General features: G+C 44.4%; 1 protein-coding gene and 1 long non-coding RNA gene across 2 annotated transcripts; one reads left to right on the top strand and one right to left on the bottom strand.

Annotated features, from left to right (window-relative positions):
• Window positions 1–28,124: 28,124 nt before the first annotated feature.
• LOC134529151 (uncharacterized) lies at window positions 28,125–31,175 on the top strand. Its single transcript, XR_010074485.1, has 3 exons — window positions 28,125–28,645; window positions 28,765–28,856; window positions 30,010–31,175. It is a non-coding gene; the product is annotated as an uncharacterized LOC134529151 (long non-coding RNA).
• Window positions 31,176–35,630: 4,455 nt separating this feature from the next.
• On the bottom strand, window positions 35,631–47,197 carry LOC134529150 (uncharacterized). The gene is made up of 3 exons (XM_063362924.1): window positions 44,498–47,197; window positions 44,231–44,371; window positions 35,631–41,646 (listed from the first exon to the last, which is right to left on the bottom strand). The coding sequence occupies exons 1-3, from the start codon at window positions 44,737–44,739 to the stop codon at window positions 39,384–39,386; spliced, it is 2,646 nt and encodes an 881-aa protein (XP_063218994.1). The 5' UTR covers window positions 44,740–47,197; the 3' UTR covers window positions 35,631–39,383.
• Window positions 47,198–72,089: the final 24,892 nt, after the last annotated feature.

The raw sequence follows: 72,089 nt of genomic DNA, 5'->3' as shown, positions 1-72,089 counted from the left end.
TCCTTTGGTCACCAAATTTGCCAATAAATATTTACCAAACTTATTTGCTTGATTTCTTCAGGCTGGCCGGAAAGATAGGTCTGTCTGTCGGACAGGGCAGCCGGCTCCTGTGTCAGCCCCGTTCCATCCATGTCGACCCTGCCTCAGGCGGGGAACCACATGTCGATTTTAGTTTCATCCATTCATTTGCTTGGTATAAAATGTCATATAAAAGTGACCATAAAATTGAAAACAATAATGACGTTTAACTAGCTGCTATTAAATAACACCTAGTAGAAATCTGGTGACAGTGTGAGGCCAACTTGCATTCGATAAATATATTTTAGTATATTATTATTATTAATAATAATAATAATAATAATAATAATAATACGCGGTGAAATACCATTTGCGCAATGTTTTGAGCGTTGCAACATGGTGATGGTGAGGTAAAAAAAAGGGCCTTCAACTAAAGGCTCGTACACACTGCGCTGACGTTTCGTGTTAACATGTGTTTACACGTGTCATCACATCACGTCAGATTGCGACATAACACGAGATAACACGGCAAAGTGTGCACATTGTTCTCATACTGTCATATGACGTGTTGATACGGAGCAGGGTGCACGGTTTTGTGAAAGGTAGTTGAAATGGCTGAAATCACTGTACTTATGGATGAACTTGATGAAGAAGAAGATTGTGCAGTAGCAGTATGCATCATGTTAACTCAAAAAAGGAAAGAGAGTGGGTGCATCCTATAAACGCAGACAGGCCAATTATTGGCGAATTTCATCATTTGATGCCTCAACTACTGGACGATGAGGAGAGGTTCTTAATGTACTACCGCATGACGAAAAATAAGTTTTATAAGCTACTAAATTGTTGGAAACGTACAACAACTCGTACGTACGCACAAGTTCTATCAGTTGCTCCTCCATAATCGCGTCTGACGCATAACACGTCTGACGAAAATCTGGGAGCCTAGATATTGTTGTGACGCGTGTAATGACGTGTTATGACGCGCTCCGCGTCAGCTTACGCAATAACACATCATAACACGTCACATCACAACAATGTGCGCACTCCCATATAAAAGTCTTGACGACTTTTTTCTGCAACACGTGTTAACATGTGTTTACACGTGTTAATGCGTGTTAACACGAAACGTCAGCGCAGTGTGTACGAGCCTTAAGTCACAGCATACTGTCCCCTGAGAATTCCTGACTTTATTGGTTCTCACGCTGGCTGTCTTGACGTGTCTCTTCAGAGAAAACAAAATGCTATTTTTTTACCCAGCCAAACGCCCTGCCACACTGACAAACTTTCGCTTCCACTAGCGCAGCTGTGGCCATAGATTCAATCAAATATTTTTTTTAATATCTACAGGACAGGTACTAAAATTCGTTGAATTTTTAACGAAATTATCTAGTTAAAACTGTGAACAGCTCAAATGTAAATTGTGTATATTTCCGCCTCAACAATTTTTTTTAAGTGGCGACAAATGGGAGATTAGAGAGGTAATGAAGATAAAATATGTTTGTCTGAATGTTGTCTATAAATAATTTTTACTGGAAAAAGTAAGTGGTGTATTAATTAATTTAAAATACTGGAATACATAAATTTTATGATGCAATGAGTAGGTCTTTAATGTTATACAAAGTTACAGTTATTTTTAATGTTAAGAAATGCAAAAAATAATATATATATCGTAACATTTTCGACTATTCCATGCAGTTTTATTTTTTAAATTAAGTAAAATTTAAAAAAAAAAATACATATTGCCTCGATAAAACAATAAAATCTAATAGTATTATAATATCTAAAACATATTTGAGGTAATCCGACGAATTTTATTTAATGGAGAAATTTAAAAGCCATATTACGTTAAATATCATCCCTCAAATTTAACTGCAAAATTTAGTTTAAACAAAAGTTTGACAGATTAATATGGGCTTAAACCCGGTACCTCTACCACAATGTAATATTTCTACAAAGATTCTATGGCCGCTGGTAAGAAATATTCTATGGAATTTTAAGAAGTATATTAGTAGTTTTGATGAAAGTTTAATTTTTTCTTGGTCTTGTGCAATTTTATGTGGAACATATATTGCAAGGTGGAATATTTATCCAGTCAGATAACAATTGGGTGTTGCTCCCAAAGATAAAAAGGATACCGTTAGAGTATCAGTGTATTTTGAAACACATGAAAATCTTATGTTTTTTTAAAATGAAATGTACTTTTGAGAAAAAGTAAGTATTTATGTTTTCGTATAAATCAAAGAACTAGTTAGCACAATAAATTACTCTAAAACGCGCATAAACTATTATATAATAAGCTATGGGGAAATTATCGTGAAATAGTAGTTATTTGAATGATTATCTCAATGTTAAATATTGGTTTATAATAATTTTATAGACATACGCCACTGCTGGTATACACTGGTTGTCATAGAAATATCTCAAGAATGGACAACAAGTTGAATACATAAACACACGGAAAACAAGCAAATATCAGCTGATATCAAACGTTACATGCATAAACAGCACAGATAATTCCGTCGAAGGAATTTAGTAAGAAAATAGTTACAACAGAGACACAGCGGGTTGACGACGAAATAGCTGCAACAAAAACAGTAAATACAGAAAATCGACAACCATTTTTTCAGGTTTTCCTATGACAACCACTGAAAACCATGAAAATATTTTACATAGTGAAATATGTTATTCTACAGAAAGCTTTAAAGGGTTGTGCAGTAGTTTTGGTGGAAATTTTTATAGATAAGTACTCTTTTCTTTCACCATCAAAACCTACCGTGATTTATTATTCGTGATGACCACGTGGTTTTAGTTGTGTCCGACAGCCAACCAGGGCTATCGCCCGCCATCTGCCTCGACTGAACTGCTGGCTTGGTGACGTCAGCACAAAGTCCATCTACCAGTACACTACTGCGAAAATACACACACACACAATCCTCTGAGTTGCCAAATGTGACATTCCTCAAAGAACAAACATTAAAAAAATATAGCTAACGCCAAAGCAATTAGTATGGTCACTGCTCTGTATTCAGAATGAGTCAGAATTCTTCCAACAAACTTCGACTGCAGATTCATTGAGAAAAAATAAGTTGGAAACAATATACGAATTTATAGTCTAAAGCGCTTCTCAAGGCTACCATAGGCCTTTCAAGTTGGAGCTTGACAATATTTTTATTGCAAATAGTTACGTATTTAAGATGGAAAACAAAACGTCTGGGTAATGTTTAATTGAACAAATTTCTACAACCACTGCAAAACTTGATGCTTATGTAAATTATTTTCCTTGAAATAATTAGAAGTAATAATGCACCAGAGAAAAAATAAAATAATGGTGTTAACCCCCATTAGTAGTGCACCAGGGATCATGGATCGGAGAAACTGCGCCATCCGCCTTCTTGGATGACCTTGACCATTGTCGCCATCTTGGATGAACTTGACCTTCCAAAATTTGACTTTTCAAATCTGATTTTTGTTTCTTTCAAAATTTGATTTTTGCCTCAAATGCTATTTTTCCATCTTGTTTTGGTCTGCTGTCGGTGGCAACCTTTCTTCCTAAGCTTGGAGTTAAGTGTCACCAGTGTTTTCGATGAATTTTATTTTGTACAAATATCTTGAGTGCAGTTGCTCTAGATCGATCCGATGGACACCAGCATGTTGAAATTTTGAAGAGACCTTAGCCCCTAGACTACAAGATCAGTTGGGAATTGATGATATTAATAAAGTATATAAATACGTACTTTAATTTAACAAAAAGTATATATATAATTAATATTTTAAAAACACATTATGTTTTTATATCTACCACAATCCCTATAATAACATATATAGAGATTTTTATTTAACACTAAAAATACTTCATATTAATAAACATATTATGCCTAAATATACTCCAGCAATATAAGCATACATATTACTATAAAAATGTAAGTTTATTTAAAGAACCTGGAGAACTTTCTTGTGCATCTCATGTAGCATATGCATCTAATGCACGATATGGAATGCTTACACACTACGCCTACAACTCTCCATCCAAGGTGGCACTTATTTCTAATTTCATGATGGCTGGAGATGTAGTGTATTATAATCTGTCCTTAGTGCACTCTATTCACGATATAGAAGAGATCCTTAGGTGCACCATGCATACACTTCTCCATTCAAGATTGCAGGGCACTGAACAAAGATGGTGGAAGATGTAGCACATTGAATGATTTCATTGTGCACCTTATGCATGATATGGAACGGATCCTTAGTGCACTAAGCCTACACTTCTCCATCCAAGATGGCAGGGTACTAAATCCAATATGGCGGCGGTTGGAGCGACACTAGCACTCTATAGCAGACGACACTGACAATAAAGATGGCTGACAGTGGTCCTATCTATTTTATACTTTTTTTTTTAATTTAAACGTGGCGCCCTCTGGCAACAACACATTAAAGTAAAGATGGTGTCCTCTACTAGCAACGGTTAGCAATGGCGATCCTAGCAGACGATACTATCACTATAGCTTTCCTGAGACATACTTTCATAGCATATATAATTTATTAGTATGATAAATTCCCAACTGATATTGTAATCTAGTGCCTAAGGTCTTACAAAGCCTTCAAAACTTCAACATGCTGGCGTCCATCGGGTTGACCCCGAATCACAGCACTCAAGATTTTTGTTCAAAATAAATTTCATCGGCGACACTGGCGACACATGCCTCCAAGCTTGGAAACAAATATAGCGGCCGAGAGCAGACCAAAACAATATTGGACACCCACTGCAGGCGGAAAATTACGGCTGAGTCCAAAATCAGATTTTAAAGTCGAATTAAAAAAAAAGTGTGTGTACTTATCTACGCACGTTAGAAGTTATACTCCTTTTTGATTTAAGACAGTAACTATTTTGAAATTTATTATAACAGAAATTAATTAATAAATACTCTGCTTTTATTGCAGTTGTGCACACTACACTTTATTACTATTATTCTTGTAAATAAAACTTGTACGGATTTTACCGTTAGTACTGCAGTGGCTGTACAGAAACTAAACTGACCACAATGCGTCTTTTTACACGCAACTTCTGATAAAATGACGTATTTCGGACAATACGACACACAGCAAAAATTTGTGAGAAAGGCTTTAAATTAAATTAAAGAAACTTTTTTAACATAATTAAATAATATGTAATGGACAAAAGTAATATATGAAAGTAAAAAACAAAATAATTAGTAAAGTTATGAGTATTTAATAATATAAAAATTATGTAAATGTAGTAAAAAAAGGTTTTCAGCCCTTTAATTTAAAATCATTTGTTTCATTGTTTTAAAAATTATACTACAGGCTGATTGTGATTAAATATGGTCATAAAAAACTCTTGCTCAAACGTAGCAAATATGCATCAGAATAATAAATTTCCAAAAGAAAAATCAAAATTAATTCAAGAATAAAACTACAGGTAAATATCAAGTGAATTATTGCATCATAAAAGGATAATTTATAGGCAAGGGCAAATTATGTGATAGGTATTACATACTAAAACATATAAACATGAAATTTAACTAGAATTATTCTAGCGCAGAGCATTTTAAAATCGTTAAGAAAATTAAAATACCTGCAGTTTAATAATAGCTCACTGGTAAGAAAATTTTGAAGTTATAATTCTTTAGGCACGTTAAGAAAAATATATTAGAGTAAATTAATACTATGAGCACGCCGCATGCAAAAAAAATTACGGGATGAAAGAAGGCTACATTCAAATAAGAATTATATAGGCTATAACAAAGTGGTTGATATTGAATGCAGGTCCGTATAATCAAAAACATTTATTCATTGTAAATACAAATAATATAAATTGTGTTTATAAACTTTTTTCAAATGTATTTATATAAGTGAAGTTATTTTCTCGTATGTATCATTTATTTGTATTATAAATTATAATTTTTTTTTTCCTTCGGGCGATGAAAACAATTCACGAAATATTTCGGATTTTTAAGGCTATTTTTGTGGAAAGTTTAAAATTTTCACTACATCCAGCGACGTAAATTTAAAGAAAACTAAAACCTAGAAAGGTTGTTTGGATTGTTGTTCAGATACATACTTAACGCCCGCGTTATTGGCTAGTCGTGGTTTACCAGGGAATCCTTCTTTTCACAGACGAGAGAGCCAAACGTCCGATCGTGCAACTTCGGTTTTTTTTTTGTTCATTGTAAATAAATACGGCGGTGTTGATAAAAGGATACTAATGGTCAATTAGGTTAGGTTAGCTACATTATAAATACTTTAAAGCATTGTGAACGGTTGATTTGGTTAGGATAGCTACATAAAATATACGGGAAAAAAAGCATGAACTTCGGGGAACTTCGAGTTTTTGGCTCTCTCGTCTCTGAAAAGAAGGCTTCCCGGTTTACCAGGGAGAGAACCAGTTGAGCGTCTAAAACAGCACAAGCACAAAGTAGTGCCCGCCCGGTGCTAAGGCTCGTTCAAAACGTGGTAGAAAACATTCCGCCACAAACATAAGGAAGAACGACTTGGTTACCCTGATATGCTCAGACATGTTTTTGGGTAGCTAATAAGACAGCATACCACCAGGTGCACGACTGCCCTCACCCTGTTTAGTAATACTGCCACCGACGATGGTTGACAGGCCTGGCAATTATCTCCTCCCGCGACCTCACTACATCCGTTACTTTTACCTACACATGTAGGCTACGCAGTGAAATAAAATGGGTATTATTCATTTTTATTATCTCACCTCACTCCTTTTATCCATTTACTTTAATAAAGTTTTAGCATGTATGCTAACTCTCAGTTTCCTAATCATGCCAAATAAGTTTTTTTTTATCCTAAACTAACTTCCATTGCCAAATATTACCTTTAGATGTATATAAATATACATAAATTTTTACATATATATTTATACATAATTTTTTTTTTAATGTTGGTTACATTTGCTTTAGATTTTGGGAATGTGAGATTTATATTTACGTCTTTTAGGATCGTTTATAGTACAATTAGCATATTTTAATGTTGATAAAATGAATTAATTTTTAACGTGACAACGTCTAATAAATCGATGAACGCCGGCTGCACGCACGAAAAAGGATGACTCATTGTCCCGTTACGCACATTTTCCCGTTACGCTGTGTCCCGTTACGCTCATTGTACGCTTGCGCCGCATCTATCTCTCTTCCAGTCGATTGGAACAACCATCGATTTGACTTTTTCGAGGCACATTAAACTTCAAACACTCCCATTCGTTTCCTACTTTTCCTATCATCGTCCTATCCTTAGAATAACACAGATTGGAAGAAGTTAAATAGCAAACATGTATAAAAGTTATAGTTAAAATAATCTGTTCGTTAAAGTAATAAACATATTTGAATTAATGAGTGAAAATAAAAGTAAATTTATCAATTAAGTTGTAGATTTCATTTCACTCCTTCTTTGTATCCATACAAAATAGTGATAATTCAATAAAAATGATTCAATTTTATTCATAAAAGTATGCAATCATTTCATCAATGTTTTGTTATGACGTTGTCACGTTAAACTATCGTCCGTAAACCGACTTTACAGACAACCAATTTTTTTTTGTCTTTCCTCGCTTTGTGTAAGTGTTGCTATTAGAATGTGAGATTTATATTTACGTCTTTAGAATCGTTTGTAGTACAATTAGCATATTTTAATGTTGATAAAATGAATTATTTATTTTTATGAAAATTTTGTGAAAATGGGGTTGGAAATAAACTGCGTTGACCTAGCATTTTTCTAGAGAGATTTGGAAGCATTGGTGCTACTGAACTATACCACTGTCTTCGACAAAATGCTGCACTAGATGAGAACGGCTGAAAAATATCTTGCATCATCAAAATCGGTTCCCTGTTTAAATTAAAACATTTTCACTGCTGTGAATAAAAACTTTACTTGATTACTTAAAAAATAGCTGGTAATGGTGTAAGTCGCTGTCATCTAGGAATTAGATTCATGTTTTCGGTGATACGCACAAGGTCTACAGCTGTAAACTTTCGGTATGTTATTAATCATAGTCGATTCTACCACTGTACAAAAATTCAGTTTGGACAAATTTTTGGTAAGTTGAAACCTCTATTTCCTGGACTAATTCAGGTTCAAGAAATAGACAAAGAAGGAATCTTAACCCACTCCCAGGCCAACTACGACAACTTTACTGTAGTCATTGTAAAACTGTCGAAACCTTCCCAAACCTCCTCATTTTTAGAATTTTGAATTGAATTTTAAATGCTTTATTTGCTATGTACAGGAAGGCGCCTGGGCGCTTACAGATGGAATAACAGACACACAAACCGAAAACAGACGTACACAAAAATCACCACGAACACTGTCCCAAACCTCTTGTTTCTTCCAGTGTTAGAGCAAGTATACAGTCAAGAAAAGGAACCTAGCACCAAGAACGATAGGAAGGTCGGAGACTGGGGAAAACTAGTTTAAAAAACCCCAGATATGGTTGCAACCTACGAGTACACAGAACACCACAACCGAGACCAGGGGGCCGGCAGTTCCACCACAGAACACACGCTACGTCACGGGGTCATTGTACGCCCTGGGGGCCACGGGGCAGCAAGAAACAGCGCATGGGAGACGCACGGGAGGGGACGGCCTGGGAGGCCACCTAGGGTGGCCGGTGGGCCTGGTAGTCCAGGAGACGACGGTGTGGGTAAGAGAGCGTGGGATCATAGGCGGCAATAGCAGCCACGATGGGCAGGCGGGAGCGACGGACGGAGCGGTAAAACCGATCGGCCCGGGCCGCGATCAGGAGGGTGAGCGGCAGGAGGGAGGTGGCATCCAGAAGGGCAGGAATGGGAGTCCACCGGGGGCGGCCTAGCAACATGTGAAAAAAGACGAGGAGTGGGCGGAAGGCCGTAGGGGAGGCGTGCGCCCACACAGGTGAGCAATACAGCAGGATAGAGAGGACGTATAGACGGAGAAGCGTGACGCGGTCGGAAGTGGGAAGAGGACAAGTCGGCCTGAGGAGAGGCGCCAGGGCAAAGAGGGCACGTCGGGCCGACGAGATGGAGTCAGCCAGGTGCGCACCCCACCGCAAACCGGAGTCCAGGCGGACACCCAGGTACACCACCGACGGGGACCAGGGTATCGGCTCCCCCCCGGGACACAACGGTGGGCGGGGGGCGAGGGAATCGGCGGGTGAAAAGGGTTGCGCGGGATTTGCCGGCGTTCGCCCGGATTCCCCAAGAATGATAGTAAGTGGAGATGAGTGATACCGCCGCCGTGAGGCGCGCGGGAATGTCGGAGACAAGACGAGAAGTGGTGGAGATGGCAGTGTCATCGGCATAGAGGGTGAGAGTGCAATGGGGGGGAACGGGTATGTCGGAAGTGTAGAGGGAAAAAAGCAGGGGCGACAAGATCGCTCCCTGAGGGACACCGGCAGGAACGTGGCAGGCCTGCGAAAAAGATTGGTCGACACGGACACGAAATGAGCGATGTGAAAGAAAGTTATAAAGAATATGAATGAGAGCAGGAGGAAAGCCTTGAAATGCCAGCTTCAGAAGGAGCGCGTGGTGGCTGACGGTATCGAAGGCCTTGGACAGATCGAGCAGTACAACACCTTTAGACTACCCGCTGATTTTACAACTCATTCTCTCCTGTCTTGCTGCCCACTGGGGAATCTTAACCCCCCCCCCCCTTTTTTTTTTATCAAAAACATACAAAAGACTAGTGGAAAGGCACAGCAGAAAATTTTCCCTATGATGAATCGTCGGATGTAGCGAGTGGTGTATAGCTGTGCGAGCCGCTCCTACGAAGACTAGCAGACACATGCATACGTCATTAGCCCACCTGGACATGTCCCTTGCAATTAGGGCCTGACACTCGCAGTGGCCTGTAATAGTGTGGATGTGTTGGGGCACTGCGTTACGAAGCAGTCAGTAAAGATTCCTATAAAGGGAGACCTACACAAAACAATGCTTATTCACACGAACAAACAAGGAAACAGAGTAGGAGTTGCAGTCCACAGAAAGAGAGACAGCACTCGCCTGGAGGGTAGAGGAGTTGCAGTCCGCGGCCAGTGAGACGGCACACGCCTGGAGGGCAGGGGAGTTGCATTCCGCGGCAAGTGAGACGGCACACGCCTGGAGAGCAGGGGAGTTGCAGTCCGCGGCCAGTGAGACGGCACACGCCTGGAGGGCAGGGGAGTTGCAGTCCGCGGCCAGTGAGACGGCACACGCCTGGAGGGCAGGGGAGTTGCAGTCCGCGGCCAGTGAGACAGCACACGCCTGGAGGGCAGGGGAGTTGCAGTCCGCGGCCAGTGAGACGGCACACGCCTGGAGGGCAGGGGAGTTGCAGTCCGCGGCCAGTGAGACGACACACGCCTGGAGGGCAGGGGAGTTGCAGTCCGCGGCCAGTGAGACGGCACACGCCTGGAGGGCAGGGGAGTTGCAGTCCGCGGCCAGTGAGACGGCACACGCCTGGAGGGCAGGGGAGTTGCAGTCAGCGGCCAGTGAGACGGCACACGCCTGGAGGGCAGGGGAGTTGCAGTCCGCGGCCAGTGAGACGGCACACGCCTGGAGGGCAGGGGAGTTGCAGTCAGCGGCCAGTGAGACGGCACACGCCTGGCGGGCAGGGGAGTTGCAGTCCGCGGCCAGTGAGACGACACACGCCTGGAGGGCAGGGGAGTTGCAGTCCGCGGCCAGTGAGACGGCACACGCCTGGAGGGCAGGGGAGTTGCAGTCCGCGGCCAGTGAGACGGCACACGCCTGGAGGGCAGGGGAGTTGCAGTCAGCGGCCAGTGAGACGGCACACGCCTGGAGGGCAGGGGAGTTGCAGTCCGCGGCCAGTGAGACGACACACGCCTGGAGGGCAGGGGAGTTGCAGTCCGCGGCCAGTGAGACGGCACACGCCTGGAGGGCAGGGGAGTTGCAGTCCGCGGCCAGTGAGACGACACACGCCTGGAGGGCAGGGGAGTTGCAGTCCGCGGCCAGTGAGACGGCACACGCCTGGAGGGCAGGGGAGTTGCAGTCCGCGGCCAGTGAGACGGCAGTCACCTGGATGGCAGGTTAGTTGCAGTCCGCGGCCAGTGAGACGGCAGTCACCTGGAGGGCAGGTTAGTTGCAGTCCGCGGCCAGTGAGACGGCACACGCCTGGAGGGCAGGGGAGTTGCAGTCCGCGGCCAGTGAGACGGCAGTCACCTGGATGGCAGGTTAGTTGCAGTCCGCGGCCAGTGAGACGGCAGTCACCTGGAGGGCAGGTTAGTTGCAGTCCGCGGCCAGTGAGACGGCACACGCCTGGAGGGCAGGGGATTTGCAGTCCGCGGCCAGTGAGACGGCAGTCACCTGGAGGGCAGGTTAGTTGCAGTCCGCGGCCAGTGAGACGGCACACGCCTGGAGGGCAGGGGAGTTGCAGTCCGCGGCCAGTGAGACGGCAGTCACCTGGATGGCAGGTTAGTTGCAGTCCGCGGCCAGTGAGACGGCAGTCACCTGGAGGGCAGGTTAGTTGCAGTCCGCGGCCAGTGAGACGGCACACGCCTGGAGGGCAGGGGAGTTGCAGTCCGCGGCAAGTGAGACGGCAGTCACCTGGATGGCAGGTTAGTTGCAGTCCGCGGCCAGTGAGACGGCAGTCACCTGGCGGGCAGGTTAGTTGCAGTCCGCGGCCAGTGAGACGGCACACGCCTGGAGGGCAGGAGAGTTGCAGTCCGCGGCCAGTGAGACGGCAGTCACCTGGATGGCAGGTTAGTTGCAGTCCGCGGCCAGTGAGACGGCAGTCACCTGGAGGGCAGGTTAGTTGCAGTCCGCGGCCAGTGAGACGGCACACGCCTGGAGGGCAGGGGAGTTGCAGTCCGCGGCCAGTGAGACGGCAGTCACCTGGATGGCAGGTTAGTTGCAGTCCGCGGCCAGTGAGACGGCAGTCACCTGGAGGGCAGGTTAGTTGCAGTCCGCGGCCAGTGAGACGGCACACGCCTGGAGGGCAGGGGAGTTGCAGTCCGCGGCCAGTGAGACGGCAGTCACCTGGATGGCAGGTTAGTTGCAGTCCGCGGCCAGTGAGACGGCAGTCACCTGGAGGGCAGGTTAGTTGCAGTCCGCGGCCAGTGAGACGGCACACGCCTGGAGGGCAGGGGAGTTGCAGTCCGCGGCCAGTGAGACGGCAGTCACCTGGATGGCAGGTTAGTTGCAGTCCGCGGCCAGTGAGACGGCACACGCCTGGAGGGCAGGGGAGTTGCATTCCGCGGCCAGTGAGACGGCACACGCCTGGAGGGTAGGGGAGTTGCAGTCCGCGGCCAGTGTGACGGCACTCGCATGAAGGGCAGGTTAGTTGCAGTCCGCGGCCAGTGAGACGACACACGCCTGGAGGGCAGGGGAGTTGCAGTCAGCGGCCAGTGAGACGGCACACGCCTGGAGGGCAGGGGAGTTGCAGTCCGCGGCCAGTGAGACGGCAGTCACCTGGAGGGCAGGTTAGTTGCAGTCCGCGGCCAGTGAGAAGGCACACGCCTGGAGGGCAGGGGAGTTGCAGTCCGCGGCCAGTGAGACGGCAGTCACCTGGATGGCAGGTTAGTTGCAGTCCGCGGCCAGTGAGACGGCACACGCCTGGAGGGCAGGGGAGTTGCAGTCCGCGGCCAGTGAGACGGCAGTCACCTGGATGGCAGGTTAGTTGCAGTCCGCGGCAAGTGAGACGGCACACGCCTGGAGGGCAGGGGAGTTGCAGTCCGCGGCCAGTGAGACGGCACACGCCTGGAGGGCAGGGGAGTTGCAGTCAGCGGCCAGTGAGACGGCACACGCCTGGATGGCAGGTTAGTTGCAGTCCGCGGCAAGTGAGACGGCACACGCCTGGAGGGCAGGGGAGTTGCAGTCCGCGGCCAGTGAGACGGCAGTCACCTGGATGGCAGGTTAGTTGCAGTCCGCGGCCAGTGAGACGGCACACGCCTGGAGGGCAGGGGAGTTGCAGTCCGCGGCCAGTGAGACGGCAGTCACCTGGATGGCAGGTTAGTTGCAGTCCGCGGCCAGTGAGACGGCACTCGCCTGGAGGGCAGGGGAGTTGCAGTCCGCGGCAAGTGAGACGGCACACGCCTGGAGGGCAGGGGAGTTGCAGTCCGCGGCCAGTGAGACGGCACACGCCTGGAGGGCAGGGGAGTTGCAGTCCACGGCCAGTGAGACGGCAGTCACCTGGATGGCAGGTTAGATGCAGTCCGCGGCAAGTGAGACGGCACACGCCTGCAGGGCAGGGGAGTTGCAGTCCGCGGCCAGTGAGACGGCACACGCCTGGAGGGCAGGGGAGTTGCAGTCTGCGGCCAGTGAGACGGCAGTCACCTGGATGGCAGGTTAGTTGCAGTCCGCGGCAAGTGAGACGGCACACGCCTGGAGGGCAGGGGAGTTGCAGTCCGCGGCCAGTGAGACGGCAGTCACCTGGATGGCAGGTTAGTTGCAGTCCGCGGCCAGTGAGACGGCAGTCACCTCGATGGCAGGTTAGTTGCAGTCCGCGGCCAGTGTGACGGCACTCGCCTGGAGGGCAGGGGAGTTGCAGTCCGCGGCAAGTGAGACGGCACACGCCTGGAGGGCAGGGGAGTTGCAGTCCGCGGCCAGTGAGACGGCAGTCACCTGGATGGCAGGTTAGTTGCAGTCCGCGGCCAGTGAGACGGCAGTCACCTGGATGGCAGGTTAGTTGCAGTCCGCGGCCAGTGTGACGGCACTCACCTGGAGGGCAGGGGAGTTGCAGTCCGCGGCCAGTGAGACTGCACTCACCTGGAGGGCAGGGGAGTTGCAATCCGCGGCCAGTGAGACGGCACTCGCCTGGAGGGCAGGGGAGTTGCAGTCCGCGGCCAGTGAGACGGCACACGCCTGGAGGGCAGGGGAGTTGCAGTCCGCGGCCAGTGAGACGGCACACGCCTGGAGGGCAGGGGAGTTGCAGTCCGCGGCCAGTGAGACTGCACTCACCTGGAGGGCAGGGGAGTTGCAGTCCGCGGCCAGTGAGACGGCACACGCCTGGAGGGCAGGGGAGTTGCAGTCCGCGGCCAGTGACACTGCACTCACCTGGAGGGCAGGTTAGTTGCAGTCCGCGGCCAGTGAGACGGCACTCGCCTGGAGGGCAGGGGAGTTGCAGTCAGCGGCCAGTGAGACGACACACGCCTGGAGGGCAGGGGAGTTGCAGTCCGCGGCCAGTGAGACTGCACTCACCTGGAGGGCAGGGGAGTTGCAGTCCGCGGCCAGTGAGACGACACACGCCTGGAGGGCAGGGGAGTTGCAGTCCGCGGCCAGTGAGACTGCACTCACCTGGAGGGCAGGGGAGTTGCAGTCCGCGGCCAGTGAGACGGCACTCGCCTGGAGGGCAGGGGAGTTGCAGTCAGCGGCCAGTGAGACGACACACGCCTGGAGGGCAGGGGAGTTGCAGTCCGCGGCCAGTGAGACAGCACTCGCCTGGAGGGCAGGGGAGTTGCAGTCAGCGGCCAGTGAGACGACACACGCCTGGAGGGCAGGGGAGTTGCAGTCCGCGGCCAGTGAGACGGCACACGCCTGGAGGGCAGGGGAGTTGCAGTCCGCGGCCAGTGAGACTGCAAACACCTGGAGGGCAGGGGAGTTGCAGTCCGCGGCCAGTGAGACGGCACACGCCTGGAGGGCAGGGGAGTTGCAGTCCGCGGCCAGTGACACTGCACTCACCTGGAGGGCAGGTTAGTTGCAGTCCGCGGCCAGTGAGACGGCACTCGCCTGGAGGGCAGGGGAGTTGCAGTCAGCGGCCAGTGAGACGACACACGCCTGGAGGGCAGGGGAGTTGCAGTCCGCGGCCAGTGAGACGGCACACGCCTGGAGGGCAGGGGAGTTGCAGTCCGCGGCCAGTGAGACGGCACACGCCTGGAGGGCAGGGGAGTTGCAGTCCGCGGCCAGTGAGACGGCACACGCCTGGAGGGCAGGGGAGTTGCAGTCCGCGGCCAGTGAGACGGCACTCCCCTGAAGGGCAGGTTAGTTGCAGTCCGCGGCCAGTGAGACGACACACGCCTGGAGGGCAGGGGAGTTGCAGTCCGCGGCCAGTGAGACGGCACACGCCTGGAGGGCAGGGGAGTTGCAGTCCGCGGCCAGTGAGACGGCACACGCCTGGAGGGCAGGGGAGTTGTAGTCCGCGGCCAGTGTGACGGCACTCGCCTGAAGGGCAGGTTAGTTGCAGTCCGCGGCCAGTGAGACGACACACGCCTGGAGGGCAGGGGAGTTGCAGTCAGCGGCCAGTGAGACGGCACACGCCTGGAGGGCAGGGGAGTTGCAGTCCGCGGCCAGTGAGACGGCAGTCACCTGGAGGGCAGGTTAGTTGCAGTCCGCGGCCAGTGAGACGGCACTCACCTGGAGGGCAGGGGAGTTGCAGTCCGCGGCCAGTGAGACGGCACTCGCCTGGAGGGCAGGTTAGTTGCAGTCCGCGGCCAGTGTGACGGCACTCGCCTGAAGGGCAGGGGAGTTGCAGTCCGCGGCCAGTGTGACGGCACTCGCCTGGAGGGCAGGGGAGTTGCAGTCCGCGGCCAGTGAGACGGCACTCACCTGGAGGGCAGGGGAGTTGCAGTCCGCGGCCAGTGTTACGGCACTCACCTGGAGGGCAGGGGAGTTGCAGTCCGCGGCCAGTGAGACGGCAGTCACCTGGATGGCAGGTTAGTTGCAGTCCGCGGCCAGTGAGACGGCACTCACCTGGAGGGCAGGGGAGTTGCAGTCCGCGGCCAGTGAGACGGCACTCGCCTGGAGGGCAGGTTAGTTGCAGTCCGCGGCCAGTGAGACGGCACTCGCCTGGAGGGCAGGGGAGTTGCAGTCCGCGGCCAGTGTGACGGCACTCGCCTGAAGGGCAGGTTAGTTGCAGTCCGCGGCCAGTGAGACGGCACTCGCCTGGAGGGCAGGGGAGTTGCAGTCCGCGGCCAGTGAGACGGCACTCGCCTGGAGGGCAGGGGAGTTGCAGTCCGCGGCCAGTGAGACGGCACTCGCCTGGAGGGCAGGGGAGTTGCAGTCCGCGGCCAGTGTGACGGTCTCGCCTGGAGGGCAGGGGAGTTGCAGTCAGCGGCCAGTGAGACGGCACTCGCCTGGAGGGCAGGGGAGTTGCAGTCCGCGGCCAGTGTGACGGCACTCGCCTGGAGGGCAGGGGAGTTGCAGTCCGCGGCCAGTGTGACGGCACTCGCCTGAAGGGCAGGAGAGTTGTAGTCCGCGGCCAGTGAGACGGCACTCGCCAGGAGGGCAGGGGAGTTGCAGTCCGCGGCCAGTGTGACGGCACTCGCCTGAAGGGCAGGGGAGTTGCAGTCCGCGGCCAGTGAGACTGCACTCACCTGGAGGGCAGGTTAGTTGCAGTCCGCGGCCAGTGTGACGGCACTCGCCTGAAGGGCAGGGGAGTTGCAGTCCGCTGCCAGTGTGACGGCACTCGCCTGGAGGGCAGGGGAGTTGCAGTCCGCGGCCAGTGTGATGGCACTCGCCTGAAGGGCAGGAGAGTTGCAGTCCGCGGCCAGTAGACGGCACTCGCCTGGAGGGCAGGGGAGTTGCAGTCCGCGGCCAGTGTTACGGCACTCACCTGAAGGGCAGGGGAGTTGCAGTCCGCGGCCAGTGAGACGGCACTCGCCTGGAGGGCAGGGGAGTTGCAGTCCGCGGCCAGTGTGACGGCACTCGCCTGGAGGGCAGGGGAGTTGCAGTCCGCGGCCAGTGAGACGGCACTCGACTGGAGGGCAGGGGAGTTGCAGTCCGCGGCCAGTGTGACGGCACTCGCCTGGAGGGCAGGGTAGTTGCAGTCCGCGGCCAGTGAGACGGCACTCGCCTGGAGGGCAGGGGAGTTGCAGTCCGCGGCCAGTGAGACTGCACTCACCTGGAGGGCAGGTTAGTTGCAGTCCGCGGCCTGTGAGACGGCACTCGCCTGAAGGGCAGGTTAGTTGCAGTCCGCGGCCAGTGTGACTGCACTCACCTGGAGGGCAGGTTAGTTGCAGTCCGCGGCCAGTGAGACGGCACTCGCCTGGAGAGCAGGGGAGTTGCAGGTGCGGCCAGTGTGACGGCACTCGCCTGGAGGGCAGGGGAGTTGCAGTCCGCGGCCAGTGAGACGGCACTCACCTGGAAGGCAGGGGAGTTGCAGTCCGCGGCCAGTGTGACGGCACTCGCCTTGGGGGGCAGGGGAGTTGCAGTCCGCGGCCAGTCCCACCTGGAGGGCAGGGGAGTTGCAGTCTGCGGCCAGTGTGACGGCACTCACCTGGAGGGCAGGGGAGTTGCAGTCCGCGGCCAGTGAGACGGCACTCGCCTGGAGGGCAGGGGAGTTGCAGTCCACGGCCAGTGAGACGGCACTCACCTGGAGGGAAGGGGCGTTGCAGTCCGCGGCCAGTGTGACGGCACTCGCCTTGGTGGGCAGGGGAGTTGCAGTCCGCGGCCAGTCCCACCTGGAGGGCAGGGGAGTTGCAGTCTGCGGCCAGTGTGACGGCACTCACCTGGAGGGCAGGGGAGTTGAAGTCCGCGGCCAGTGAGACGGCAATCGCCTGGAGGGCAGGGGATTTGCAGTCCGCGGCCAGTGAGACGGCACTCACCTGGAGGGCAGGGGAGTTGCAGTCCGCGGCCAGTGAGACGTCACTCGCCTGGAGGGCAGGGGAGTTGCAGTCCGCGGCCAGTGAGACGGCACACGCCTGGAGGGCAGGGGAGTTGCAGTCCGCGGCCAGTGAGACGGCACTCCCCTGAAGGGCAGGTTAGTTGCAGTCCGCGGCCAGTGAGACGACACACGCCTGGAGGGCAGGGGAGTTGCAGTCCGCGGCCAGTGAGACGGCACACGCCTGGAGGGCAGGGGAGTTGCAGTCCGCGGCCAGTGAGACGGCACACGCCTGGAGGGCAGGGGAGTTGTAGTCCGCGGCCAGTGTGACGGCACTCGCCTGAAGGGCAGGTTAGTTGCAGTCCGCGGCCAGTGAGACGACACACGCCTGGAGGGCAGGGGAGTTGCAGTCAGCGGCCAGTGAGACGGCACACGCCTGGAGGGCAGGGGAGTTGCAGTCCGCGGCCAGTGAGACGGCAGTCACCTGGAGGGCAGGTTAGTTACAGTCCGCGGCCAGTGAGACGGCACTCACCTGGAGGGCAGGGGAGTTGCAGTCCGCGGCCAGTGAGACGGCACACGCCTGGAGGGCAGGTTAGTTGCAGTCCGCGGCCAGTGTGACGGCACTCGCCTGAAGGGCAGGGGAGTTGCAGTCCGCGGCCAGTGTGACGGCACTCGCCTGGAGGGCAGGGGAGTTGCAGTCCGCGGCCAGTGAGACGGCACTCACCTGGAGGGCAGGGGAGTTGCAGTCCGCGGCCAGTGTTACGGCACTCACCTGGAGGGCAGGGGAGTTGCAGTCCGCGGCCAGTGAGACGGCAGTCACCTGGATGGCAGGTTAGTTGCAGTCCGCGGCCAGTGAGACGGCACTCACCTGGAGGGCAGGGGAGTTGCAGTCCGCGGCCAGTGAGACGGCACTCGCCTGGAGGGCAGGTTAGTTGCAGTCCGCGGCCAGTAAGACGGCACTCGCCTGGAGGGCAGGGGAGTTGCAGTCCGCGGCCAGTGTGACGGCACTCGCCTGAAGGGCAGGTTAGTTGCAGTCCGCGGCCAGTGAGACGGCACTCGCCTGGAGGGCAGGGGAGTTGCAGTCCGCGGCCAGTGAGACGGCACTCGCCTGGAGGGCAGGGGAGTTGCAGTCCGCGGCCAGTGAGACGGCACTCGCCTGGAGGGCAGGGGAGTTGCAGTCCGCGGCCAGTGTGACGGTCTCGCCTGGAGGGCAGGGGAGTTGCAGTCAGCGGCCAGTGAGACGGCACTCGCCTGGAGGGCAGGGGAGTTGCAGTCCGCGGCCAGTGTGACGGCACTCGCCTGGAGGGCAGGGGAGTTGCAGTCCGCGGCCAGTGTGACGGCACTCGCCTGAAGGGCAGGAGAGTTGTAGTCCGCGGCCAGTGAGACGGCACTCGCCAGGAGGGCAGGGGAGTTGCAGTCCGCGGCCAGTGTGACGGCACTCGCCTGAAGGGCAGGGGAGTTGCAGTCCGCGGCCAGTGAGACTGCACTCACCTGGAGGGCAGGTTAGTTGCAGTCCGCGGCCAGTGTGACGGCACTCGCCTGAAGGGCAGGGGAGTTGCAGTCCGCTGCCAGTGTGACGGCACTCGCCTGGAGGGCAGGGGAGTTGCAGTCCGCGGCCAGTGTGATGGCACTCGCCTGAAGGGCAGGAGAGTTGCAGTCCGCGGCCAGTAGACGGCACTCGCCTGGAGGGCAGGGGAGTTGCAGTCCGCGGCCAGTGTTACGGCACTCACCTGAAGGGCAGGGGAGTTGCAGTCCGCGGCCAGTGAGACGGCACTCGCCTGGAGGGCAGGGGAGTTGCAGTCCGCGGCCAGTGTGACGGCACTCGCCTGGAGGGCAGGGGAGTTGCAGTCCGCGGCCAGTGAGACGGCACTCGACTGGAGGGCAGGGGAGTTGCAGTCCGCGGCCAGTGTGACGGCACTCGCCTGGAGGGCAATGGATTTGCAGTCCGCGGCCAGTGAGACGGCACTCGCCTGGAGGGCAGGGGAGTTGCAGTCCGCGGCCAGTGAGACTGCACTCACCTGAAGGGCAGGTTAGTTGCAGTCCGCGGCCTGTGAGACGGCACTCGCCTGAAGGGCAGGTTAGTTGCAGTCCGCGGCCAGTGTGACTGCACTCACCTGGAGGGCAGGTTAGTTGCAGTCGGCGGCCAGTGAGACGGCACTCGCCTGGAGAGCAGGGGAGTTGCAGTTTGCGGCCAGTGTGACGGCACTCGCCTGGAGGGCAGGGGAGTTGCAGTCCGCGGCCAGTGAGACGGCACTCACCTGGAAGGCAGGGGAGTTGCAGTCCGCGGCCAGTGTGACGGCACTCGCCTTGGGGGGCAGGGGAGTTGCAGTCCGCGGCCAGTCCCACCTGGAGGGCAGGGGAGTTGCAGTCTGCGGCCAGTGTGACGGCACTCACCTGGAGGGCAGGGGAGTTGCAGTCCGCGGCCAGTGAGACGGCACTCGCCTGGAGGGCAGGGGAGTTGCAGTCCACGGCCAGTGAGACGGCACTCACCTGGAGGGAAGGGGCGTTGCAGTCCGCGGCCAGTGTGACGGCACTCGCCTTGGTGGGCAGGGGAGTTGCAGTCCGCGGCCAGTCCCACCTGGAGGGCAGGGGAGTTGCAGTCTGCGGCCAGTGTGACGGCACTCACCTGGAGGGCAGGGGAGTTGAAGTCCGCGGCCAGTGAGACGGCAATCGCCTGGAGGGCAGGGGATTTGCAGTCCGCGGCCAGTGAGACGGCACTCACCTGGAGGGCAGGGGAGTTGCAGTCCGCGGCCAGTGAGACGTCACTCGCCTGGAGGGCAGGGGAGTTGCAGTCCGCGGCCAGTGTGACGGCACTCGCCTGGAGGGCAGGGGAGTTGCAGTCCGCGGCCAGTGTGACGGCACTCGCCTGGAGGGCAGGGGAGTTGCAGTCCGCGGCCAGCACTCACCTGGAGGGCAGGGGAGTTGCAGTCCGCGGCCAGCACTCACCTGGAGGGCAGGGGAGTTGCAGTCCACGGCCTGTCTGACGGCACTCGCCTGAAGGGCAGGGGAGTTGCAGTCCGCGGCCAGTGTGACGGCACTCGCCTGGAGGGCAGGGGGGTTGCAGTCCGCGGCCAGTGTGACGGCACTCGCCTGGAGGGCAGGGGAGTTGCAGTCCGCGGCCAGCACTCACCTGGAGGGCAGGGGAGTTGCAGTCCGCGGCCTGTCTGACGGCACTCGCCTGAAGGGCAGGGGAGTTGCAGTCCGCGGCCAGTGTGACGGCACTCGCCTGGAGGGCAGGGGAGTTGCAGTCCGCGGCCAGTGTGACGGCACTCGCCTGGAGGGCAGGGGAGTTGCAGTCCGCGGCCAGCACTCACCTGAAGGGCAGGGGAGTTGCAGTCCGCGGCCAGCACTCACCTGGAGGGCAGGGGAGTTGCAGTCCGCGGCCAGTTAGACGGCACTCGCCTGAAGGGCAGGGGAGTTGCAGTCCGCGGCCTGTCTGACGGCACTCGCCTGGAGGGCAGGGGAGTTGCAGTCCGCGGCCTGTCTGACGGCATTCGCCTGAAGGGCAGGGGAGTTGCATTCCGCGGCCTGTCTGACGGCACTCACCTGGAGGGCAGGGGAGTTGCAGTCCGCGGCCAGTGTGACGGCACTCGCCTGGAGGGCAGGGGAGTTGCAGTCCGCGGCCAGCACTCACCTGGAGGGCAGGGGAGTTGCAGTCCGCGGCCAGCACTCACCTGGAGGGCAGGGGAGTTGCAGTCCGCGGCCTGTCTGACGGCACTCGCCTGAAGGGCAGGGGAGTTGCAGTCCGCGGCCAGTGTGACGGCACTCGCCTGGAGGGCAGGGGAGTTGCAGTTTGCGGCCAGTGTGACGGCACTCGCCTGGAGGGCAGGGGAGTTGCAGTCCGCGGCCAGTGAGACGGCACTCGCCTGGAGGGCAGGGGAGTTGCAGTCCGCGACCTGTCTGACGGCACTCGCCTGAAGGGCAGGGGAGTTGCAGTCCGCGGCCAGTGTGACGGCACTCGCCTGGAGGGCAGGGGAGTTGCAGTCCGCGGCCAATGTGACGGCACTCGCCTGGAGGGCAGGGGAGTTGCAGTCCGCGGCCAGCACTCACCTGGAGGGCAGGGGAGTTGCAGTCCGCGGCCAGCACTCACCTGGAGGGCAGGGGAGTTGCAGTCCGCGGCCAGTGAGACGGCACTCGCCTGAAGGGCAGAGGAGTTGCAGTCCGCGGCCTGTCTGACAGCACTCGCCTGGAGGGCAGGGGAGTTGCAGTCCGCGGCCTGTCTGACGGCACTCGCCTGAAGGGCAGGGGAGTTGCAGTCCGCGGCCTGTCTGACGGCACTCACCTGGAGGGCAGGGGAGTTGCAGTCCGCGGCCAGTGTGACGGCACTCGCCTGGAGGGCAGGGGAGTTGCAGTCCGCGGCCAGCACTCACCTGGAGGGCAGGGGAGTTGCAGTCCGCGGCCAGTGAGACGGCACTCGCCTGAAGGGCAGGGGAGTTGCAGTCCGCGGCCTGTCTGACGGCACTCGCCTGGAGGGCAGGGGAGTTGCAGTCCGCGGCCAGTGTGACGGAACTCACCTGGAGGGCAGGGGAGTTGCAGTCCGCGGCCAGTGTGACGGCACTCACCTGGTGGGCAGGGGAGTTGCAGTCCGCGGCGGTGAGACGGCACTCGCCTGAAGGGCAGGGGAGTTGCAGTCCGCGGCCTGTCTGACGGCACTCACCTGGAGGGCAAAGGAGTTGCTGTCCGCAGCCAGTGAGACGTCACTCGCCTGGAGGGCAGATGAGTTGCAGTCCGCGGCCAGTGTGACGGCACTCGCCTGGAGGGCAGGGGAGTTGCAGTCCGCGCCCAGTGTGACGGCACTCACCTGGTGGGCAGGGGAGTTGCAGTCCGCGGCGGTGAGACGGCACTCGCCTGAAGGGCAGGGGAGTTGCAGTCCGCGGCCTGTCTGACGGCACTCGCCTGGAGGGCAGGGGAGTTGCAGTCCGCGGCCAAAGTGACGGAACTCACCTGGAGGGCAGGGGAGTTGCAGTCCGCGGCCAGTGTGACGGCACTCACCTGGTGGGCAGGGGAGTTGCAGTCCGCGGCGGTGAGACGGCACTCGCCTGCAGGCAGGGGAGTTGCAGTCCGCGGCCAGTAAGACGGCACTCGCCTGGAGGGCAGGGGAGTTGCAGTCCGCGGCCAGTGTGACGGCACTCGCCTGGAGGGCAGGGGAGTTGCAGTCCGCGGCCAGTGTGACGGCACTCCCCTGGAGGGCAGGGGAGTTTCAGTCCGCGGCCAGTGTGACGGCACTCACCTGAAGGGCAGGGGAGTTGCAGTCCGCGGCCAGTGTGACGGCACTCACCTGGAGGGCAGGGGAGTTGCAGTCTGCGGCCAGTGAGACGGCACTCGCCTGGAGGGCAGGGGAGTTGCAGTCCGCGGCCAGTGTGACGGCACTCGCCTGGAGGGCAGGGGAGTTGCAGTCCGCGGCCAGTGTGACGGCACTCGCCTGGAGGGCAGGGGAGTTGCAGTCCGCGGCCAGCACTCACCTGGAGGGCAGGGGATTTGCAGTCCGCGGCTAGTCTGACGGCACTCGCCTGAAGGGCAGGGGAGTTGCAGTCCGCGGCCAGTGTGACGGCACTCGCCTGGAGGGCAGGGGAGTTGCAGTCCGCGGCCAGCACTCACCTGGAGGGCAGGGGAGTTGCAGTCCGCGGCCAGTGAGACGGCACTCGCCTGAAGGGCAGGGGAGTTGCAGTCCGCGGCCTGTCTGACGGCACTCGCCTGGTGGGCAGGGGAGTTGCAGTCCGCGGCCTGTCTGACGGCACTCGCCTGAAGGGCAGGGGAGTTGCAGTCCGCGGCCTGTCTGACGGCACTCACCTGGAGGGCAGGGGAGTTGCAGTCCGCGGCCAGTGTGACGGCACTCGCCTGGAGGGCAGGGGAGTTGCAGTCCGCGACCAGCACTCACCTGGAGGGCAGGGGAGTTGCAGTCCGCGGCCTGTCTGACGGCACTCGCCTGAAGGGCAGGGGAGTTGCAGTCCGCGGCCAGTGTGACGGCACTCGCCTGGAGGGCAGGGGAGTTGCAGTCCGCGGCCAGTGTGACGGCACTCGCCTGGAGGGCAGGGGAGTTGCAGTCCGCGGCCAGCACTCACCTGGAGGGCAGGGGAGTTGCAGTCCGCGGCCTGTCTGACGGCACTCGCCTGAAGGGCAGGGGAGTTGCAGTCCGCGGCCAGTGTGACGGCACTCGCCTGGAGGGCAGGGGAGTTGCAGTCCGCGGCCAGTGTGACGGCACTCGCCTGGAGGGCAGGGGAGTTGCAGTCCGCGGCCAGCACTCACCTGGAGGGCAGGGGAGTTGCAGTCCGCGGCCAGCACTCACCTGGAGGGCAGGGGAGTTGCAGTCCGCGGCCAGTGAGACGGCACTCGCCTGAAGGGCAGGGGAGTTGCAGTCCGCGGCCTGTCTGACGGCACTCGCCTGTAGGGCAAGGGAGTTGCAGTCCGCGGCCTGTCTGACGGCACTCGCCTGAAGGGCAGGGGAGTTGCAGTCCGCGGCCTGTCTGACGGCACTCACCAGGAGGGCAGGGGAGTTGCAGTCCGCGGCCAGTGTGACGGCACTCGCCTGGAGGGCAGGGGAGTTGCAGTCCGCGGCCAGCACTCGCCTGAAGGGCAGGGGAGTTGCAGTCCGCGGCCAGTGTGACGGCACTCGCCTGGAGGGCAGGGGAGTTGCAGTCCGCGGCCAGTGAGACGGCACTCGCCTGAAGGGCAGGGGAGTTGCAGTCCGCGGCCTGTCTGACGGCACTCGCCTGGAGGGCAGGGGAGTTGCAGTCCGCGGCCAGTGTGACGGAACTCACCTGGAGGGCAGGGGAGTTGCAGTCCGCGGCCAGTGTGACGGCACTCACCTGGTGGGCAGGGGAGTTGCAGTCCGCGGCGGTGAGACGCCACTCGCCTGAAGGGCAGGGGAGTTGCAGTCCGCGGCCTGTCTGACGGCACTCACCTGGAGGGCAGGGGAGTTGCTGTCCGAAGCCAGTGAGACGTCACTCGCCTGGAGGGCAGGGGAGTTGCAGTCCGCGGCCAGTGTGACGGCACTCGCCTGGAGGGCAGGGGAGTTGCAGTTCGCGGCCAGTGAGACGTCACTCGCCTGGAGGGCAGGGGAGTTGCAGTCCACGGCCAGCACTCACCAGGAGGGCAGGGGAGTTGCAGTCCGCGGCCAGCACTCACCTGGAGGGCAGGGGAGTTGCAGTCCGCGGCCAGTGTGACGGCACTCGCCTGGAGGGCAGGGGAGTTGCAGTCCGCGGCCAGTGTGACGGCACTCGCCTGGAGGGCAGGGGAGTTGCAGTCCGCGGCCAGCACTCACCTGGAGGGCAGGGGAGTTGCAGTCCGCGGCCAGCACTCACCTGGAGGGCAGGGGAGTTGCAGTCCGCGGCCAGTGAGACGGCACTCGCCTGAAGGGCAGGGGAGTTGCAGTCCGCGGCCTGTCTGACGGCACTCGCCTGGGGGGCAGGGGAGTTGCAGTCCGCGGCCAGTGTGACGGAACTCACCTGGAGGGCAGGGGAGTTGCAGTCCGCGGCCAGTGTGACGGCACTCACCTGGTGGGCAGGGGAGTTGCAGTCCGCGGCGGTGAGACGGCACTCGCCTGAAGGGCAGGGGAGTTGCAGTCCGCGGCCTGTCTGACGGCACTCACCTGGAGGGCAGGGGAGTGGCAGTCCGCGGCCAGTGTGACGGCACTCGCCTGGAGGGCAGGGGAGTTGCAGTCCGCGGCCAGTGTGACGGCACTCGCCTGGAGGGCAGGGGAGTTGCAGTCCGCGGCCAGTGATTCGGCACTCGCCTGTAGGGCAGGGGAGTTGCAGTCCGCGGCCAATGTGACGGCACTCACCTGGAGGGCAGGGGAGTTGCAGTCCGCGGCCAATGTGACGGCACTCGCCTGGAGGGCAGGGGAGTTGCAGTCCGCGGCCAATGTGACGGCACACGCCTGGAGGGCAGGGGAGTTGAAGTCCGCGGCCAGTGAGACGGCACTCGCCTGGAGGGCAGGGGAGTTGCAGTCCGCGGCCAGTGTGACGGCACTCGCCTGGAGGGCAGGGGAGTTGCAGTCCGCGGCCAGTGTGACGGCACTCCCCTGGAGGGCAGGGGAGTTGCAGTCCGCGGCCAGTGTGACGGCACTCACCTGGAGGGCAGGGGAGTTGCAGTCCGCGGCCAGTGTGGCGGCACTCACCTGGAGGGCAGGGGAGTTGCAGTCCGCGGCCAGTGTGACGGCACTCACCTGGAGGGCAGGGGAGTTGCAGTCCGCGGCCAGTGTGACGGCACTCACCTGGAGGGCAGGGGAGTTGCAGTCCGCGGCCAGTGTGACGGCACTCACCTGAAGGGCAGGGGAGTTGCAGTCCGCGGCCAGTGTGACGGCACTCACCTGGAGGGCAGGGGAGTTGCAGTCCGCGGCCAGTGTGACGGCACTCACCTGGAGGGCAGGGGAGTTGCAGTCCGCGGCCAGTGAGACGGCACTCGCCTGGAGGGCAGGGGAGTTGCAGTCCGCGGCCAGTGTGACGGCACTCGCCTGGAGGGCAGGGGAGTTGCAGTCCGCGGCCAGTGAGACGGCACTCGCCTGGAGGGCAGGGGAGTTGCAGTCCGCGGCCAGTGTGACGGCACTCCCCTGGAGGGCAGGGGAGTTGCAGTCCGCGGCCAGTGTGACGGCACTCACCTGAAGGGCAGGGGAGTTGCAGTCCGCGGCCAGTGTGACGGCACTCGCCTGGAGGGCAGGGGAGTTGCAGTCCGCGGCCAGTGAGACGGCACTCGCCTGGTGGGCAGGGGAGTTGCAGTCCGCGGCCAGTGTGACGGCACTCGCCTGGAGGGCAGGGGAGTTGCAGTCCGCGGCCAGTGAGACGGCACTCGCCTGGAGGGCAGGTTAGTTGCAGTCCGCGGCCAGTGTGACGGCACTCACCTGGAGGGCAGGGGAGTTGCAGTCCGCGGCCAGTGAGACGGCACTCGCCTGGAGGGCAGGGGAGTTGCAGTCCGCGGCCAGTGTGACGGCACTCACCTGGTGGGCAGGGGAGTTGCAGTCCGCGGCCAGTGTGACGGCACTCACCTGGAGGGCAGGGGAGTTGCAGTCCGCGGCCAGTGTGACGGCACTCGCCTGGAGGGCAGGGGAGTTGCAGTCCGCGGCCAGTGTGACGGCACTCACCTGGAGGGCAGGGGAGTTGCAGTCCGCGGCCAGTGAGACGGCACTCGCCTGGTGGGCAGGGGAGTTGCAGTCCGCGGCCAGTGTGACGGCACTCACCTGGAGGGCAGGGGAGTTGCAGTCCGCGGCCAGTGAGACGGCACTCGCCTGGAGGGCAGGGGAGTTGCAGTCCGCGGCCAGTGAGACGGCACTCACCTGGAGGGCAGGGGAGTTGCAGTCCGCGGCCAGTGAGACGGCACTCACCTGGAGGGCAGGGGAGTTGCAGTCCGCGGCCAGTGTGACGGCACTCACCTGGAGGGCAGGGGAGTTGCAGTCCGCGGCCAGTGAGACGGCACTCACCTGGAGGGCAGGGGAGTTGCAGTCCGCGGCCAGTGAGACGGCACTCACCTGGAGGGCAGGGGAGTTGCAGTCCGCGGCCAGTGTGACGGCACTCACCTGGAGGGCAGGGGAGTTGCAGTCCGCGGCCAGTGTGACGGCACTCACCTGGAGGGCAGGGGAGTTGCAGTCCGCGGCCAGTGAGACGGCACTCACCTGGAGGGCAGGGGAGTTGCAGTCCGCGGCCAGTGTGACGGCTTTCACCTGGAGGGCAGGGGAGTTGCAGTCCGCGGCCAGTGAGACGGCACTCGCCTGGAGGGCAGGGGAGTTGCAGTCCGCGGCCAGTGAGACGGCACTCACCTGGAGGGCAGCAGCAGCAGCAGCAGCAGCAGCAGCAGCAGTATGGAGGGGACTGCAGTCGGTGCTCCAACACGACGATGGTGCACGAGCGGGTCACCGTCATCTGGAGGAACAAGGTAACAATCACATATCTCTGACCCCTGAGAAAAAACAGGGGACGTTTAAGGTGTATTTTTGTTGATGAGGAGGGATGATACGAGCGACGCTTGCTGGTGGTATCGACACTATGCGGAAGGCTCTGGACTGGCGCGCAGTTTTCTCATCGTGCATAGGGAAACTATGAGATTTGAACGATAACCGTAACTTTATACATGGCGGAGTAATTAAGATAAAGGTTTAATTAAAATCCCTTGATTGCTTTCTAAAATCTGCACGGGTGTTTCAAGCCTAAATATTATTTTAAAAACATAGTTTGTAGTCTTTTCCCTCTCCTAAAATACTGTTTGAAAACTAAATGCTGAAAAAAACTTAGCATATTCTTAAATGTTTTTCGTAAACAGGTTACACTGGATAACTGGATCAGTTTTCAAATTGCGTGGTTTTTGCAGAAGCTCTGCACACCAAATGTGCAACCGACTGCATGCATGTGATTTTCAACATATCATAAACAGACCAGATTGATTCAATACTGTATGTCTTCTACATACTGTTCAAAACGTTGTGGTACATACACCACTAAACAAGCACCATCTAGGATTGTACGCAGAATTTCATTTCGTTTGGGAGGTAGAGGGAATAGAACCTCTTTGCCTGCTATTTGCTTTCATTGGTGGGAATGATAGACAATACATGGCTGATTATAAAAATAATTATCGAAATTTATGTCCTTGCTAGTTTATGTGAAACGGGATCGTGAGTTATCGTTACGTTAGGGCGGGTACAGACTAGAACATTTCAACGGACAGAACATTGTTCGCGAACATGTTTGCAACCAATGTGGACGGGAAAACGAACATTTCCCCGTAACAAAAAATGTTCGGTTGTTTGTTCGGTTGCGATCCGATATTTGTCGGTTTTTGCCCGTCACATCAAAGGATGTTCGCCGTGGCTCGGATAACAGTCTGGACGTCGCTGCGAACACTTCCTGCGAACATTCAGTTGTCGACGTGGAGCGGTGTTGTCTTCACGGAGTTAGTAGCGGTGCGTGACTCTTTTGTTATATGAGAATGGAGTGGTCCAAGGAAGATCAAATAAAACTGATAGATTTGTATAAACAACAAACAGTGATATGGGACCCAAACAATGTTAATCATTTCAACAAAATTAGAAAACAAGACGCGTGGGAAGAAATCGGGGCCGAAATGGACAGAGATGTGGACGAATGTAAGAAGAAAATGGAGAGTTTGCTATCAGCATTAAGAAGGGAGAGGAAGAAAATGAAAGACACTGCTGGAACTGGAAAAGGTGGGTTCATTTCAGTTTTATTTTGTAAAGTGGATTCTTTTAAAACATTAGTACATTTTGATTACGTAAACAAAATTTTAAGTCGCACAAATTGTTCTACAAACAGTAATTTGTTACAGGAACTGACGAAATGTACAGAAGTTCCTGGTTCGCTTTCGAAAGTCTACGTTTCTTGCTGGACAAAAATAAACCAAGAAAGACAATTTCGACGGTAAGTACAAGTTGCTTGGTACCAAACGTTCATACTAAGCATATTCATCTTGCCACGTTACTTTCCCTTCTCGTGTAAAATACTCCGCCAACTCTTCCCTTACGTCAAGTACCGCATTCTTTGATCTGCGGGGAACCCTTGTAACTGGCAACAACGAACCCATATCTGTACCATCATCCCTCCAACGCCCGTGTATTACGTCTCCCGCTTCTTCATTATCAAATGTTCCCGGGGGTGTGTAAACTGTAGCAGATTCTGGTCTTTTTCTCAAGAAATTGTGAAGCAAGGCAACAGTCATTACAACTCGCTCAGCATTTTGTGGTTCTAAGAGAAGAGGTTTCCTCAGCACGCGAAAAACTGAAGATGCAATGCCGAACACGTTTTCCACAACCCTGCGAGTACTGCACAACCTGTAGTTAAAAATCCGTTCCTTTGTCCCTTTACGATGATAACCAGCATATACCTTCATAAGGTTGCCCGACAAAGGAAATGCTTCATCCCCAATAAAAAAATATGGGATATCTGTGTTTCTGTTCCTCAATGGGGCGGCGGGAGGAAGATGCAATGAGTTCGATGCAATCCTTTTGCCCAGCTCAGAATTTGCAAATACGCCACCATCCGATATTCGGCCTCGGCATCCCACATCTACAAATAAGAAATTGTAATTGGCATCTACCAAAGCAAAAAGTACTATACTGAAAAATCCTTTGTAGTTTATGTACTCGCTTCCACTATTCATAGGTGACTGTAATACAACGTGTTTACCGTCGAGCGCGCCTACACAATGTGGGAAATGCCACTTGCTTTCAAATTCTCTTGCTACTGCCGCCCATTCTTCTTCAGTAGTAGGAATCTGTAACAGATATATTCAGAACCACATGTAACGACCGGTTGTTATAATTCTCCTTTGACATTTATCCCATTTATTTCATTTACATGTTTATGTTTCTGCCTAACTCAGTGGCAACTAGTCCAATGAAGGGGACGCAGAAACATTATTATACACACGTATTTGACTTGAAATTTTGCAAAATGCAAGAATTACTGTTGTGTGGTGTAATAACAATTTAAACGATGTAGCTATAAAACCAGTGAAACATTATTTGGCTCAAACGATAATTTATTTATAATTACTTATTATGACATTTTTCAGATGCGAGTAGAAAGCGAAGAGAGAGACGTAGAATGTGGTGCAGTTGGAGAATCAGCACAGGAAACTGTACCGAAAAAGAAGAAGCAGCGAGTCGAAGATGCACGTCTGGACAAAGCCTTTCATATATTGTCGTCCACCGCGAGTCAGCTTAACGATGAGTGCGAACATTTTGGAAATTTGGTCGCATCTAAGTTGAGACAGTACAACGTTGATACTAGATGTACAATTGAAAATGACATTATGGGTATTTTCCTTCGCGCTAACAGGGGTTTCTACAATAACACTCAGAATTTTATACAACCACACTATCCATGTCATTTTCCATCGGACAACTCTGTTATGCAGTCAAACACTGTATTGTCCAACCCTACAACCCCGTGTCCTTCAGCAGGATCACCTACCTTGACGTTTGATAATGATGATTTCATTATTCACGATCTCTTATAAAATATTTTTGTTTTAATTACAGTGCTCCTAATGATTTGTAACACAGTGTAAACAACTTTGTCATTTCTTATAAATAAATGTAGAAAATTACGTTAATAAATCTTTCAATTACACAGTACCGCAGAATAAGTCAATACTTACCTTAATGTAATCCTCAAGTCCTTCGATGAGAGCAGAACACACTTCAGGAATAACTGTGCTGATAGTCTGTTTTGAAATTTTAAATACATACTGAAGGCTGGTATACGAATCACCAGTTGCTAAAAAACGTAATGTCAATGCCAGTCTTTCTGTAATTGGAATTGCTTTTCTGAACGACGTATCTCTCTTACCAATTTTCGCTCCTATCAAATTGATCAACCACTCAAAATCTGATGGGTGCATTCTTGTAAAGTTCTTGTAAAGACCACTGACTGACTGAAAACTTAAGTCTGCCAACAAGTTCGAGCCACTATATGTTGTCCTACTTTCATACAGTTTTGTAATCCACCAACGGCGAGATTTCCTTCGCTTTTTAACCGCATAGTGAATGTAAATATATACAGCTGCTGCTACTTGCGCCTGTGTACTCATCGTGCCACTGCTAAGTACGGAATGGGTCACAGGGAACACACCTCGAACAATGTTCGCAAACAATGTTCTTTCGAAATCTGAACACTGTTCGTAAAATGTGTCGAACACTGTTCGCTGTTCTGTTCGCTAAAATGTTCTAGTCTGTACCCGCCTTTAGAGTATTTTATGAAACTACATCACTATGCGTGCCAAATGATTAAACAGATTTATCGCTTCTATCATTAATAAAATAAAATATGTGTGCAAGTAAATACCCTAAAAATCATTCCATCATTGTGTCCCAAACACCAAATTCAAATAGATTAAAAAATCTAATTCGAAAAGTATTCTTTCAACTGTCTGCTGATTGTTTATTCATGTATAGTAATTAGTAAGGCTGTACATAAATGTCTACATAATTCAAAAACTGCAAACGGAAAAAATCTATATATATATATATATATTTTTTTTTTAATTCGTCCTTAAAAAACTAGTCATTCCCTCACAGTTGTGTAAAGCGGGATTGGAGGATAATTGTGAATGATATTTATTGCAGCCTTATTGTTTTTACAAATTGGCAATACTGATATAAAAAACATGGCAAATTGAACATGTGATAGGACTTTTTTGTTAAAAATATTTTAAAGGACAACCTTTTCAAATTTAAATTTTCGGCTGTCATTTACTCACACCGTATTGTAAGAAGGTTAGCGCTTATTTATGTATCATTTATTAAATATTTGTATGTTTTTCTAGGGGTAATAAAGTATCGTGCAATTGCAAGGAAAAGTAAAGTTATGTTTGCTACTTTTGTGCAATTATGTCATTCACTCATCGTCCTTCTCTCATACAATAGTTGGTGAGGGAATTAGAACTGTGTGAGGGAATTATATCTATTAATAAATGCAGAAGGGTTAAGGTTGCTTGGCTTGTTTCAGGGCGCCATATGAAAACAATGGCAAGAAATAAGAAATTATGGGAGCAGAAGCTAAATTAAAGAAAAAAATACGATAGAATTCGAAGCGGGAAAAAACGAAAGGTTGTATTAAAACTTTAGAAAGACTTGAATATTTATCGTAAAAATAAAGTCCAAGTACAGCTTGTAAGTGCTATGAATTTAAGAGAAAAATGACAAAAAGGAAACAATGGCGATTAAATAGTTCAGTTCATAGAAATAAAAAGAAAACAAATTTATGCAAAAAATCTGGCCAGATTACTGGATGAAACGCCATCTGCTAGCCCAGCACCATTTGCAGAACCTGGTATTCAAAACAAAGTAGAAGGTGCGTACGGGTAAATAAAAATAACAACTTCCCTCGTATATTACTAAGCTCGTCAGTCTTTGAATATCAGAATAACTTCAGTAGCTACGCGACGTAAAAAAACAAATCTGAGGTAGCAAGTGAACCAACAATTTTGAAGGAAAAAATGACTCCAACAAAAGAAATTTTCAAATATAAAGTTGGTGATCATGTTCTTGGAAGATGGGATAACGATGTTTAACCAGGTGAAATCCTTTCAGTATGCGATAATGGAGTTTTAATAAGATGCATGAAAAAGGGATCAAAATGCTGTAAGTGGCCCGCAATGAATGACGAAGAACTCTTTGACTGGCATGACGTCATTCAAATAATTAGACCTCACAAGTCGCTTAGAAAAGGTTGTTACTTGGTGGAGGAAGTAGATAAGCAACAACAGTTAAAATGATGCAAAGTTCTAAATACGACTGAAAAGTCAGTTACAGGGAAAATGATAAATCATATTGGTTAAGTAGGAGTGCCATTTATTTTCTTCTTTCTTATTATTTTTTTTTTGTTGGGTTTTAGGGCTTGAATATTAAATAAAGAATTTTGTTTGTCCGTAATATCTTTTAAGAGAGTAAGCTGAATTTAAGATCAATATTAGTACTGAAACGTTGTGATTTAAGTTACTAAGACTAATTATAAATACACATTGCTATGTTTTAGAATGTTACAATGAAATTGTTGTATTATCGATTAATGAGTAAATAATTGCAATTAAAAAGATAATTTATACTTTACGAAGTGTTTTCTTTTTAGATCCCAGTAAAAATCTTTCCCTCAGCGAGCTATCATTCCATTATTTTTGAATTTTATTTTAAACGCCCTCACCAACTTTAAAACTAAAAAAAGTTGGTGACCACTATAACCTTTTTGACAATTAACCCATCTACTATCACATTTACAAAAAAAAATTCATATAATTTTTAAAAATACGGTACCATAAAATAAAAAAAAATAAAGTTTTTTTTTTATTTTAGAATCAACCACATAGGTACATATTTGCTCGGTACGCTGTACATGCTGTGTTATGAAGTGAGTAACAAGGCGTATTCAATTACTTTAAATTTCACAACAACTGCTCGACATTGCGGCCAGCAACAGTGTCGCAGTATTCACGCGCGTCTTGCTGGAAAACGTTCTCTCCCTTCCATTGCCATCCGCAAGCCCGTACATGTGATGCATGTCGTCCTTCTCTGGATTCGCGTGCGGCTAGCTTCCCCTTCGTGGACACCCCTCTTTGCGCCCTTCTCCTCTTGAATACGGGCAGCTGTGAGCTCTTATTGGCCAGACCGTCACCCCCTCCCACAAAACGTGCCTGGAAGAGGGAGGGCGGAGGTCCGCTGAGCTGCGTAGCTTTAAGTCTAGATTTAAAAAAAAAAATATAAAAAAATATAATAAAAAAAATAATAAAATAAAAAATAATAAAAAATTAAAATTTAAAAAAAAAAAACTGGACGAGGACATCTCTCTGCTCGAACAATAATAGAATAGGACAACCTTCATTTATTAATTTCACTTTCTATTTTTCAGGTTTAGAAGACAACAGCCTGGAGGCTAGCTACAGCAATACTGGTTTAGCCTAACTTTGACCGAACTATATTGGAACGCAATAGTTCGGTCCTTAAGGCTAAGATCCTGAGTTTCTCGCGAGCTGGCAAAGACACGCGTAGTTATCTTTGTCCTCAACAGAGCGCACTAGTAGTACGGCTGAACGATGTAGTGACGCGCTGAAAAAGGATTGGGGGGGGGGGGGGGGGGAAGAGGACGCTGTTCTCAGAATTCTTATCTCCCAGCGGGGTGTCATGTTTACGACAGGTCTGGAAGAGGGGGGTGGGGGAAGAGTGTACTCTGCCTCGGCGAGCATTTAGATTTCCAATCCCTTTGCCATTCTGTCCCTTTCCACCACACCCACTCAAGACTACTCGATCCTCAACAAAGCGCAAGGGAATAAATATTACTATTTTTGGTACATTTCAGTTAGAAACCTGTACGTAACCGAGTGCAACCCAAGGTAATTATAATAAATATTAATTTGGTGCACTACACATATACGATATACAAATTGTATGTTTTACTGCGGTGATTATGTGGCCAAAACTGTCAGATTTGGTCTCTTTTGCAAGAACGCTCGTTCACAGCTAACCACTACATTCAAATAAACTGGCCAGTAATGAGTAATGTAGTTTTCCTGCCCCTGTAAAAAAAAATAATAATTTTTAACTGAGTACTACAAAGGTTTTGCGCTTCTACAAAATTTTTTTTTTTTTCCACATTTTGTCACAGGTGTGTGCGTATGTGTATTATACAAACAGTTGAACGTTGACCATCTAATAGCATGACTTTATGTTGCAAAACGGTATTATTTGCTATATTGATATCTGATTAGAACTGTATTTTTCTGTGCAACTATATATATATATATATATATATATATATATATATATATATATACAGGCGAACTTTTTATACTATCGGATAATTTTTTGTAGCTGAATATCTGTCTTCAAAATATTGCAGGTTATTGCATTAATTTTAGTGTTTTAAATGTATTATGTTTTTATGTATGTATACATGAGGCTAGAGCTAGAAAAACGTTTTTGTTTGCTTTTTTAGCTGACCTGTGGCTTTTGATTACACTTTTTTTTTATATGTGATGTATAAAAACGTTATTAGTAAATGTCCTGGCATTCGTACTTCTTGTAAAAAATATAATCATATTTTCGAAAATTAAACTATCATTTAGTAATTTATTATTGCAATATAAATACTTGTGTATGCCAGTCGCGTCTGGCGAAATGAGGAGCTCCTTCACGCTATCCCTACTGGTGACGTCAAGCATCACTGGTAGTTCGTTTTTTATGTATGAACTGGATGTCAAAGAGGCTCGAAATAAACATCAGTTGTAACTAATAATAATAATAATAATTTAATTATGAAAGGGCCACATACTCGAAGAATCGCCTTCTCTACGCAATCAAACGTGTTTTAAAATATCTAAGGAGTAGGCTACACGTCATAGGTTGTATAAGAATATTTCGGAGGGAGCTAACCAAGGATATTTTATCGTGCATACAGATAAAGTGATATTTTAAGAGTAGTATTATCCCCCCCCCCCCCCCCAACACCACCACCAAACTGATGGATTTATTGGCACATCCGTACATAAAAAAAAAACACTGCTCCAGAATCTGCACCTGAATCGTCTTAGTGGGAAAAAGGTGTACATAAATTACGAGATCACTGAGGTTATAAGGAAGGTAATCAACCAGAGTAAGTGATTAGGAGCAAGGAATACTAATGCAATAAATATTCCATTGATATAATTTAATGATAATTTTTACTCACGTTTTAGAAGTTGATATTGCTGAATAGCAAATTTTTCATTTTAAAATATTGTAACAATGAAAAATTGCGAACCAATAAACATTTTTTGCTTAGTATATCATTTTATTATGTCTTAAGACAAATGGAAACTAGATATTATGAGTACGAAATATTTGTAAGTAATAAAAATTTACATAATAAAATACTTACATTCATACAAAATACAAATATTTTTCTTAGATATACAAGTATAACTACATTTCATTTTCGGCCAACGAACAAATAGTTTTGCTTTGGGCCCTGATAATAATACATAATTACATTTTCATTTTTCACCAAAAGTACATGAGGCACAAAAGTCAATAAATCTTAAACACACAATAAAAATATACCCAGATACAAACACCAATACAATAAAATAAAATACAATACAATACAATACTAATTTTAACTGAACATTTTTTGGATATATGCATAATTTTATTAAAATTAATCAGAAAGTAATGCAGTTACATGTTTGCAACCTTACGTACTTCACTTGCCTTTAACGAATCCGGATAAGTTCAATGTTTAGCCAGCCGAAAAGGATGTTTAGATTTTATTTTTAAACGCATGTGAAATTAGTCCTTTTTTTTTTAACACTTCATCGCTGTCACGTGAATTTACGGCAACATACATTATTATTGTACTTTTGTTTTGTAGTAACGATCTGTAGGCTAAATATGTACATGTGTTTGTTGAAACTTCGTTTTAAACATCCATATACATAAATTAATTTTGTCAATTTATTTATAGATACCAGTAAAATACAAAATAAATTATATTTATTTTACGTCCTCTTAAATTATTTAAATGATATATAAAATATGACCAAAAATATTTCAAATGAAGAAGTATTTTCAACTTCAAGTACGCGAGAATTACACAGACTCATTTACTTGCGTATTGCATAGCATACATACTTCACGTCCATTTCTGACAGTCTTGCAAAGTCACTTCCAAAGTATCTACAAGTATATTCTTCAGGCGAATTCGGACACGGCATTATAATCTTACATTATATCTAGAAGACGTGTTCTTACATTTGCTTGGAGTTTTAAATTATTTTTTTGAAATAATAAAGTCAATTTTAAAGTTTAACTCATTGCAGAAACACTTACGCAATATATTTGGTGGTTCTCTGCAAGTGTATTTTGTGTTTTATTATAGTTTGATAATGAAGTTAATATGAATTTATTGCCTTTTTTCTGATATGTGTATACATTAGATGTATATGAATATAAAAATTTATGTAACAGGATGAATCTTAAATGGTTTGAACAGTTATCTATAATGACTGAGTAGGTTTTTTCATTAAAAGCCTTTCTTTTTTACTGTTTAAGTTGGATTTCTTTATAACTCAAAAAAATTATCACGTAACTAAAAAAATGAATAAAAGAGCAAACTTCTGTTCGTATGTAGGTGTTAATTTTGCTACCGTTTAAATCATGAAAATAATGTAATACAATTTGTTCTCTAGATAATTAGATTTAGAAGTAAGGCTACATATTTTAGTCATTACCATGGTACGACTTCCGGAAAAGTTTTACATTTATATATTTTTTTTACAGAAGGTACCGGAGCTTGCAGGTTGCGCAGAAAGGAATTGTATTGTTTGTGAGAGTTCTCTGTTCGCAGTAACACCTATGATATATGTTTGATGTTCTGTTTACAACTCATCGTTAAAACTAAATTTTACATACTGATTATTATCCTTTTATTTAAAATCTAAGTTATTTACAGTGTTTAAAATATGCTTTCTTGCGTTTCGTTTTGTTTGTATGATATTTGAGTCACCCGCAAAGATAATGAGATAGATATTTTATACTGCTTCTTTCGCAGTTTTTTTAATTTTAGTCTTGACAATGGGGAAGCAATTATACAGGCTGTGCTAAATAGATAAATTATGCTTTATGTCATTGAGATCAAACTCTTCTATTTTTGTGCATTTTATAGTATTCCTAGTTTAGTTAATTTATCCAACAATATATTTATACAATCAAGGCCTTAGATGCTTTATAAAAAAAACTCATCTGATTCATAATCAGTTGCCGTGTATAGATTTATTTTGTAGATAATAAGCAGTATGGGTTTTAGTGCTTAGAGTTGATGTAAAACCATGTATTAAATTTGAAAGTATTTTGTACTTTTCATACTTAAAATTATCATACAATGTTCAAATATTTTTCGATATAATTAAGGACACCTGTATTTCGTGAATACATCTCGTGTCAGGCTATTTCACACATAACTGTAGCTTTTTTTTCTTAGAGGTTTGGCGAATTGCGGGCGTGCAGCAGTACGGTAACTACGTCCTCATTGGCCCCGTCAAGTGCGGGAAAACAGCCTTCACCGACCACAGCCAATAATTACAAGAAAAATCTACAGTGTTTTGTTAAATACCTTGACACGAAATGTATTAGCGAAATACAGGTGTCCCTAAATATAAGACGTAATTGCTCTCGGACGATAATTTTCTTTACTGGTATTATCACCTTTCTTATGCAGGAGAATAGTTTTTGTAGTCTTGTGATTCCCATTCTGAAATAATTCCAATAATGGAATATGTGTTTATTATAATAAATGGAGAAGTGTATATAATATTAGCAAATGGCTCATTAAAAATATGAAAAGAAATAATCATAAATTACAAATCATTCTACTGCACATAAATCACAGATTTTAAAAAGCAAAAATTACTATAACATTCAAAATATTACAGAGCGTGCAATGTAGAAAACACGGACGCATGTTGTTGTCTAAATGCAATAAATAAAATACAAGTCTGCGGCTTTAAAAACAAAAGAAATAAAATGTTTCATAAATATTCAACGCTTGTAAGGGTACAACTATTACACTGATATGACATAGTTTTTCTAGTAAGTACATCATACAAATTCCTAACCAGGCACACACAAATATATAATTTGTGTTACACTTCAATAAATTTGGCCATGATTTAAACCTAATAAATAAAGAATGCAAACAAGCTAAACTCTACAGAGTATCGTCGAATAAAATCTGGGCCAAAAGTAAATCAATATTTTAGTGCTCAATACAATTCGAAGGAAATGGAAGATATTTTGTAGTATTATAAATGATAATACAAGGATTGCTGATTTGGTTTTGTATTAATTTTGAGCGTAAAACCACCCCGAAAATATTGAATAAATTTTTCAGTTAAACTGCATATAAACTGAACTGGTTTGCTAGCTGTCTTGCTATCGTAAACATGACTGTGAGTCTGATTGGCCATGTTGGTGATATGCACGATTTTCAAGGCTGTCTCCCGATATTATATATGTGTTTTATTTTTATACAAAATGAAGCACGAATATGTTATATATTTATTGTATGAGATACTAGTTGCAAAGACGTTACAGTTTGATTTTATGGGTAGTGAATCAGTGGTATAAAATAACTTCATTTATTTTTTCCCGATAACATCTTTTTGACATTAGTATAAAATAATCACTCGCCAACCAGAGAACCTTATTTTTTGTAGTCATGAAAAAAAAATGTTTGTATTCAATATCAGCTAATAACTTACTATTGCTTATGTCATCAAATACATTTACAGTACTGTTCAATTTGTACAAGCATGAGAAGTAAACAATAATTAGAATTTTTTTATCAGATATAAAGCATCACTGTATCAAATTAAAAAAAAGAGTTCTCGTCAGCCACACAATTTCTGTCTCTCAAAATTCACACATCTGAAATTTTGCGTTTCTTTGAACGACTTTCTTGTGCCTGTATAATATATTCTGGCTCACGAATCGGTTGTCCCCTGGGACGACATGGATCAGCAAGCTCTGGCAACAAGCAGTTGTTAAAAAATCGCAACAATTTTGACTCCATTTTCTCAAGCCAGAAACAATCATCTCTCACAATTCTTTCTATTGAAATGCCTTTCGTTGTCCAAACGACAAAATCACACCACTTTCTTCGTGTGATGTGTAATTGCCCTTGCACTTGATAGTAGTAATTGTGAGAGCGATTCAAGCAAAGCTCGCCGTCGACAACTCTGCAAAAGAACGTTTTCAGCTGCATTGCTGCATCTAAAGGGTTAAGTTCCCTTGCAGAGTATGGACATTTCACCTCCACCAAACCATCTTCATCAACTAAACCATCAGGAGAAGCTGCAAGAAAGCAATGCTGAAGGTCAACGAAGAGACCACATTGTTTAACAGTATGGCCTGTTTGTTCTTCGTATAAAGCGACAGCTATGCGCTCGTTTGCTAGACCATGTATTGTGGCAGCATTCTCCAATACACGACTGTACACAATCGCTTCCACTGTCACTTTACACGAAGTATTTTCCCTCATTTTACAGACACGTCCGAAAAAGGAAGCAGTGACTCGTTTTCTCCGCTCCTTCATCCACAACTGACTGCTTCCTTGATCTCGTGTCTGCACCTCCAGATCATTCCTTTCTTGCACTGTAAGCTCTATGCTTCTCATCACAGACTCAGTCAGAATTTCTAGTTCAAGACCAGAAGCTGGAGGCTGAGTTGCATGAGGACCATAGCTCTTATCACCCTGTGGTTTAAATGATTCCGATTTCCGTGGTACATGCGGATTCATATCCAACCTTCGCCTACAGTTCGCCTGCTGTTTCTGTCTTTTTGCCATTAATCGCTTCACAGTCACTCCAGGGCTGTGACCTGTGATCGCCTTCATAGTTTGTCCATGCCATTTGTAGCGAAGTTGGAAAGACAAACCAGCAGCAGTAGCCCTACGGCTGTAAGACCCCTGCTGTGAACGGTTTATCTGCTTACCGCCAGCCATCCTTGCAACTAATGACATGTACATTTCTGCTTGGTTGGTTGTGAGATCCATTACAAGTGCTTGTGACTTTGCTCTCACTCGGTCAAAAGCTTGTTTGATTCCCACAATCAATTCACGAGGCAATGCGTCATAACTGCAGGGATTTGCTGTTTTACCAGCTCTCTCACACACATCTAAATTGCATAACTTATGGTCTCCAAACACATGGTTGGGCACATTTAGAAGTGTTGATTGAAGTAGCATAGCATCACCCCCACAGTTGCTGATACAACCTCTTGCACAGCGACAGAGGGCTTTGATTTTCGACTGGCTGAGATGCCGCATATGGATGCCCTTGGCTATGGCATAAAGATTCTTTTTGAGATTCTTCACGACATGGTTAGCACATTCAATCTTTTCAACATCTCTTCCGTACGAAACATTTGCAACTATGGCTGCATGCACACTTGAATCCCCATCACCAACAAACTTCTTAAATTGAAGTTTGTACTTGGCTTCACAGAACCGGAAACCTTCCACTATAATGTCTGCCTCCATTGCAGTGGAAGAATCAGTCCAGTTCCGGAAACACAGGTGAGGCGTGGGTTCCTTTTCCATCCGTTCGCTCCGAATGCATGCGGTACAATATTTGTTTCTCACACCAAGGAATAACAATTTCTTAGTGTAGAAGCCAATTATTATAGCACATCCAGACTTAGCAGAATACCTATGACCATAGGATCTTTGGCTCCAACCTCCATCCAAAATTCCTATGGTCCAAGCATATTCCTCATTTCCAACCATACAGATGCGTCCATCATCTTTCGCCATAGAGAACTCTTCCAGTGCAGCATCTTCCATTTCCTTCTGCAACATTGCCTTCCAGTGCTCTCCGATTCTGTTCTCGTGATAAGAAAAGCAACCCGGGCTCATAGGATGCATATCAATTAGTGACAATAGTTCATACAATGGTCCGTAGCCTAGACCAACCGAAATTGCGCCCCAAACAATCTTATCGTTGATATCTAAGTTGGTATCGATTTTGCATTTTCTTTTTCTTCCCACTGGAAGGCATTCCACAGGCTCAGATTTGAACTGCTGCTCTTGATTGCAGTGAGTGCACTTAAATTTAAAATTTGTCAGCAGACCGTACCTGTTGACACTTTCCAGAAAATATGTTCCTGAAGATGAAATGGGACACCTGTAAAACCAACATAATAATAATTTCTGGTAACATCTCCCAAAAACATTTGTTACCCGTTTGGCTTTCACACAATAAACAAGACAATTTTTTACTAGCATCGGCAATTTAGCTATAACTATTGCTATACATTGGTACTCAAGCTGTTAGGTTGTGATTTTATTAATTTCATACAACTGCTCTAACAGCATAATATTGCATACATCCAAACTACTGTCGTTAAAATCGAACATAAATAGCTTGCAGTGAATCCTGAAAGATCTGCCCGACTCTTTGTGATAAAAGATTATTCTATATATACGTAAATGTACGTTGAAGTGCACTGAGGTAAGGTGGTCAAGTTATCAGTACGGGTGTTACCTCGTTTCACCATACACAATAATCTTAGCAGCTCCTGAGCTCTGTCGAGTGACATGTGAACAGAATAAAATGAAAGAGATAAACTTACATGCCAGTAGGTTCGCTAATTTTTGAATATGAACAGAAGCTTCTTTATCTTTGTACTTATCAATATAATAACATGCACACCACTACAGTTTTCCCAAACTGTTGATGTGCATGTCACAATTAAATAAAAAAATAATTGTGACATGGCTCGAACAGATATACATTTTACATGCTTAAAAATTATGCTATTTTAATGTAAGTCTGAAATGTTGTTCAAGAAAAGGATACAATTTTCATTTGCATTTCACTGTGCTGCAAGAAGCCATGTGGCCATGGCCACATTTATTCGCGCATTTGCCCTCTTACACATCATGGTATAGTAAAACACTATTTCGATCGTCATCGTCTTCACCTCCAAAAAATTAATAATAAAAAATTAATAAAAAATAAATTGGATATTTACGTTGAGGTATTAAAATGTTACTTACTCGTAGAACAGATAGGTACTATCGCCATATCGGCAGACACGTTGGCACGTCCAACTGTCGTAAGCCAAGCGTGCAAATGTTATGATGCTATCTTCTTATAAGTAACAAGAATATGCACAATTAGAATATTACGTTTTTAAATTATTAAAAAATATATTTATCTTGTTCCTTTTACTATGTTTCTTAAAAAATTTCTGCAACAACGTTCTTCCGAAAGAAGGTATACACCGATTTTAAAGGTGCGTGCCTACTTTTTAATTTTATTTTTTTAGTAATTAGAAAATAAAAATTGGTACTTTTCCCACTTTCATCATTGAGGCTGCGACCCAAATTTAAAGTTTCCAGCCCTTTTGACAGTGGGTTGGAATTTGTATAGGCCATTGTGTGAGCGAGTGAATTACTTTTTGCATATTCGAGCAATTCTAAATTTAGGCCCTAAGTTTAATTATAACAATTTCACGTCAGCCAGAAAGCTCAAAGGCTGGTAAAACAATAGAATTTTATTTCATATAATTCTGTATCAATTTCATCTAAGTATTACACACCCATTTAAACACAATTTCTATACATAATAATTTTACTTCAGCAAGGTCTTCGGTTTCTTGTAACAAATAAAATTACCTAAAAAAATAACTGGACATACTTAAACAAAGTTTTTAAATTGTAACATTTGCCAAAGAATTTAAATAAATCTAACTGCAAATGTAAGAACACAGTATAAAGGTCTTTAAAATTGTATTTTGGAAAATTACCTCAATGTTTATTTGCTAAAACTCCTCATTTCACTTGTTGTGTGTGCGCGCACGTGGAACTTATGTTTCTATGATCATTTATAGTTGCAAATAATGTAGCGGAAGTTAAATTGAAAAATATATAATTCTTTCTGGCCAATATTTGTTTACAAACAAAATTTTACAGACCCCAAAAGCAAAAAAAAAAAAAAAGAATCGCCACTGCCTTGTAATTGTGTTTCTAACGAACTTGTATAACTAACGAAAATGTGTAACTGCTAGGGGTTAGTGATACAATAAATGCTTGGGTAGTGAAAAATCCATTGTTGAACGACAGCATCGAGAGATTGGCCCTTATTTTTGTATCGTTATATACATAACTAAATAATTACGGGAGGAAGTGGCCGTAGGCGGCTGGTCCGCTCGGCGCGCAGGGGGGTTCCTTTGCGCGGCTGCCAAAAGTATGAAATTAAAAGAAAAACATAATATTGTTCGTACTGCAATTCAACTTTGCATTGCTTAGTGTAAAACTATACGATAAAAATGGAACCCTGTAATTTTTTAGCATAGTAATTATTTTTTTTGTTTGTTGGGGCAAAAGTCCATCTTTCCCCGATGAAAATTTTATATGGTGTGCAATTTTTTTTCCACTATAGTGTTTAACCTCTTATCGAATAAAGGCTTACTACGTTAGTAAGTAGCTCCACCACAGTTCACTCGATATATGCGTTAGCTGTGATTACATTGGCTATTTATCTCTCCTCGTCAATATGGCTCAAATATATTTTCCTTTTATTTTCAACATTTATTAATTTAAATCGGTATTGTTACATATCTATCCTATTTACTTACTAACTAATGAAGTCAATAAGTTTGTAGAAGAATTTTCAACCTTCCAGCCGGTTAAACGTTCAGAAGGCGGTAAACAGTAGTGGAAAAAAATCTAAATAACTCAATTTTACATAAAACAATTTTTACCTGTGTCTCTCCAGAAGACGGCATTGCACCATGAAGTGACGAACGTCAACCATCATTCGACCCTCTAACATACTGAGTCCCGGATCTGTCTGTGGCAATGGAGGCTCGTAAACCACTATCAGCGGAGGAAGGTCATCATTCCTAGAAGAGTTATTCCCTTTTAAGAAACATAGCCCATACAATAATTTTTATTCATATGAGTATTATCACATGAATTCTAAATTTACCTGTCATATCACAAACAAGATATGTAAGTGTAAAGCTTACCCTTGATAGTCATCGGACAGAGTATGTGTACTGTCATCAGTGTTGCGTGATGTACACGCCGCCACTGAAGACGCCATGGTGGTTACATCTGGCACTGTGGGGACCGAACTTTCACCGCCTGGGCTCTCTGGCAAGGTTGGTGTTGCAGGACCATCACCAGCAGGCAGAGGGTTCTGTGTCAACCCCAGCTTCTTCTTTTTTCTCGCTAATGTTGCAAGCCTAAGTGAAATAATATAATTCATTAGAGTAGTTAAAGAATTTTAATTTGCCTTTGCTTTAATATTCATTAAGTTTGCTAGTTTAAGATTTATTAAAAATTTATTTAAAGGAAACTATTTAATTAAAAATAGCCTGTCCCCCCCCCCTTCTTTTTTTTGTGATTCATCTGCTGTTTGCCTAGATTTAGTCCATTAATCATTAATCTCTCTGTTGTCTATTTTCATCTGTAATATTTTTTAAAATATTTCTGAGTTAAGTGGTTTTTGTTTGTTGATTTTACTCTCGAATTGTTTAAGGTTTTTTCTGGGTGCACTTATAGCAATTTTTGCGGAAATTTTGATTTATTTACTACACATTATAGCATAAGTTTCGACCAATAGGTGGCACGGTAAAATGTCTAACATGTTTTTTATGTGATTAATTACGCATTTGTATTTAAAAATGCTTAAACTGTCTTTGGAATTTTGAATTCTATTCTGAACCACCTTTAGCATGTTACTGAATTTTACGTAACTATAAAAGATGTTGTCAATAACTTAATATGTTGCTCAGAATTCATATAGTATTACATTTGGCAAATTTTAAACCTGTAGATGCTCTTTAATAGTACTTAATTTTTTTTCATTATTTTTGCAAACAGTAGTTGTACCTTCGGAAATAAAAAGTAAATATTACAAAACTAAACTTGAAAAATATTTATCTACTGTATTAATCTTTATGCTACAAAACGAAATTTCGTTTGTGTGTGGGTACATTTTCACATTTGTAGTGTTACGTAACTGTTTACATACACGGATATCATCGTGATTATGGTTAAATATTTTTTTAATAAAATTAGTCAAGATTTAATTTAATAATGGGCCATTTCAGCGAAAAACTTGTAATGAAATGTTGGTATTCTGTAAGACAATGAGTTGAAGGATTGCTGGAATCAGAAGAAAAAAACAGTATGTGACGAAATTGTTTGTTTGTTTTTTTCGAAAGAGGAAGTATCTAAAATAAACTTAATCTCATAACGTGCCAGAGACGATTAAATGTTATGTTTTTGTGCACGTAAACTGTCAACAGAAAATAAAATTTTTCTAAATGGCCTGCTTGTTTTTAGTGCATTATATACTGTATTTTATATACGCATTTGTTATAGGAATATACTATAAACTTTGACTTAATGGAACGATGTACGACATGTAATATGATTTGTCTTGTCATTTAGGTTGTATTTCCCAGGTTAGAACGAACAGTTACAACTCAAATGGAATTTTTAAGTAAGTACTTAAGTTTAAAAATTCATAATATGTTTGTGCCGCGTAGAATGCATGAAAACCATCGATAACTATATAATAATTGCCGCGGACTAATACGTATGCACTCATTTATACAAATTTGATTTCCTAGTCTAAACTCCCCCGTATCAAATACAGTCCTGCTACGATATTTGTTTTGTTTGCATTCATTTTGTTTTAGCACACCAATGTTTTTTTATGGCATATAAAACGTGCATTTTGTATCTAATTCTTATTCCTTACATTACTTTCTTTAGAAAATTTCAAATACGTAAGGAAAAATCATTAAAAAAAATATAGAATTTTCAACGTACCAGCGCAGCGGTGCGACTTCCTGAAAGATTTTATGTAGTTTTACGTTTCATAGTCCAAGAAACCCATAACCATCATCAGTTCTAAAGTTATATGTATATGTATGTATATATATATATATATCACAATTTTATGAACACGATAACTGCCGTAATTTTTCGCACATCAATTCCAAACTGATACATAAAATCAAGTAATGGAAAATCTCGATCGAGTTCGTCAATGGACAAAATCAGTCCATAGGGGTAGAAATGGGGAAGGTTTTTTTTAACAGAAAAATCGCAACAACTTCCATAATATGATGCATATCGCATCCGTGTGAACATAAAGCTTAAAGGAAAAAATAGGAAGAACTTTTGTCTGAATAAGTTTTTGATACGACCAACCATAACTGCAAGGGGTGTAAAAATTTAAGTGTTTCGGACCAAAAAAATCGTAACTCTCTTATTATGCATACTATCGAATCCGTTATAATTCTTCAAAAACCTTGTAATTTTTTAACTAAATCTTTTGTCGGAAACAATTTTTGATTAGACGAACCATTTTTGCAGGGGTTAAACAGGAATTGACAAAAAAAAAATCATTGCTCCCTTAGTAGGCACACCATCGAATATGTTCTAACTGTTTGTAAATCTTATAAACGTTATCAAAAAATTTTGTCTGAAACAATTTTAGATACACCCAATCATTGCAGAGTTATCCTTAATTTTCGCTATAGCAAAAAACTATGGGGAAATATTGAATAAACACAATCTCTTTCATTGCTATATCAATTTGTTATTTAATTTGAGGTGTTGCAGTTACTAGGAAACATGTATCACATTAAAAGAATATTCATATTTTTAAATTTTTATATAACCAAGCATCACTGCAATGGGTGAAATAACAAAAAAAAAATCATTGTTTGAGTAACTACGCTATATAATATATACGTCTTAATTTTTTATAAAAATTCTAAATACTATCTCAAACCTTTATCAAATAAATAAATACTACAAAATATACGGGCGAAAGGGATTTTTAATATAATGCCATTGATTTTAACACCAACACAGTATGTACAAGAAAAGGGTAATGTAATTATTTAAAAAAAAAATTACCGCTAGTTATAAATTAATAAATTCTTTAAACTCTAAACCAATAAAACGGCTAATAATATAAATATATATAACATAAATATATACATATGAATGGACTGGAATTACTTTTCCGGGGGAAAAAAAATACAATATGTGATTACAATGTAGAACAAGTACATAAAAATACTTACTCAAGTTGGCGTCGATGGGCTTCTTTCCATTTCCTGCTGTGCTTCATTTTAAATACACGTCCACTTACTATTGCTGATACTAGTGTTGTGTTTTGACCGTTTCGAAGCGATAATATTCCCGCCTGAACTCCTGCGATATTCGAGGCATCTAGTGAGTAAACTCGGAACCAACCGGAGCTCTAGCGGCAAACTGTTGAACTCGTTCCTTTCATCAGCGGCAAGTGACAGTTAAATCACAATATTTTGTACTCAGATTATTTAAATTCTGTACGTTGTATTAAAAAAATTAAACCGAAGAATTGTTCATTGTACCTCCTTTAAGTTGTGTGCAAAGTAACAGCCGTGTACAGTTTAAATATATACCTAATATTTAGTTTTGAAAATTTCTAAATTAAAATTAAATAAGAAAGAATTTTTTGAGAAAATTTTCATCATCATATTTACAAAATTCAAAGTTTTATTTACAATTCTACTGTTTATTAATTTTTTTATCTACTACGATATTCATGGGAGAAATAATTTTCTTGGAGGCTGCAAAACTAAGGATCTTAGCCTTAAGGCGGCCAGTTGTTTACTAATCATGTAATTTCTTTTACCGTATCACCAACACGACCACACGATGATATGCCTGTGCGAGTGACGGCCTGAACTACCTTGTTACATGCAATAATGGGCTAACTACCCTAGCATGTTTCTGTGTTCCCAGGGGTTCGTAGGAGCGGCTTGCACAGCTTTACACTACACGCCACACCCGAATTTAACTAGGTCACTTGAAATTACAGCACACCGACGAGCCTCTATTGCACACCAACACGACACTACATCACGCCAGTTAGCCGATCTAGCTGGTGGGGAGCTTCTCTCCCCCGCCGAATTAGGTACACGTAACTTTTTTAGCATTACACAACCTACCAGCGCACACACAGGCCCGTGTGCCAAACTTATCCCACAAGACACGCGCCCCGCCCGTTGATCCAAGTGATTCTACAAAAGTGTGGGGTGCACCTGATTTACTATGCACTAAGCGAGTTATAGAAACTTCGGTTTCTGGTCTCGCACACACATACTGCCCCGGTTGGCAATATGATGGATCGGCGGTCGGCGGCGCTGAGCTGCGCATCCTGTTACCATCCGCCTGTAAGTTGACAACCCAGCCGTGCACGCTGTGAACAGATTGTTTCCTGCTTGCAGCCACTATCAACCGACGGGAAATTCAGACACCACGACAGGCATAACTTCGCTCATCGAAACGGGGGATGGGGAAACTATCCTCCACGACGATCTTAGCGCATCATTGGTCTGACAACAGCTTTCTTGTTTTAATCATGTAACGTACAGCAATTATCAATAATTGATACGTGGTTAAAGTGCGAGATATTATAAATACATGAGAAACAAGGTTTAGAAAAATCTTTATTTTATGAGGTGTTGAAAATGGCGAATATAGGTGGTTTAATTACTACAGTGGGCGTAGAAGAGTGTGGCTGTGTGGTTGAAGATCTGCGTATGTCAGCTTTCAGTTCACGCTCATTTTCTGGAGAGAAAAAAATATATAAATTACATGCCAGCTCTTGAAAACTTGCAATCGAAGACGAAAACGTGTGTGAGGCACTTCCATAACGACAATTACGAAACAGCGAAATGGTTATGTGGTTGCAAAAAGTTTTCAAGATTAGGCTATATTGTTGGCCGTGTATTCTTTTCTCATCTGAAACCAATATTTGGACAAAACAAGGCGTGTGTGATTTAAATAATTTACACAATTTGCGAAAACGACACGAAAGTTCTCCTAATCACATTTCATCATCAGTCGCACTGAAAATGATTGGAAACACTAGGATAGAATTTCAAATTAGCGAACATTACAGAATTGGCGTAGAACAACACAACGAAATAGTACAAAAAATAGGTACATTGTTAGCCACCTTAATGATGTAATGTGTATCCTTGCAAAACAAGAATTGTCGTTCAGGGGTCAAGATGAAAGCGCTAATTCCCTCAAAAGAGGAAACTATGTAGAACTTATAAGTTTGTTAAGGAAATTTGATGACAAATTAGATAGTCATTTGAAAAGCTCCACTGTGTTTACAGGTCTTTCGAGTGACATTCAGAATGAAATTATTCAGTGTATTTCACTCTATGTAATAGCTGAAATAAAAAAAGAAATTGTAGCAGCTCGCTCCCTTTGTTGCTGTGATAATGGACGAAACAACAGATGTAGAAAACAAATGCCAGATGTCAGCAGTACCCATCCAAGGAACTTTTTAAACTATTAAATGTATTTGATATTAAACGATTGTTTATTAGAGCTGCAATAATTAATATGTATCAAAGGGAAAATCAGTTAAATTATATAGATCATAACTATCCTACACAGCATAGACAGAACATAAATTTACCAATCCCTCTATTTCATAAAACAATATCTCAGAGATCTTTAGAATTTTTACTTCTAAAAATTGTTATTCTTCCTGGAAAACTAAAAATTATTTTCAAATAAATAAAAAAATATGTTAATATTTGGCTAGATAATTTAACTGATGAAGAGATGGATTTAGTATTTAAGTAAGATATATATATTGTTATAACTTTGTACCTGTACTTTACTTAAAATACTAATTTTTATTTAATTATATTTTCATTTATTCATGTAACAATGTTATAATTTATACATTTTTTATTTATACACTATATTGAATTTTATTAAGTTGCTCTTTTTAACTTTCATCTTTATAAAACTAATTTAAGGTTTCTTAGGTTATATTTTATATATTTATTTCTCAGTTATACATTTACAAATGTTTACAATCGTCAAAATACCGCATGTAATTTTGAAGTGACTAGATGCACTCACATACAAGCTTGCTTTCGTGGGTGCTAAATTTTCTGGTTAATTTAGTGAATATTAACAAAGTGTAAAAAAGGGGAAAATGAATTATTACTATTATTACAGCGTAGAAGAAAGATTTTTAGGGTTCTCGGATTTCAGTGATGACCGTACAGCTAATGCCTTTGCGGTACAGTTATTTAACTGCATAAGTGAATATATGTGTGAAAACAAACTTGTAGCTCAGACATACGATAGTGCCCGTAATGGCAGGTGAACATAGTGGTTTGCAAGTACGTGTCAGAGAAAACTACAAACAGGCTTTGTTAGTACATTGCTATGCACACAAACTAAACTTAGTTCTAAAGCAGTCAGTGGAAGGCATAAAGGAATGCAAAATATTTTTCATGGCACTTTCGGGCCTCGCTTCATTTTTTTTTCTAATTCCTCCAAGAGAACACATGCACTTGAACCAGAAGTGGAAAAAAAAAAAGTTTCCTTCCGTGGCACCTACCAGATGGAATTACAACAGCAGATTGGTTGAGACGGTTTTTGAAAACAAACAAGAAATTCTAAATTTGTTGGAAAATATAATTGAAAACGGGGGAAAATGGGACGCATAAACTTATTCAAAAGCCCGTGGCTTTCACACAACATTCCAAGATCTAGATTTCAACTTCCTGCTTCACATTTTTTCTAAGATTTTTCCATTGTCTGACTCCCTTTTTGAGATATTGCAAAAGAAGGATTTGATATTGGTTACTGCATTGAAAGGGTAGAACAATTTCAACAATATCTTGAGAAACTACGTGACAGTTTCAATGATTTCTGGTGCAAAATTGAGGATCAATTTGGTAGCTTGACAGAAAATGGTCATACCAAAAAAAAAAGACAACGGATAGATAACATTTTGGATGACAAGAAGACTTGTTAAAGAAGTTTATATTTTGAAATCATAGACACAATCAAAGAAAAAATACGTCAAAGATTTGGTGATATTGGCAGTCTCTTCTTCATTGGTTTACTCAATTTCAAAGAGTTTTCTGTTTATTTACGATCATTTCCCGAAAAACTATTCCAGTCCTTAAAATTCCCTTATGGACAAGTCTTCAATTTTGCCAGACTGAGAAGCGAACTTTCAGTGATTTTTTCTTCAACAGAATTTCACAAGAACAGCGTGGCCGAGTTACATAAATATTTGTACTTGAATGATTAGCACGAAACTCTTCCCGAAGCATGGAAACTTATTTGTTTGGTGTTGACGATTCTGACCACTAGTTCATCTGCAGAAAGGTCCTTCTCTGCCCTGAAGAGAATAAAAACATATCTCCGTAAATCTCAAGGGCAATCGCGGGTCTCAGCATTGTCTTCGTTATCAATTGAAAAACAGTTATTGCAATACCTAACAAAAAAAATTCGTTTTACGACGATGTGATCAACATGTTTGCGAAGAAGAGCCGTCGAATTCAGCTTATGTATAAGTAGTGACTGAACACTTGGGTAACGTTTGGTATTTTTAGAACTAAAAACAATAGTGCACAGCTTTCCTTTCATGATGCAGAGAATTAGGTTGATAAGCGTCGTTCATCTTGGCGGAGCGAGTAAACACCAGGCTCATCAAATCTGAAGGTGAGTTTACGTCTACTAAGGCAGGGATTTACATCCAATCGTGATAAATTAGTAAATAAACTAAAACAAAATTCTCGATTCCTTATGCATAGGTACTATAAGTTTTCTGAACTGTCTCCTAGTAGTAAGTTCGTAATGTTTTAGTAATTTAAGTTAAAATGGTATGATGCATTGCTTACACATGCAATCAACCCACGCCTCGCCACTGATTATATATATATACATACACACACACATATACATTCTGGAAAGCGTCCTCTAAGCGCTTCACCTGTTGAATTCCAAGCATACTGTGTGGTGACTTGTGCTTGTCTTGTGCTTTCTACCACTACCTAACGTACTGTATGTTCCACGAGTTTTTAAATGTTCTACACATCACAGTGTCTGTCTAATTGGGAAGGGGGTTCCGGAACACATGGCCTCCACATTCGATTACGGGCCCTGGACCAAGGATCGGAGACGGACACCCCCCGCCCCCCCCCCCCCCCTCAAAAAAAAAGTACAGTCACGCGCTACATTATAATTGCATGGTTATTACTTACCTACACTATTTTTAGAATGTTATATAACCTGAATATACAGGGTAAAATTATGGTTACTATTTTATAAGTCCAAACTAAGCTTTATTAATAAAATGATTTTACTTTATGTATGTATGTATGTATGTATGTATGTATGTATATTTCCCACACTGAGATAAAAATAAACATAAACAGGCCCGGGCCCTGGACCCAGGGGTCCAGCCAGTCCTACACTTGTGGGGGCCATGCCGGAACATAGTGGTGTAGGTACATTTTTTGTAGATTTGAGTTGGCTTCATATTACATATCTCACCTCTGAAACGTTCTAATTATTATTTTGTATTATTATAAAAGTGCAGGTTATCGCAAATGCTGCGCAGTAGCCGTGGCCCGAACCAGCAAGCCAGCGTGCACGGGAGCGGCAGAGATTGGCTCGCTGGGACCGCGCCGGAAGTGGAGGGTCACAACTTCCGGCCGAGGGGTGGCGGGAGTGCTGTCTCTCGCCCGAGCGGACAGTCCCTGGAGGAATCAGGGGTGGCGAAACCTTTCAACACATCGTAATATCGCTCTTTCGATGTATCACTTGAATCAAGTCGATACCGATAAAATATCAGCCTGGAAATATAGATATTTTCGATGTAGGATAGGTATATTATAATATACAAACTTTTACCCATGCTTTAGTTATTATCATTTTATTATTTAAGTTTATGTTGCACTGAGTTCTTGACATATCTAAGCTAATATAATGGAATTGCATAAATACAAGTTAAACTCTTTTTTTTATTAGCAAAAGTGAATATGTACAACAATTTTTTTTTACTATTCAATAATACCTCCTTTACATATTTCGATAGTTTTTCCTCCAAATTTTTTAGATTTTTATGGATTGTTATTGTTATAAACTTCTGAAGATGTTAAGCGAATAAGAAGCCAAAAAACATGTAGAAAAAAGAATAATCAATAATTTGTTCTTTCAAAAACCTTCGGTCCACCATTTTATTATTTTTTCAGCCAAATTTATTTTCAGATAATTTTAATAACATTTATTATTACTTGAAAAATATTATTTTATTTAAATTCGATATTATCGGAACGAAATATCGATATCACAAATTTATAGGCACAAAGATATCGATACAAAATTATAGATATTTTGTACCTGAAAAATCTATATTTCAGATATATCGATATATCGTTGCCATCCCTTGGGGGAAAACACCTTCTGGAACAGCCCTCGGTAGCGCAGAGCTCCAAGCCGCCGACTGCTATTCATGCCACCCAAGCTTGCTTGCCCTATGTAACCTACATACAAACATATTACTTATGTATAGCGCTCGAACTGTACACAATCGCGAGTCAGTTGTTTCGCACGAGCGACAACACGCTGTTTATATCATTAGTTCTATGGAGTTAGGATAGCCAAGAGACGGCATGATGTGACGTGGTGGGATTGACGTATTTACCTCGCCATCGCCCTATTTTAACACTCAAAACATTGCGTAAATAATGCTAGCACACGCCTAATGATAGTTAAATAAGTATAAATTAGAATTTCCATTCTTAAACACACGTGAAAAAAAATGTTCTTTAAAACTGTTTCCACAATGCAAACACTACACTTTAGCCAATGTCCTGGACATCTAATCAACACCGCGCAGACCGTTAGCTGAAGGAAAAAGGTTCACCCGGTAACCATGTAATCATGCAGACGTGGCAACCCCCTGATTAGTTTAATATTTTAACTAAGCTAACAAAACTTAATTCGTTTAAAATTTTACTTTAATAAAAAATTACATAATTATTACTGATATTTCGTTATTTATCTACATTTATTGATAATCTCTTCACTCGCAATGCCCATAATGAGAGAGCATCCTGCATCTCACATGAAAAATAAATTATATTTACCTCCACGCAACATGTAACGACATCTGATGTTGAAAAGGAGAACTATTTGACCATGAGTATTTCATAATTGAAAATTAACCCTCGCTAATGGATTACTCAAATCTGTTTTTAAGCATCTGTTTCTAATGAAAAATCTGGTATAAGTCCCAAAAGCTAACATGGATCCGGTTCGTTGCCAGTAGCTGTATCAAAAGGACACTGTTGTAGATACTGCAATAAGGAGTTTGTTCTGAGAACGAATGATAGGCAACACGATAAGAATGTGTTAAAAACCCACTACGCAAAATGATAAGTTGTGTTAGGTGCAGCTATAACGCCCCCAAGCTAACAATGTATCCCGTGAGGGGAAGTGTCGTGACACCTCCTCCAGTCCCCTCCCTGAGTAACACACTACAGGCGGGAGCGGTACACTCAGTGAAAACTGTTGTGGACCTACGTCAATAACACAGCCACTATATTAGCTGATTTCACGTTTCGTTCCACCTATTTCCTACATATTCAAGTGAAATACGTTTGTTATAACATACACATCCGCAGAATTAGAATATAGGTACCTTCAGGTTACATGCAAACAGCAACTGGTCCACAAACATAACAAGTAGATAATTGCTGTTTGTTGAACATATAAATACAAATGGAATGGCATCTGGCCTACCATTTACATCTAACGCACTCATAGCACAACAAAGATGTTTAATTAATACACTTGTACTTACAACTGCCTAGTTCAGACACTCGAAGCCTGAAAGTGCACCATCCGAGGATCTTCCACCAGTCATCACTGGAACTGTCAGTATCTTCACAAACATCGCTTTCACTTTCACTGTCACCGTTTAGACGTATTATAATTTTTTCCATTTCCTCTTCAATGCAGTGGTCGTTTTTCCAGTACTCCTCTTCTTCTCGTTTAACATGTGACACAGCTGCCGTCCAGTCGTTTTCACAAATGCTGTTAATGGCTTCTTCTGTCAACATTTGTATATGGTCGGCTTTTTGTGAAACGTTTTTGTCCGACACACGAGATTTCACAATGTTCCAGATATATTCAATTGCATTTAAATTACAATGATACGGTGGCAACCTGACTACTTCGTGACCATGTCTTTCAAGGATGTCGTCCACACGATATTTCGGAGACGGGCGTTGGCACTTGACGATGTTAAGTAATTCTGACTTTGTCATGTCTTCTTCATAAGCAATGTTGTTGCTATTCAGCCACTCTTGAATTTGCGCCTTGCGCGATGCCACAGTCGGGGCTTTATTAATCTGCACTGAATGGTAGGATGCATTATCCATTACAACAATGCAATGTGTGGGAAGATTAGGTATAAGCCGTTCAAGTACCCACTTGGAAAAGTTATCATAATTCATCTCATCGTGATAATCTCCGCTTTTACATTTGGATTTGAAGATTAAGAATGCGCCAGGAACAAAACCCGAAACCGAACCAGCGTGCACAATAATCCATCTGTGTGCTGCTCTGTCATTCTTAAGTACACCCTGCGTATCTGGATCTTGCCAGCATTTGCTCACAGTGTATGCTGCATGTATCCATGTTTCATCAACATATACAACTGGTAATTTATCCTCACCTAAACTGTCATTTTCCCTCATTCGTCGCAAATACCTTCCCCTCCAAGCGACAATATCTGTCCTTTCCATCAATACTAGTCTCTTGTCTTTGCATTTCTTAAATCGGAAGCCAATCTGTTTTAATATTTTCCGCAACGTTTCTCTACTTCCAGCAAAATCGATTTCTTTCCGCAATACATACAGTAATTTCTTCAATGTTGGCACTTCCTTTCGATAGGCATAAAAGTTTTGAACTGTACGTCGAACAACACACAAATCAAAATCATCCAGAACAATTTTTTTACGGCTTGTCTTCCGTTGTTTGCCCGGTATACATACTCGTGTATCTGTTAGTTTTGCTATGCTCATTTCCTTACGTATTTTGCATATTGTTCCCACAGATTTTCCAGTCGCAGCTGCAGCTCGTTTTGTAGCATTTTCGATGGGATGTGCGTGTTTTCCAGCAAGCTTCTCTGCATCAAAATATGAAATAACATTTCCTATAATTTCACGTGCTTGACTATGAATAGTCGGACGTGTTATCCTAGATGATGCCATTATTGTATAATGTTATTAATGCATATATTCCACTCGATAGTTGATAACGCAAGCAGCAACCTTACATTCCAATTCGCGAACTCACACGTTAACCACGCCGGATGAACTGACGTGTTCACTTGTCACGCATCGCTGACTGTACTTGGCGATAGCCGGCTCGTCACCTGCTGCTCGTCACCGATTGGCCAGTTCAGCTACCTACTCTGTCTCTCTCGCGCGCGACCGCATTCTTTCGAGATACATTGTTATCTTGGCCGAGTTATAGTCGTTTACCCAGAGAGAGAGACTAAAAAGACATGGTAGAACGTGTAAAAGTCGAGCACACTTAGAAGATACAGGACAAAGATGTAGCTATTATTCTTAAGAAGAACGTACTGCATGACGACAATTTTATTTTATTCTGAACGTAATTACGTTCATAGCACTCCTGATTTCGACAAAGAACTTAAATTTAAGTACGTTGATGATTTAAGGAAGACTGAAGACAATACAATATCATTACCATGAACAGTGAGAATACATTCAAGCCCATATCAAGAAGATCCTCCAGGAAGCTTGCAGACGACGAAAAAGCTTAGACGTCATCGATTTAGAATTCTTACAGTAATCCTGGTGAAGACACTGACTTTTACGATGAATGAGAGAGTGACTTTGAGGCTGGTGATAAGACCAAACACTGTGATGAAGAACCTAAAGCTGCCAAGATCGAAGAATGGAAACTATCGATAAAGTAAATTATTCTGATCAAGCTTACGATGATCACTGGGACCATAGTGCTCTTAAAAATATTAATAACAAACATTTCAGGAAGATGACAGCAGCAGAAGAGATTGATTGTACATCACGGGAAGATTCTAACACATTGGTCGGTCGTCTGAGACTACTGATGGCTTCGCGTTGGGTGGGGAACTACTCGCACAGCAACAAAGTAACCCTCATACTCAAACAACTGAGGGAAGGTGGCTACATACAATAATGACTTGTTTTGCCTGCATTTGTATAAATTAAAAAATAAATTATATTTTAGCTTTAAAAATGATTGTTTTATTCCTCTATTTCTACTTCTATATAGACATGCTCTCGCAATAAAGCTTCTTTTTTTTAAATGTGCTTCCGAAAGTGCTTAATTTTTCTGAATGGGCTTCCTTTTTTTTACTGTGATTCCAATTGTGCTACCTGTTTTAGTTGTGCTTCCATTGGTGCTTAAATGTTTTTGATTGTGCTTCCTATTGTGCTTACTTTTTTAATTGTGCTTCCGATTGTGCTTCCTTTTCGCTGATTGTGCTTCCATTTGTGCTTCCTTTTTGATTGTGCCTTCGATTGTGTTACAGTTTGTGCTTCCTTTTTGATTGTGCTTCTGAATGAGCTACTATTTATTGTACTTCCAATTGTGCTTCCTTTTCGTTGATTGTGCTTTCAAATGTGCTTCCTTTTAATTGATTTTGGATCATTAAGTCTGTACTCAGGATATTATTGGCTTCGTGGTTCGGAGATGGCTAGTCTAAAAGTCTGACATTGTCCATGGCCTGTTTAAAATGTCCGCCGAGTATCATCTAAAAATACATCTTTGTTGGGAGATTGGGAGATGCTTAGTCTATACGCCCAACATTGTACAAGACCTGGTTGGATGATTTTCAAGTATCGAAAAATTAGACTTCTATGGTAGGCACAGCGACAACGTATTTATTTCGTGGGACAGGTGTCTTGTATACAGTAGTTTTTCTTTTTCGTAGAGAGAATGATTAATAAACTCCCCGAAATGTAATGGGAAATGAATATAAATTTTATTTTAAGCTTTAGTTACTCTTATCATTGGCCGAGAATCAAAACAAGGACGGAAATCTATCCAGTCAATCTTACGTTAATAAATGATTTTTTTTTTTAATTTTTCCCGAATTCCTTCATTAATTATAACGAATTTCAAATATTGCGGTCAATATGATATCAACAGGTTACTGGAGACTGGTAGACTAGGAACTTAAGCTGCTTTTAGGATTTCTCATCATATTTTATTTAATAAATATTTTTTTACCTAAATTTACCGTTTTTGCATCGATCAGGGATCGAACCAAGGATATGAATGGATCGAATCAATGAATATTTTAACAATCGATTTTTAAAATTATTTTTAGAATTTTTTCTGAATTTCTAGCTTAATAATTACAAATTTCCTAGATGGCACCCACATGTCAAGATGGTGGATACTGTTACAGTTGACTGTCTGTTAATAAATTATACCTGCACTCTAGCGGGTAAAAATTAAACTAATATGATGGCAAAACACTGACAGACTTTCTGTATGCTAGCGCTCCTGGTATGGATTACTGAAAACTATATGGTGGCAGCACTCTCTAATAGGTTATGTATGTTAACTAGTGCTCCTGGTAGCATTTATTGAAAAAAAAAATGCCAATTTTGTCTCGAACAGGTGATGATATTGTTCTTTCAAATAAAATAAAAAATAAATGTTTCCCAAGCCTAAGGTCAGGGCTGTGATAGTTCGACTCAGAGTGCTTCAATGTATTTTTCTATTAAAATTAAATTTATTGTGTCGATAAGGACCTCAACAACATTAGCAGGTAATGACACATCGACCTTATGTTCATGGGACAGAGTGTTGCTGGTGCTCTCTAGGAACAAACAACAGAAAAAAAATTATGGAATCCAAGATGGCGACCTCCAGCAGAACAGAAAAAACAATATGGTGGCCGTGACATCATCCTAGATGGCGGCCTACGAAAGACAACAGAAAGATGGCAGCTGTATTGTCAGAATCGAAAAGATGGCTGTGACATCAGATCCAAGATGGCGGACATATTATTAGAATTCAAGATGGTGGCCATAACGAAAATTGCAATGTTCAGGGAGTGGGGTGCTCGATGACAAGATGGCAGAATTCAAGCTCAAGGCCATGGTAAAAGGTCAAGGTCAAAGGTCGAAGTCATCCAAGATGGCCGCCGTGACGTGAGAATCCCAGATGGCGACCGTAACGAAAAGTGCAATGGTGATGCTAAAATTCAAGATGGCCGCCGTGACATCAGAATCAATAATGTCGGCGACAATCATCAGTCCAGAACCTGGAACCTGCGCCAGTATCGACCAATACATACTACTCACGGGTTTGGTAACGACTGATATGTCGGTTTCTTCACGCCACTTTCCGTCATATCTCGCCTGGAAAGTTACACAGTGTAGCCAGAACGTGTATCCCGTCTGTTCGCGCTCAAATTTTATCAGTAAATACCTGAGCCCGAGCCGCTCTTCACTTAGTATCACTGGACCTGGGCTTCCTTAACAGAGATGTACATTTAGGCCTAAGTTTTGGGTTGGTAACGTGGACCGACACCTTCTAATGTTTGCAGTCAGCCAAGAATATTAGTACCGCGTATTGACACCTTATTAAAAGTGTAATCTGTAATGTAGTTCTTTTAAAACAATTACAATTATAATAACATGTTTATACTTTCAAAAATTTCGCCCTTCCACGTTATCAAGGCTACAAACCCACGCAATGTTAATTTCAGCATTTGGCGGAAGGAAATTCGCCAGCAGGCTACCAAAAAGAGGCAATGAAACTTTAAGATAGAAAGGCTATTTGGCACGGCCAGGAAAAAAAGAGCACTTTTTTTATTGTTACATAACAAGATATCCCATTGGACCGACTAACCACCTGTCCACCTTCTGGCGAAGCAAGAAAGACCGTGGTGTTCAGGATACATTTCTGGTCAGAGGAAATGAAAGAGCTAGGGCGGAAGATGTGACATTATGTGCAATGATCAAAGCTCAACAGTTGAACAAGCATGTTCCAAGCACGCCCATTTAAAAGAAGAAGAGAAAGTGTCACGTGACGATTAACTGTGTGATAAAAACAATTACGCGGAGGCTGTAGCATGCAGATATTTCTGTTTAAATATTAAAAGAAACATCCAGAAAAATCTCTGAAAATTGAATATTATTTCCCACTTTAGAAATGCTTTACAGATAAATATGCATGCGCTACTCTCAATTCTGACGCAATAGACGTTTTTATTGGCAAGAAACATTTTCTCTTTGTTACCATAGTCACTGCAAGAAATTGTGACTTGATGTAAGTTTTTGGACATACGCCATTGCTAAGCTCATGTATGTCTGTAGAAGAAAACTACAAAAAACTCAAAAGACAAAAACAAAAACAAAAATTAAGCAAAAAATTGCTGTTGTCAATAGGATATAAACACCACATAATATTCCATAACAGGAATATGGTCAACAAACAAAGATAAACAAAGAAAAATGGACTAACAGAACGAAGAAAAAAAACCACAAATGATGACAGCACAAAAATATTGAACCCAAAAAAAAATTCAGCACAACAGTTGAAACGAGACAAAAAAACACGACAAAATGAAAAGACGAAATGACACAATAGTTTTCCAAAACAGTTTTGGAAACTATTTTGGAAAACTATTGTGTTTGTTTCGTCTTTTCGTTGTGTCGTGTTTTTGTCTCGTTTAAACTGTTGTGCTGAATTTTTTTGGGTTCAATATTTTTGTGATGTCATCATTTGTGGGGGTTTTTTCGTTCTCTTCTGTTTTGTAAAACTATTGTGTTTGTTTCATCTTTTCATTTTGTCGTGTTTTTTTGTCTCGTTTCAACTGTTTGCTGGATATTTTTGGGTTCAATATTTTTGTGCTGTCATCATTTGTGGGTTTTTTCGTTCTGTTAGTCCATTTTTCTTTATTTGTCTTTGTTTGTTGACCATATCCCTGTTATGGAATATTATGTGGTGTTTATATCCTATTAACAGCAATTTTTTGCTTAATTTGTGTTTTTGTTTTTGTCTTTTGGGTTTTTTGTAGTTTTCTTCTACATACATACATGAGATTAGCAATCGCGTATGTCCAAAAACTTACATAAAGTCATGCACTCCCATTGCACAAATCTTTCAAAGATAATATGCGAGAAATTGTTTTGTTTTATTTGATTACGGACTCTCTGCACACGTTGTTGGTATATTGCAGACAGGCCTATACAGAGAACTGCTTTGCACATGATAAAAGGAAGGTAATGTAATTAGGCTAAGGTACATTTAGCCTACTCGATATGTAGTGTCCTTGGTGGGCAATGAACTTATCCGTAAGGCAGCCAGGGACACGGTGAAACCTTCCTTGGGGTGTTTACTGAAAACATGGGAAACCAACATGAGGTTTCCCTTTTACGAGCTTCGAACTCGGGTCCTCACTTACGTTAATGCCAGTGTTTTATTCACTGCGTCGTCTCGCTCGGAGTGCCGTGTATAGCAAGCAACAGTCGGGAAGGTTCTATTACAAGCAAGCCCCCGCCAGGGTTGCCAAACAGGGTCAGATAGTACTCCGAACATTCATTATAAAGTCACTAAAATTCTACTAAAAGCTTCACTTATTGTTACATATGAATCACATTAAGCATCAAACCACGTATGACCAACATGTTAGAAAACACCTTTATCACGAACCGATGACTGTAGTGATATTTCACGCAAAGATGATATTTCTTACTAAAGATAAAACGGCTACTACCATTATCTATCAACAGTTAAAAAATTGTCTTGAATGAAAACAGATAATGGCTGTGTACGAATTTGTTCCAACGAGCCTTTGCTCATTTCCCCTTCATCCATTCGAGACTAATGACCGCTTGTGCCCTTCGTTTTGAAATGTGCATATTTCAGTTCGTACACCCTTAAATCCTTTATTCATTTTGTTTCGATAAGTCGCTATGTGATCTCTCGAATAAAGTCCATGGAAAATCCCCCAAAAATTTCCATCCCTTCCAATATTATCACCCAAATATTCTAAAATTAGAATATAAAATTACACTGCTTTGGTTGTAACAAGTTAGTTATAAATTACGTAAATAAGAATTTTCGTCAAGTCACTTGAACATTTGTGATGACCTAGAAAAAATATTCTCTAAACGTTTTATTCAATGTAATTAGCCTAGTCGCATTTTCGCAGGTGGCTAATATTCAACAGTGTTTAATGTTGTGGTTACAATAATAAAGATTACCGGGGAAATAGCGCTACGGATTTATTAGGGGCTAGAGCATGACTCCTATGTGAAAGGCGACATTCTAGCATACATTCCTTCCTTCATGTGAATTCGGACAGCAACAATGTGTACTTTTCAGGGTGACGCAGCCCTTGGAAGGTAAATGTCAATGCAACTATAAAACAAAACAAAAAAATCGTTACGTCATAAAAACAAGTCGTAAAATTCACCGACTCAAACCATTTAAGTCGTTAAACGAAAAAATTTGTCACCAAGCACATTGGAAATACGTCACTACACAAAGTTTCAAAGTCGTATAAGTTTGCAACTATGCACTCGGCAAAGAGACGAATCGAGCATCTGCGCAGTAGAGAATGTTTGTTCTCATCACTGAACTGCCCATTTACCAATATAACTGTAAAAAAAATGTGTGGACGACTGCAGTAGGCGTGTTGTTGAAGTTGTAAATTATTTTATAACTTTGCATGTCCATCTTACAATGCAGTAAGTGTTTAATTCTTATCTACTAGTGCATTTAAATATTATCTGCATTAAATTACTGCTTAAGGGGCCCCTACTAGTGAGGGGTGTATTTGTGTTAGTGAGGCGGAATGATAAGTGCGACTCTAGCTGGTGCTTCTAGCGCGGTACCGCCTCTAAGCGCAAGGCTCTGAACTGGTGCGCAGTCTTTTCGTCGTGTATATGACAACTATGAGATTTTAGTGACAACTATCACGCGGAGAAATTAAGATAAAGGTATAATGCAAGCAAACCCTTCCAGTTCTTTCAAGAATATCTTCGGGTGTTTCATGCCTAAAAATTTTTCGGAAAGAAAAAAACGCGTTTTAACCATTTTCACTTTTCTAAAAACACAGTATAAAAACGAAATACAACGAAATAGTTTTCAAATCACGTGTTTTTTTTTCCTGAAGCTCTGCATACCGTACATGTCCCCAGGTAGGCGGGGCCCTTAATACTTGATTATTTTAACAAAAATGTGTGTCTGTTGAAGTACTATTTGAAAACAAAAGCACATGATATTTCTACCAGTTCTTTAGGCAAATCGTAAGCCAGTGTTGGGGTCGTGAGTAAAAGACGGTCAGTTAGTTCGTGGTCTTGTCGGCGAGCAAACAAACACAGAGCAGGCGGTGTTATCAGGCGGGCGCTGTGACGTATGAAGTCCGCTGAGCGCGCGCTACGTTGCCAGATGTTGTTATCGTTGCGAGCGAGCCCGCATGCCTCGCCATCTGCTGGTCCCCCCTTCCCCCCCTTTCCAGTTCAAGCGCTGCCTTTCCTAGAAGAGAAACTGGGTGGCTACAAACTCTGAGGTTTGGTTTGCTTGCTTGGTAGGGTTTCATGCCGTACGGCACATGCTGGAAACAACGACGCGAATAACGCTATGCCACAGCAAAATATCCTGTTATTGTAAACATGCGACCAACCAAAACAAACTATTAGACATACATTTATCCTGACAATTACATATGTACCACACCCTGACAACCATCAATGTTAAAAAGTGTCTTTTTTCCCCATCGACATGTTTGAGAGGAATGTTTTCGATCCAAATATACCATTAATTCGGAAAAATCACAGTGTGCGAACACTTTCAAAGATTTCACAGATATATTTAATAAACCAAACCATTAAAAATATACGAAATACCAGTGCACCAGTTTAACCACAATTTAAAATACAAATTCTGACACGCATATTTCTAATCGGAAAGTATGTCACGCCTGCGAATTTTGTCCGCTGACGTCACAGTGTGGAACGTGATTGGCTAGGAGGTTATGTTGGCGTGAATCGCGTCGCGCCCATCGCGCTACTGTGTCTCCAGCATTATGGCGAACCACTAGAGGCCCAACTTGCTGCTCATAAGGCCGGTCCACACGCAACGTTTTGTACACAGTTTTGACTGCGCAGGTAAAACTGTGCAAACAAAAGTTTGCAGTTTAGCCGTGTCCACACAACACAGTTTGCAGCCAAGTTTTATCCTATCAGTTGCGATAATTCCTTACTTTGGCCAATTCTTTCCGGTATACCTACCTCAAAGAATTAATGTTTTTTTTTTTTTTTTTTTTATCTCTGTTAGCCGCGATGTCAACCTCTTTGTATTTTTGCACAAGTGCTTCATACTCTTGACTTTTTTTGTCCCTATCGCTATATTCTTTTGATTTGACTCGCCACAAACACGGAAAGTACTTGTACAGACCAATGAACTCTGTTAGAAATTCACGTGAACACTGTCGCAAATCGGTCATCGTTGAACATATTACACTGTTCCGGCACAAATACCGAGGGAGAACCGAGCCCCGTGTACGGAGAAGACGGAGGAAGTGTCCACACACGCTACGACAAGTCTGTGCAGGTCGACTAAACTGCGCGGACATAAATGCTCTTGGCCACAGTTTTCCTTCTCCGTGTTCCGTCTCCGCGCAGTTCACAAAACTGCGCAGTTTTCCTGTCTACACGCTACGTCTTGTCTACAACGATGTGACCTGCGCAAGTAAATCGTTTCTGAAAACGTTGCGAGTGGACCGGCCTATACATCTTGGTGATGCCAGGGTGTTGGGATCGAACTGACGACCCTTCGCCGCGTGAGTACGGTGACCCAGATATTCCGCAACAGAGAAACATGTTGGTCGCTCTATTCCGCACCCGCCACAACTCACGTAATCCATTCCTAAACGTTACAGTTGTACAGGTTACATTAAACCCTTGACAATGCCAGGCCGTTTTCAAAATGGCAGATTTTGCAGACCAACTGATAAAGCGAACTAATTTTGCAAAACTAAAATATTATGCATTTAGTGATTTGCCAGTTTTTATTTAGTGATAACCTGGCAAAAAACGCAATGAAAATATGTATTTCAGTTGCATCACTTTTAGATTAGCCGTTTTTCAAGAAAAACTTTTCAAACAAAGAATTTGCAGTACTGCAAATTACGTACATTGGTACCTATATTTTCGTCTCTTTTTTTTTTTTTTACAGGGCCGGAGTTTGTCAGTGTTTTTAAAAAGCATGCTGTATTATATAAAGAACTACCTTTCCCTGCAGACATCCGGCGGAAGGAATAGGAACAAAAAAGCCGTCTTCATTTCTTCACGCACTGTCATCCCAGTTGGAAGGAGTCCATCTTGAATCCCGAAGTCACTGATATGTATCTCGACCTGAAATATGACACCAAGGATGAGATTTGACACACAAAATGCCGTTTTGTTTGCATGAAAATAGAATAATGCTAGAAAATAAAAGTACAGAAGAAATAATAAAACAACTAAATTAGTATGAATGGAAAAATTTTCCTCATTCAGAATTCAGAAGACATAGTTAAAATTAATATTAATGAAATTTTATTTTACAATTATTTAGATGTTTTATGCAAATATATTAACTAGAGAAAGGAAAAGCGAAATAAACTGGGGGTGGTCGGGTCTCCTTCCCACATAAAAATATGAAATTAAAGATACTAAAAAAAAATAACATGTGTATTAAACAGTTTAATTGACAGGAATTATATATGCCCTTCATTCAGAGCCTAGTAAACAAAGTTTAATATTAAACTGATTATAAAATGTTGCATGAAATTCGTTTCAAAAATTATTTTGGAGAAATAAGTATTATTGGACAAAACTTTATAAACTGGTGGTGGTTCGGCCAGACTCCTCCCGTGAATTCGCAAAAGAAACTAATTTGACACAGGTCTGATGTTTACAGCACCAGACTTTCTTCTCACCACATGCAGAAGACGGTACAAAACAAGTTTCAATGCTAGTGTAGAATGGTAACGAAATTTCGTTCGCACAAGAAAAAATTATATTCATTCATCAATCGATTGTTTTTATAATTGAGATGCTTTTATAATGACAAAAACACCCAACTTTCCACATAATTTTCAGTTAAGTTGAAAATAACTATTTGAAAGTTAAACCGAAGCAGATTACGCCAAGGTTTTCTCAACAAAATATTAAAAAAAAAAAAAAAAATTAACTTTGTTCAGTGTTCTGAAAACTATCTTTGACAATTTTCGTGCAAAACATTACAATTCCCCCCACCCCCTTACGAAGGCGTTATTTTGTGCGTTTCGCGCTCAAACCAGTGACCTTGGACCACATATAACACTCTTTTTTATACCTGAAAAAAAAATGCCGTTTCTCTCTTAGTAGAGACAACAGACTGCAGTAAACCCCATATAGAGCAAAAAGCAAAAACACCTGCTGCCTTACAGCAATCCTCAAAACGGCTTAGAACAGGCGTGGGTCAAGTGGGGCTACGAAGATGAATAAAGGTTTGGAATGGACGAAGTGTATCAGCTTATTTGCACATAAATGAACGTGGTTTGTATGACATGAAAATACCCAATTTTAGAAAATGAATACGAGACTCGATATTACCTTATAGTTCTTATATTATATTAGCAACTACGGTCCAGCAGGTGTGTGCAAATGCTTAATTTCGGGTTACATGTGTATTAGTTTTCTGTTTATCTTTTGTCATAACATATTCAAGTTAGCATTCAAGTTTGTTTTCTACCATAGGTAAAACTTCATCATCACGTATATTTTGTTAAGCTTTGTGGTTTTCTTTTTTAATGTGCAATGCAGAGAATCTTAGTTTAAGTACACGCGTATCGCCTTAACTTCACCACCAATGAAAAGATAAATAAATAAATGAATACAAGTATATAAAAAAAGTAAAGTAAATGGTGTTCCGTATTTTGAAAGTTAAGTAATGAGGGGTGCTGTCATAACTTAGAAACACACAACTTAGAAAACACATAACTTAGAATTTTCTAAGTTATGACTTTCTACGTTCTGACGTTTCTAAGTCGTGTGGTTCTGCGTTGCGTGTTTCTAAGTTACGTGTTTCTAAGTTATGGCAGTTCTAAGTTGTGTGTTTCTAAGTTGTGACTTTCTACGTTATGACGTTTCTAAGTTGTGTGATTCTGCGTTGCGTGTTTCTAAGTTACGTGTTTCTAAGTTATGACAGTTCTAAGTTGTGTGTTTCTAAGTTGTGATAGTTCTAAGTTGTGACTTTCTACGTTATGACGTTTCTAAGTTGTGTGGTTCTGCGTTGCGTGTTTCTAAGTTACGTGTTTCTAAGTTATGACAGTTCCAAGTTGTGTGTTTCTAAGTTGTGATAGTTCTAAGTTATGAGTTTCTACGTTATGATATTTCTAAGTTGTGTGGTTCTGCGTTGTGTGTTTCTAAGTTATGAATTTTCTAAGTTGTGTGTTACTAAGTTATGTGGATTTTTCCAACTTTTCTAAGTTATGACAGTTCCAAGTTGTGACTTTCTAAGTTATGTGCGGTTCCCAAGTAATGACATGTAGAGCCATAGTAAAAAAAAAAAAACTTTTCAAATAAAGAGTCGGTAAGATAGGATAGAGAGAAAGAGTGAAATGGGGAAGTGGCATCCACTTATGTAAACCTCAAGTTCAGACTGTTTGGGTGGGCCTGCCGCCCCTCTGGACCTTCGGCGGCACACACACAAGTTCAAGAAGCCATAAACTACATGGACCCGACTGTTGGGGCACGGAGAAAGGCGAGGGTCCCTGCGGCAAGGCGGGAGAGGGGTGGGCCGCGCGCACAGGAAGTCACGTACGGCGCCTTCGAGTCGCGTCTACACGGTCAAAATGCGCGAGCAAGATTTGTGGTATACTGGCCAGCCCCCAGGCTCTTCACCCAAGCTGACATTAGATAGAGGCTGCGAAGCCCTCATCAGAAATCAGTCCCTATGCTATAACCAACCTCGAAATAATTCAACAATCCTTATAATTTAAAGGTACGCTCTGTATTCGAGCGAAAATAACTGTTTACCAATGGTTATAAAGCTATTTAATTTTAGTGTATCGAAATTATCGCCATTATTGTAGACCTATAGAAAAATATTCGAAAGAGTGGTCATACTATAACACTTTATTGTGTTTTTGTGGCAGATGCTTAGTATTACGCACGTGTATACTGTCGTTATTTTTGCTGCTATATAACTTGATAATTATAATTGAATTCGTTTCGAAAATAGAAAATGTACCGGAAAAAAATGTTGGGGGCGAGTTAAAAACGAAAACCTTCCTGAAACTTAAGTTTATTTGAAAAGTAACTAGTTTATGAAAAAAAAATCAACAAAGATTTCGCCTGCATGAAGATATAAAATGTGTTTTGACAAAAGGAAACTATTAAACATTTAACATGAATGTATTAGTTGTTGGCATTATTATGCAGGATGTAGGAACTTCTACATTTTAAAACTGTTTCTTTTTATTACACATTATTTGATGGTTTTTTTCCCCCGTCTTTAGTGACTGAGGTTGGTAGTATACAGACATCTACAACCCAGCCACCGACTTCGATGTGATGTCATGCATTAGCAACGGCTTACGGTGCGAGGGATTCTGGGTTCGAGTCCCGGGTAAGGCATGGGTGTAAAATTTACATGATGATAATTGATTACCGATGATGATTGCACTACGATACAATGACCCAATTTACATACTTAGATTTGATTGATTGATAAGATATGATAACGGTTCGCATAAGGACACATTACCCAATGGCTGCTGGCACATCCGCTGAAGGCCACCCAAACAAAATAAAAATAAAATTAAAAAATGCATTAGCAACTGTCTGAGCCAGCCACTCCCAAAATGAGAGTGACGTCTGTCTCTTACTCTGTGCTCGTAACAGTTCTGTGGGCCCTCCGGGGATATTGACGATGTGGGGAGAAATTATATGGATGGAGCAGTGACGAAATAAATTGGTGGAGGAAACGGAAAGTACCACCGGCTCACTGCAACTTTCACCACGTTTCCCATTGGCAAAAATTCTTGTTCGACCCGGCCGCGAATCGACCGCGGATCGCCTTGATGGGAGGCGAGTGATCTACCACTAGACCGCCGTGGGCCCCCCCAATAGCGAGTCCTAGCAGCCAGTTGAAGGTGTTTATTGTATAAGGTCGCATGCGTCGCTGCTGTTAGCAGTGTTCTCTGGTGCTATGACTTGAACTGTTGTGGCCGTGGCCGAACCCCGAGAGAGCACAAGTCAGATCGGAAGGAAATTGAAAAAACAATAGAGATGGAAGTAGCTTTGTGAAAATAAACTCCATGGTCGCGAGTGGAGAAACGCTGTATTGTCATTGGAGCAGGGTTGAAAAACAGTAGATCACCTGGTTTAGTTTTGTTTATTGAAGTGAAATTTCTAAACAGTAGGTAGGGTAAGTCGAGGCAATGATGTCATCAGAGCGGGGAAAAAAGGGTTACGCTCAGAGTGAAAAAGTAAAGAGTCAGAAAACAATTGTATGACTCTTTGCAGGTTTTTCGTCACCATGTTTGTAACAATTTAAAACTCCGGTGTCGACGGTTGCTGCAGACCGTCATTAATATGGGACGGAAATAAAAGGATACCATGTTTGATCGTCAACTGATGGAAAATAAGCAAGTTTATTCATATACCAAAGCGCATAAAAGAAGATTTAACCAGAAGTTTCAACAACGAATACAGGCTGGGATCAGTTTCTCAAAAATGTCAGCCGAAGAAATTAAAAGACGGAGAAGACGAATATTAATTAGAAAGATAAGTAAAAATCTCCAGTTTAGTGCTCCTAGATAAGCAGTATAACTGTTAGAAGAGTGCGGGTCATCACAAAGTTCATTTTGAAACAGTCTGTCAAGTTATGGGCAAATAATGTTACAACTGTAGAGTTGGTAGAAACAATCCCTTCATTAGTGAAGTGAACAGAGAGAATTTTTAAAAGTGTGCCATAGACCACGTTAATAACCATGAATCTTAACGGAATGATGTATTTTTTTGCAATAGAGAGAAAATTCTTTGTTTTCTACTCAGATCACAGGGTATATGTTTGGCGAAAGCCTAATAAAGAGCTAGAAAACAGACAAGTATCAATGGCCTACTAGCAATCATGAGGGGACAGCATTATGATCTGGGGATGCATGACTTCAGGTGGAGTAAAAAAAAAGTCACGAAATTATGCACTATGATGTTGTACAACTGTCCCAAAAGAATTCAAAAACCTCCCCAAATCCCAGACTTCAACCCAATATAAAATCCATGGGGTGAGCGGAAAAGAAAGTGCGCAGATTACCAATGAGTTCCAGGAGCTATCTAGAAACAAAAATGCAAGTCTTATTCAGGCTGACGATGCAATAAAATTTATTCCAAGCATGCCAAAAATGCTTCAGAGAAGACATAAGAAGAAAGGTTGTGCTACAAAGTACTAGGCATTGACTGTTTTGCATTCTTAGGAGGTGCTATTTATTTGGACACTATGGTTGCCAAATTTTTAAGTGATTGTGATATTTTGTGCTTCTCATAAAACAATTTATTTTTATGGAGCTGCTTGAGACGAGGCCGGCCAGTCAGCCCCGTACGCCAGCCTTTCGGATACCAAGGGAAAACCCTTCCTCCTTCAGCGGGTGCAACACAGGTCACAGGTAGCACTCGTTCATCCTCCTACCACCACCCATACACGGAAATCCCATTAACGGCCTTTTCAAAGAGTTAGAGCCTTTTATCTCGTCTGGAGGGTTCTGCAGGTCCCCAGAGCACAGTCTCATAAAATAGCGTAACTAGATCGCCATTGTTCTTGCAGCTTCGAGATTTAAGTCAGGGGACCTCTGATGATGGACTTCGCAGGGGCTACGAGACCCTTTCATGGGTAACGCCGGCAGGTATATAATGGGGGCCGACCTGCGGCGAGAGATGCTGGTGGCGGCACCAGCGAATCCTCGAAGCGATACAGGAGTGAAGTGAAGAGTGAAGAGAGTGAGTGACCCCCTTGACGAGCGATAGCGGGCGACGAGCGACGGGCTTCGTTCACTAAGATCGGTGTACCGAGGACGGTGTTGCGGCGTGGCGGACAAGTTAGTGCGAAGAAGTTTGTGAGACCGAGGTGTGTGGCAAGATACGAAAATTAGAGAGAGCCACTGTCCAGTCGAGCGCCAGTGGAGAAAGAAAATAGTGGATTCATTAAAGTGTGATTAGTTTGTGGACAGTTGTTTGGGTTGTTGTAATTTAGGAAATACCGTAGTTAATAAATAAACTCTAGTTAATTAAATTAGGCTGCCCTTTTCGGATCTGTATTCCCAATCTCAACATAATTTTTTAATTAACATTTAAGGCAGTAATGTGCTGTTAAATGTAATGTCTTGAAAAAAATTATATTATATTAAATGCATTTGTGATGTGTTTGTAAAAAGTTAAATAAATAAAACTATTTAAAATATCTTAGTACGAAATGTCACCGAATATTAGTGTCACTGTATTTGAACATAGGTGTTTGACTTGGAATTAAAAATCAATTTTTACTTGAGATTTCGTTTTGCTTAAAATGCTAACTTTTTTCTGTGAAAAACTTTTGCTGATAGAATAAATTTTGTTCTAACAAACTAATATATATATATAATTTCTAATAAAGAGTTTAGAAAGTCTAAGCAATTTTACTTATATTTTGCATCTTGTG

This window comes from Bacillus rossius, chromosome 2, assembly GCF_032445375.1.
Source record: "Bacillus rossius redtenbacheri isolate Brsri chromosome 2, Brsri_v3, whole genome shotgun sequence".
NCBI lineage: Eukaryota > Metazoa > Arthropoda > Insecta > Phasmatodea > Bacillidae > Bacillus > Bacillus rossius.
The sequence above is the reverse complement of the archived record's forward strand: the minus strand, read 5'-3'. Positions and strand labels throughout refer to the sequence as shown.

Excerpts from the sequence above, each read along its gene's own strand:
- LOC134529150 (XM_063362924.1), bottom strand. The coding sequence starts at position 44,739 with ATGAATTATATTATTTCACTTAGGCTTGCAACATTAGCGAGAAAAAAG. Across the intron at positions 44,372-44,497 it reads CTGTCCGATGACTATCAAGG|GAATGATGACCTTCCTCCGC; the intron begins GTAAGCTTTACA and ends TAACTCTTCTAG. Across the intron at positions 41,647-44,230 it reads CGTCTTCTGGAGAGACACAG|GTGTCCCATTTCATCTTCAG; the intron begins GTAAAAATTGTT and ends TTGGTTTTACAG.